General features: G+C 41.0%; 1 protein-coding gene across 4 annotated transcripts; it reads right to left on the bottom strand.

The window, feature by feature from the left end:
- Positions 1–20,128: 20,128 nt before the first annotated feature.
- Positions 20,129–66,995, bottom strand: GPATCH2L (G-patch domain containing 2 like; the record flags this gene model as incomplete). 4 transcript variants are annotated; one of them, XM_080707838.1, is made up of 9 exons in its annotated part: positions 20,129–20,289; positions 27,441–27,535; positions 42,607–42,692; positions 45,097–45,136; positions 46,415–46,482; positions 50,185–50,264; positions 52,825–53,001; positions 55,474–55,538; positions 66,334–66,995. In XM_080707838.1, the coding sequence occupies 9 exons, from the start codon at positions 66,993–66,995 to the stop codon at positions 20,129–20,131; spliced, it is 1,434 nt and encodes a 477-aa protein (XP_080563964.1). The 4 variants fall into 4 exon arrangements, with proteins under 4 accessions (XP_080563964.1, XP_080563963.1, XP_080563966.1 ...); XM_080707837.1 differs by lacking the exon at positions 45,097–45,136 and adding an exon at positions 44,987–45,041; XM_080707840.1 differs by lacking the exons at positions 20,129–20,289; positions 45,097–45,136 and adding exons at positions 22,710–22,738; positions 44,987–45,041.
- Positions 66,996–72,089: the final 5,094 nt, after the last annotated feature.

Raw genomic sequence — 72,089 nt, 5'->3', positions numbered from 1 at the left:
TAATCCCAACACCACACAGACACAGACACACAGATACACAGACACACAGACACAAAATTGATTTTAGATAAGAACTATCTCAAAGCAAGTCCAAAGGATATCTTCCCAAACCAGCAACAAGAACACAAGTGTGGGAAATGGAGGGGGATGGTGGTGGTGGTGGGGGGGGGGTTGGGGTAGGCAGAAGCAAGGGGGCAGCCCGAGGAACTGAAAGAAGGGTCCCCAGCATGGTTTCAAGCTAATGGTTTTGATGGATGATCAGAAAAAAGGACTTCATCTAACAGGACTTCACAGGACTGTGCACGGGAGAGAGAAGAGTCAGGAACTAAGTAGGAGCTGGATGGACATGAACGAGACGGGAGTGGATGAAGGTTACTGCAAATGACGGCCAGGTGTACCAGAAAGTAGATTTTGGTCAAATGTAAGAAAATACTTTCTACAGGTTGAGCTTCCTGACAGTGGGTGAGCACAGTAGGAGGAGGTAGTGCTGTTCAGCAGCCAGGAAACTTCAGCAAATTCACAGTCACTTGGGCAGTGGGGCCGTACCACAGAGCTAGGTCCCGTCGATTCCGAATGTCTGTGATGGGTCATGAAACCATGAATGTATGCAGAGCCTCATTGCGACAGCAGATGAGGGGACCACAATCTATAATAAGACTCAGAAATAAAAGTTCACTAATGCCACTCCTAAGCTGCCACATTTGATACCCAGCCAGGCTCCTGACACAAGAGTTCAAAGAAAGTGAACTCTTGTTTTTCTGGATGCCCAGGGAGAGCTTGCAGTCGCCTGGCTGAGGGCCATGGCCCTCTTGGGTGGAAAGCCCGTGTGAGTCAGTGCCTCTGTCAGGAGACAGATGCGAGCAGCCACATGACCCCTGGTCCCACATCCATTCCACCAAACGGAGAGACATGACAAGCCTTTTATTTTCAGGACAGAGCATCATTGATTATTCCCTGTTAATGCCTCCCTGTCGATGGCGGGCAGGGACTAGCAGGAAATGGGAGGATGTGATATCCGGGCCCCCCAGAGGGAAAATCGATGTGATATGGTTTGATATTTCATCCCAGGATAACCTCTTTCTCCAAGCTCCCACCCACAGCCGGCGCTTCTCTCTCCACCACCTCTGCCAGACACTGTCACATCCTGTCACACTCACCCAGGGACAGGGAGGGAGCAGGGACAGGAGCAGGGATGGGTATCAGGCGTGACGAAACTCTGCTTGCCTTTGCTTTTAGGAATTTGTAGCAACTAAACCCAACACTCCAGCTACACTCAGACTTCCTGTGAGTTCAGATCAGAGGGGAAGCGTCTCCTAAGTCACCCGGAGGAGCTGCGCCTGACTTATTACAGATGCATCCAGCAGTCAGCTAATCTCAAAGGATGACCTTGGAAAACCGACAGCCTAGAAACTGCGTGCCCCCTGGCGCAGCGCTGACAGTTACAAGTTCAGAGCAAGAGACGAAGACTGTTAAGCAGGGAGGTGAGAGGGAAGAAGCAACCTCTTCCTCTGTGTACACACATGCACGTGCACACACACCACACACATGCACGCACGCTCACGCACATCAAACACCAAAAGTATTTATGTTCCTCTCTGCCCAAAAGGAAGTCAACCCTCAAAACCAAACTCCTGAGAGCCTGGGATGTGACAGAAGGGGGAAGTTTTGTTGCTTCTAGGTCTCAAGTGAAGAGAAACTACTTCATGATCTGTTAAATGTGGATGCAAAACAGGAGGACTAGCTGGGTACCTCAAGCTATACTCAGCCGATAATTCCAAACTCTTAGCATTTAACCCCAACAGCGCCACAGCCACACGCTCCATAAATGGGTGCTACTTTTAGAAAGCTCCAGAGTTGTCTACTGTGATTTCACCTTTAGGGAGCAGCTGCCTTGCAGGAAGAGATAGATGATTCCCCCACTTTCTTGTCCCCCACATTGAGCCCTCTCCTGGAGAGGCTGGACCAGCTGAGCTCCAAGAACTTTCAAACCTCAGACTTTGTGGAAGCTTGCTGGGGTGCAGGCTGAAATGGCCAGCCCGGAATCTGGAATCTCTTTACTGCTTATAGGGGAACTGAGTAACTCCTGCTTTACACATCTACCTGCCAAGGTTTGGATATGGTTTGAGTGTGTCCCCCAAGGGCTCATATGTTGAAATTTAACCCCACTCTGAGGGTTTTTTTTTTTTTTGGTGGTACGGGGGGTGGAACCCAGGGGCTTTCTACCTCCAGGCTATACTCCCAGACCTTTTACATTTTTATTTGGACACAAGGTCTCACTAAGTTGCTGAGAGCCTCACTAAGTAGCTGAGACTGGCTTCGAACCTGTGTGATCCTCCTGTCTCAGCCTCCCAAGCACTGGGATTACAAGCGTGCACCATCACGCCCAGCAATTCTGAGGTATTAAGAGGTGGAATCTTGATCCACCTGTGATGTTTAGAGATGGGGCCTTTCAGAGGTGATTAGGATGAAAGTGTCCTTAAGAGTGAAGGACCTGTGAATGAATGAATATTGGAGGCTGTTTAAGAAGAGGGAGACAAGAAAACACACACATACACGCACTTCCTATCTTGCCAGGCGATACCCTGCACTGCCTCAGGACTCTGCCAGCAAGAAGGCCATCAGCAGGTGTGGCCTCCTGAATTTGCACCTCCAGAACGGCACACCCAAACAAGCCTCTTTTCTTTATAAAGTTAGCTGGCCTCCGATATTTCATTATAGTAATGAAAATGGACTAATGCACTACCCAGCATGGATGTGAATTCTCCTAGAGTCTTTTAGTACTTTTCCCAGTGCATTTCTAAATGTAAAGAATTGTATGAGCTACTTTTTAACATCTTGAGAGTCTGTGTTGTAGCCAAACATGAACCATTTTATGCCACTCAATTCACAAATGACCTTCAAGGTGCAGCTACCGAGCTGTGGTATGTGAACCTCCTGGTGTGGTCTTGAGACCATGTCTCTACACACCCTGCTTCATCTCCCTCAGGGATCGACCTCATGCCTTGGGTTCTACCCATCAGCTGGCCACAGTCACTTCTGTTCCTGAGTCCCTCTACTCTGGGCTCCATCTACTCCACACAGCCATACAGGGGCTCTGTCCTATAAGATTAGGGGGAAAGGGTGCTAAAGACATCATTGGCAGCCACCTGGTCCCATGAAGATTTATGCCTACAGTTTCTTCTAGGAGTTTGATAGCATAGCTCTTACATGTAGGTCTTCAACCTGTTTTGAGTTACTTTTACCAGTGTGTCAGGAGGAATCCAACTTCATTATTTGTGTGTAGATACAGTTATCTCAATTGACTTGTTGAAAATATTGATTGATTTTACAGAAGCTTTTCTGTATACCAACCATATACATCCACTGAAAAAGAAATCTAGAAAACACTTCCACTTAGGATTTCCCACAAAAAAATAAAATACTTAGAAATAAACTTCATCAAAGAGGTAAAAGGCCTCTACAAAGAAAATTATAAAACATTGAGCCGGGCATGGTGGTGCACGCTTGTAATCCCAGCATTCAGGAGGCTGAGACCGGAGGATGGCGGTTTGTGGACAGCCTCAGCTACTTAGTGAGGCCCTCTGCAACTCAGTGAGACCCGGTTCCAAAATAAAGAATAAAGCCGGGCATGGTGGCGCACGCTTGTAATCCCCGCGCTTGGGAGGCGGAGACAGGAGGATCGTGCAGGTTCAAAGCCAGCCATGCTGGCTTAAGAGACCCTGTTTCCAAAAATAAAATAGGTCTGGGAGTGTAGCCTGGAGGTAGAAGGGCTTCCAGGAACCCCGGTACCAAATAAATAAATAAATAAATAAATAAATAAATAAATAAATAAAATTTTAAAAATTGGGTACAGGATGTAGTTCAGAGGTCAAATGCCTCTGGGTTCCATCCCCAGACCTGCAAAAAAAAAAAAAAAAGAAAGAAAATTATAAAACATTAAAAGAAGACCTTAGAAGATGGAAATATCATTAGAAATATCTTAGAAGATGGATAGGCAGAATAAGTATCATTAAAATGGCCATACTTCCAAAGGTGATCTACAGATTCAACACAATACCAATTAAATTACTACGATCAGTCCTCAAAGACATAGAAAAATCAGTCCTTAAATTCATTTGGAACAACAAAAAAACCAAAATAACCAAAGTAGTTCTCAGCAACAAAAACCATGCAGGAGGAATCAAAATACCTGACTTTAAACTATACTACAAAGCCAAAGTAATAAAAACAGCATGGTGCTGGCACAAAAACAGATACATAGACCAATGGGGCAGAAGAGACAACTCAGAAACAAATCCACACACTTACAGCCAAATGATTTTATTATACAAAGGGGCCAAAAACATTTTGGAAAAATTTTCCAAAAACAATGTGGAAAAAAGATAGCCTGTTCAACAAATGGTGTTGGCAAAACTGGTTAACCATACGCAGGAAAATGGAAATAAACCCCACTTTCTCACTCTGCACAAGAGTCAACTCAAGACAGATCAAAGACTTGGAAATTAGACCAGAGACATTAAGGCTCTTTGAAGAGGGCATAGGTCCAACTGAAACAAATAGGCACAGACAGAACCTTTGTCAACAAGACCCCAAAGGCACAAGAAACTAAAAGGTGAATCAATATGTGAGATTGCATTAAACTGAAGAGCTTCTGTACAACAAAGGAGACTATCAAGAATCTCAACCGAGAGTCAACAGAATGGGCGAAGATTTTTGCCACCTACTCCTCTGATAGAGGACTAATATCTAGAATATACAGAGAACTCAAGAAACTCAACACTAAGAAAACAAATAACCTAAACAAAAAATGGGCAAGTAAACTAAATAGACACTTCATGAGAGAAGAAATTCAAATGGCCAATAAATGCATGAAAAAATGTTCAACATCATTAGCAATCAGAGAGATGCAAATTAAAACTACCCTGAGATTTCACCCAACTCCAACTAGACTGGCAATCATTCAAAACACAAACAACAACAAATGCTGGCAAGGATGTGGAGAAGTGGGAACTCTAATTAATACATTGTTGGTGGGATTGCAAATTAGTGCAACCACTTTGGAAAACAATATGGAGGATCCTCAGAAAAATAGGAATGAACTTACCATATGATCCAGCAATACCACTTCTGGGAATCTACCCAAAAGAAAGGAAACTAAACTACCAAACTAATTCATGTGTATCTATGTTTGTAGCTGCACAATTCACCATAGCCAAACTATGGAACCAGCCAAGATGTCCATCAACAGATGAATGGATTACAAAACTATAGGATATGTACACAATGGAATTTTACTCAGCCATAAAGAAAAACACAATTACATCATTTCAGGGAAATGGATGGAATTGGAGGACATTATGCTAAGTGAGATTAGTCAGTCACAAAAATAAGAAATCAGATGCTTTCCCTAAAATGTGGAAGCTAGGAAGAAAGTGGGTCATAGGAGGAACTCTAGACAAAGAAGGAGATACTACAGATGAGCAAATAAGTTGTCCTAACTGAGGGGATGGGAGGGGGAAGAGGGGACTTCTCTAATGCACATGATGTACTTTAACAAACATCAATGTCAATCACTAAGTCAAACATGAGGAGGGCGGGGAAGGAAATGGGGCGGGAATTGGGGAAGGGCTAACTGGGTGATGTGTGCATGTATGCCTCCACCATCTTGTATCCCATTAAGATGTATGACTATAATACACCAATAAAACATTTTTTAAAAAGAAAATATTGATTGATTTTATAATATTAAGCCAACTTTTTTTTTTTATACTGGAGATTGAACCCAGGGGCATTCTACTTCTGAGCTATATCCCCAGCGCATTATTCTTTATTTTTGAAACTAAGTTGTAGAGGGCCTCATTACGTAGCTGAGGCTGGCCAAGAACCCATGATCCTCCTGTCTCAGCCTCTCAAGTACTGGGATTACAAGTGTGTGTCACCACACCCAGCTAAGTCAACTTTGCACTCTCAAAATAAATCACATCGTTAGACCCCACTTGCTAATATTTTGTTTAGGAGATTTATAAACGTGATCATGTGAGATGTTAGCCTATAATTTTCTTTTCTTATAATGGGCTTGTTACACTTTGGTATTAAAATTATGGTGACCTCTATTGAGACTTTTCTATTATTTGGAAGACATTGTATAAGGTTAGTATCATTTAAAAATTTTTGTTTTGTTTTTCAGAAGTGGGGATGAACCCAAGGCTGTTCTACCTCCAAGCTACATTCTCAGCCTATTTTTCTTATTTTGAAACAGGATCTCACCTGAAGCTGGCCTACAATCCTGTCTCATTCTCCCAAGTACTGGGATTACAGGTGCATGCCACCATACCCAGTTTATAAATATGAGGTACTTTTTAATATCTTGAGAGCCTGTATTAGGGTTTTAAATGTTTAAGAGAATTTACTAATGAAGAAATCTAAAGCTTGGTGTGGTGGCAAACCCTTCTAATACCAGTACTTGGGAGACTGAGGCAGGAGAATTGCAGATTCTTGGCCCACCTCAGCAACTTAATGAGGCCCTCCACAATTTAGTGAGACCCTGTTTCAAAATAAAGAATAAAAAATAGGGCTGGGGTATATAAATAGCTCAGAGGTAGAATGCCCTGGGATTAAATCCCCAGTATCACACACACACACACACACACACACACACACACACACACACACACACACAAGTCTGGACCTGGAGATTTGTGAGATTTAGTTACAGATTTAACATCTAAAACAGATATAAAATCTGGGTGTGGTGGCGCACGCTTGTAATCCCAGTACTTGGGAGGCTGAGACAGGAGGTTTGCACAAGTTCAAAGCCAGCCTCAGCTACTTAGTGAGGCTCTCAGCAACTTAGTGAGACCCTGTTTCCAAATAAAATATAAAATAAGTCTGGGAGTGTAGCCCAGAGGTAGAAGGCCCCTGGGTTCCATCCTCAGCACTGCAAATAAATAAATAAATAAATAAATAAATAAATAAATAAATAAACAAATATTAAAAAATAAAAGAGATATGAACTGATATGAAGAGACTAAAATTTCTATTCACTCAAATTGATAAACTGTGCTTTCCTATAAATCCCATTTCATGTTGATTTTCCAATTTATTGGAAATTTATTATTTTTCATTTCCAGTTTGGTATGAAGTTCCTGACCATGTTCTTATGACATTGTTAATTTGTTCCTTCTTTCTTATTATCAGACTTTATTTTTTATTTTTAATTTTATTTATTTATTTATATTTTTTTGGTGGTACCTGGGGTTCCTGGAAGCCCTTCTCCCTTTGGGCTACACTCCCAGACCTATTTTATTTTTGGAAATAGGGTCTTTAAGCCATCACGGACCTGCACAAATCATCCTGTCTCTGCCTCCCAAGCGCAGGGATTATAAGCGTGCGCCACCACGCCTGGCTCAGACTTTATTTTTCAGAGCAATTTTGGGTCCACATCTAAAGGGAGCAGAAAGTACAGAGTTCTCCTATACTCCCTCCCTAACCCATGCACAGCTTCCTCCCATCAAGACCCCTCACCAGAGCAGAACATTTGCTATAGTTGGTGAACCTACACAGATACATCATCCCCACACCGTGGCTGACAATAGGGCTCACTCCTGGTGATGTACATTCTATGGGTTTTGAGAGTGTATAATGCCACGTATCTACCATCATATGGGATATTCTCACTGCCCTGAGAGTCCTCTGTGCACTGCCTATCCATCCTTCCTTCCCTTCTAAACCCTGAAAAAAACTGTCTCCATAGCTTTGCCATTTCCAGAATGTCACAGAGTTGGAACCATACAGTATTTATACTTCCTTTTTTTGTGATACTGAGGATTGAACCTAAGGACATTCTACCTCTAAGCTACACCCCCAGTCCTATTTTTTTATTCTTTATTTTGAAACAGAGTCTCACTAAGTTACAAAGGGCCTCACTAAGTAGATGAGGCTGGCTGCAAACCTGTGATCCTCCTGTCTCAGCCTCCCAAATGCTGGGATTACAAGCGTGCATCACTACGCCTGGCTGTATTTAGACTTCTCTGATTAGTTTAACTAAGTAATATGCATTTAAATTTCCTCCATGTCTTTTCATGGTTTGATAGCTCATTTCTTTTTAGCATTGTACAATATTCCATTGCATGAATGTATCACAGTTTATCCATTCATCCACTGAAGAACACTGTAGTTGATTCCAAATTTTGGCAATGGTGAATAAAGCAGCTATAAACACCCATGTACAAACTTATGTGGGGGTCATAGTTTTCAGTTCATTTAAGTAAATACCAAGGACTGAAACTGCCAGATCACATGGTATGTTTCATTTAGTATTAAATTACCAAACTGACTTCCATAGTGACTGTGCAATCTTCCACCTCCACAGCAGTGAATTCCTGTTGCTTCCTAGTCTCATCAGCGCTGGGGGTCAGTGTTTTTAGTATTCACCATGGTAATGATATTTCATTGTTGCTTTTACTCTCAATTGCCTAATGATGTAGAATGAGTATCTTATGCTTATTTGACATCTGTATGTGTATATAAATTTTAATGTCTGGTAGAATTCATCTCCCTCTGTCATTGTCCCTTTCTATTCTGGCTATTCATGCTTATTTTTCTATATGAATTTGAGAATCAGCTTATGTTAACCCTTTTTAAAAGTCCTGTTGGTTTGCTTATTGAAGACCACACTGAACAAATAGCTGAAGGCAGTGATCCCTTCAAGGTATGGACCGTTCCTGTCTAAGAACATGGTATGTCTTGCCATGGGTTGAGGTTTGCTCTGTGTCCCTCATTAACACTGTAATGTTTTCTACAAATAAAATATTTGTTCCTAAGAACTTTTATGCTCTATGCTTCTATTGTAAAAAGAATATATAAATCAGACATTGAATATATAAAGATTATTGATTTTTGAAAATTTACTGAATTCTTATAGTGTAACTTTTGGTTTAGTCCTTTTTAGCTTCTAAAGTAAACAAGACAATCACACTATCTGCAAATTATCATTCTCTCTTCTCTCTCTCTCTCTCTCTTTTTTTTTTTTTTTTTTTGGTGTGTTACTGGGGGTGGAACCCAGGGGCTTTTCTACCTCCGGACTATACTACCAGATCTATTTTATACTTTATTTGGAAACAGGTCTCACTAAGTTGCGGAGAGCCTAAGTAGCTGAGGCTGGCTTCGAACCTGCGTGATCCTCCTGTCTCAGCCTCTCAAGCGCTGGGATTACAAGTGTGCACCACCACGCCCGGCTCTTTTATTTTTTTGTGTGTGTACTAGGGTCCAAACTCCAAGGGCATTCTATCTTTAAGCTACACCTCAGAAATTTTTGCTTTTTATTTTGAAACAGGGTCTCATTAAGTTGCTGAGGGCCTTGTTAAGTTGCCTTGAATTTATGATCCTCCTATCTTAGCCTCCCAAGCACTAGGATGACAAGCACATGACACCATGCCCAGTTCCTCTCTTTCCTTCTAATTTCTATCTTTCATTTCTATCTGTGGTCTAATTGTTTTGCTTAAATCCTGCAGAACAATTTTAAATAATAGTGATGATTAGTGAACATCTTTGACTTGTTCCTGACTTTAATGAAATTGCTTCTGGCAGTCTCAATTAAGTACAACGCTGGCTTTGGATTGAGATAAATATATTTTATCGTATTAAGGAAACACCCAGTGATTCCCAGTATTAAATGATCCTTGCATTCCTGGAATAAGCCTCACTTACTCATGGTGGTTTACTTTATCTAGAACTGTCTGGATGGGTTCAAATCCTAGCTCCACCACTTACTTATGATCAGGCAGGATACCTCCACCCCCACCTCGTGTGTGTGTGTGTGTGTGTGTGTGTGTGTGTGTGTGTGTGTTACTGGGGATGGAACCCATGGGCATTCTACTTCTGAGCTATACCTCCAGCCTTGTTTTTTTTTCAATTTTTGAAACAGGGCCAAGTTATGGAGGACCTCTCTAAGTTGCTAAGGCTGGCCTATGATCCTCCTGTCTCAGCCTCCCAAGTACTAGGATTATAGGCATGTGCCACCACTACACTCAGTTTTCTCTTCTTCACTTTTCTATAGAATATTCTCAATTTTTAGAGTTTTTAAAATCTAAATTAGGAATATTCTTTCTTGATCTGTGACATGAATTATAAATGTGTTTCCCAGTTATCACTTGTATTTTACTTTGCTTACAGTATATTTGCATGAAAAAGATACTCCTTTTTTTTTAATGACAGCAAATGTACCTCTGATTGCATCTGGGTTTTAAGTATTATTTGGTGTGAAACATTACATTATTGGCCCCAATTCTTCACTCTTCCTTGTATCCCCACACTTTGCCATATGAATTCACAATTCCTTCTACCAAAGAGGTAGGTGTATTTCCTTATCCAAGAGGAATGAGCCACAGAGTAGAGCTGCCTCACCTAGCTGTGCGGGGCTGTTACAGAAGAGCTGACAGTGGGGAAGCCTGCTCACTCCTAGGTCACAGAGCAGGGGCAGCAGTTTTAGTGAGGGGGAGTGCTAGCGATTAAATGCAGGGACATTCTGCCTCTGACCTACATCTCCAGCCTATTTTATTTTTATATTTTGAAACAGAGCTTAAGCTGTTGAGGGCCTCATTTAGTTGTTGAGGCTGGCCCTACACCTGTGATGTTCCAGTCTCAGCCTCCCAAAGTACTGGGATTACAAGTGTGTGCGACCATGCCTGGCTAGGAAATATTTTTAAATACTCCTGAAAAGACCCAAAATAGGGGCTGGGCATGGTGGCACACTTGTGTAATTCCAGTATTTGGGAGGCTGAGACAGGAGGATCCAGGTTCGCAGCCAGCCTTAGCTACTTAGTGAGGCCTTCCACAACTCTGTTCAAAAATCAAGAAAAAAATAAAAAGAGGGCTGGGGTGTAGCTAGGAGGTATCATACCCCCAGGTTCAATCCCCAACAACACACACACACACACACACACACACACACACACACACACTGAACAAATACAAAGACATCCCTTGTTCTTGGATAGGATAATTCCACATTGTAAAGATGTCAGTTTTCCTTAGTTAATAAAGGCAGTACAATAGCAACAAATATAGCAACACACTTTTAAAGATAGTATCAGACAAGTTGATATCAAAGTTCATATGGAAAAATAGATATGTAAGACTAGCCAGGGACACATTAAAAAAGAAAATTTGCAGCCGGGCGTGGTGGCACACGAATGTAATCCCAGTATTTAGGAGGCTGAGACAGGAGGATCATGGTTCATGGCCAGTCTCAGCTACTTAGTGAGGCCCTTTGTAAGTCAGTGAGACCCTGTTTCAAAATAAAGAATAAAAAAATAGGGCTGGGATGTCGCTCGGAGGTAGAATGACCCTGGGTTCCATCCTCAATACTGAAAAAAAAAAAATTGTAAGTAGTTTAGTTCATAGGATTGTATTAACATTAAAACATATTACTAAAATCCCTACAATTCAATAGTGTGGTATTATGCACAGACCAGTGGAATAAAATATAAATCCCAGAAAAACCTAAATGCATATGGATCCTAGGCTGAATCCTGAACCAGAAAAAGGATATTGAGAAAACTGGTGAAATTCTAATAAAATATGTAGTTTAATGGGATTGTATTAACATTAATTTCCCGGCTTTGATAAGTATACTGTGGGTAATATTAGGAGAAGCTGGGAGGAGGGTAGATGGGAAGCTGGGCATGGTGGCACACGCCTGTCATCCCAGTACTTGGGAGCCTGTGATGGAAGGATAGCAGGTTCAAGCCCAGCCTCAGTAATTCAGGTGAGGTCCTCAGGAACTTACTGAGATCCTGGTGGCGCATGCTCGTAATTCCAGCGCTTGGGAGGCTGAGACAGGAGGACTGCATAGGTTTGAAGCCAGCCACAGCTACTAAGTGAGGCTCTCAGCAACTTAGTGAAACCCTGTTTCCAAATAAAGTATAAAATAGGGCTGGAAGTATAGCCTGAAGGTAGAAAAGCCCCTGGATTCCACCCCCAGTACTACAAATAAAATAAAATAAAATAGGGCTGGGGGTGTAGTTGAGAGGTAGAACTCCCCTGGGTTCAATCCCCAGTACCGAAAGAAAGGAGTGGAAGTAGAGATGTTGGAACTCTACTTTTTGCAGTTTTTCTGTGTGCGTGCATTGTGTGTGTGTGTGTGTGTGTGTGTGTGTGTGTGTGTGTGTTTCCTGGGAATTGAACCCAGGGGAAGTCTATTTCTGAGTTACACTGTTAACCCTATTTTATTCTTCTATTTTGAAACAGGGTCTCATTAAGTTGTGGAGGACCTCACTAAATTGCTGAGGCTGGCTGTGAACCTGTCATCTTGGTGTCTCAGCCTCCCAAGTACTAGGATTACAAGGGTGTGCCACCACACATGGCTCAAGTCTAACTTTTTAAAAAATGTGTTGAAATAATGGGGACGAATGTGGAACAGAACACTGGGGGGGGGGGTTAGGACCACAAATCATCACCACCCATGTCCCTTAAACTACTTCAACCCTGGTTGGTGAGCTCTTGCTTAAATTTTACAAAATACATACCTTTACAATAAATTCTATTTTATATTAAAAAGTTGAGTAAAAAAAACTAGTACAACAGAAGTTTTTTTTTTAATCCAAATACATTTGGTTGTTTTTGAGTCATTTGAAGTATTTTGTCCGCCACTACTAATTGAAATAACATTTTTATTTCCTCTATAATTGGCATATTAACTTCTCTCTTTTCAAGTCATTTTTAGCAAATTGTATTTTTCTAAAAAAGTTACCCATTAGCCCAAGTTCTTAAATTATTTGCATAGAGCTGAGTACAGCATATGACTAAAATTTATTCAGTGTTTGGTAATTCTACCTTATTTCATCTGTGTTCTCTTACAATCATGTTAGCTAAAATGTTGTATATTTTACCACATATTTTTAAATCAACTCTTAATAAACTTAAAATAAAAACTTTCCTATTTTTCTAACTAATCAATTTCTTATCTTTTTTCCTTTTATTATTTTTTTTATTTTTTTGGTGGTACTGGGGTTCCTGGAAGCCCTTCTACTTCCGGGCTATACTCCCAGACCTATTTTTACATTTTTATTTGGAAACAGGGTCTCCTAAGCCAGTGCGCATGGCTGGCTTCGAACCTGCGCGATCCTCCTGTCTCTGCCTCCCAAGTGCGGGGATGACAAGCGTGCGCCACCACGCCCGGCTCTTTTTTCCTTTTAAAGATTCTTTTTGCTGTTCTTATATCTTGAGCTGTATGTTCAACATTTTTTTAAACTTTTAAAAAATGTACCTTTTTTGGTGTATTAGTCTCCCATCATAATGTAAGTCATGTTGATAGTGACATACACGCACACGGCGCTTGGTGGGCCTTCCTCCAGCTCTCTGCCCACCCTCCCTGCTCCATACAGGGTACTGAGACTGCCACTGGCATCCTCACGTATGCACACAAAGCGATGGTAGCGATTCCTCCATCCATCCTCCCCCTCCCACCCCGTGCCACCTACCTGGCTCCGCTGAAGTTTTCCTCCATTATCTGAAGTCCCCCTGGTATTCTGATTACTTCCTGCCTCCACATGAGAGAAAACATATGACTAAGTTTATTTTTTTCGATATACAAATTTAGGGCTATGAATTTTCCTGAGCACTACTTCACTAAAAAATAATGCTTTTTGTATGCTCTGTAGTTCCTTTTCAATCTAAGAATAATTGAAGAGTTTAAAAAAACACTTAGAATTGTTGATGGTTTTGTTTTGCTGAGTTTTTAATTGGCAAATTAAATCTGTACTATTTTTCTATTCTAAAATGTCTGGATGTCTTTCAAGAACAAACAACTTTGTTCCTGAACCACAAGGAGCATTCAATTCTACCAGTTAAAGGAGGTAGTTCACGGTAAACAACCTTAGACTGGCACCATGCTAGAGCATGTAAGGGAATCAGTCAGTCGTGGGACGAATCACTTCCAGTTCAGTGTGCTCTTCAGCATGTCAGTAGCTCCTACAGAGGCAGTCCTAGTTTTATTTCCCAGGGAAGGTGCTCAAGAAAACGCCGGCCTATTCGCCTCAGTTCCAGCTCTGCACGGGGCAAATTGTACTACACTTGAGGTCGGCCAGTGTCCAGAGGGCCTTCGCCTCCTGTCTCCTCCCCTGCTCCTCCCCGTGCCTCACGTGTTGGCTACACTTCAGCGCTTGCAACACTGTCCTTGGAGGACTTCAACCTCTTCTGACCCCTGCTCATGCCTCATGGCTTGGATTAGTGGTTTTTGACTCTCAAAATACTGATATTCTTTTCCCAAAGCTATCACTCCCCATTATGTTACTTGCTTTTTTTTTTTTTTTTTTTTTTTTGTCTCTACCCCAAAAGACTAAGAAATTCATGAAGGCAGGAATGGCTTTCCTCTCTCCACACACAGCACCTAGCAGTGCTTGGCATAAAATGTGTTCTGGAGACATCTATTTACTACGGGGCATTTATAAAGCCCAGCCTAAGATAGCTATTTTGCTAGGAGTCAAAGGATGTTTAGCAAGACGTTCAGAACAGTGCGCTCGACCATGCACAACTCAAACACGGTCTCCTGGCCATGGAATCAGTTGGGTCTTGGTACACAAAGGACAATATCTAGTTACTGCAATAGGTTTGGAAGATTTTATTGACTTTTCCTTTGCCCTGGTCACTTTTGAAAACAAAAATGGCTAAGATGTCACAGAAACTGAGTATTTCAATGATGGATACACAGAGAGGGGATGAAGCCACCCACAGCAGCTGGACACAGAAAACAGCTCACCAGGAGCAACAGGTAAGTGGTTAAAGGGGTTACCAGACACTGGCACTGAGCCACTGACCCAGTTTTGGTTTTTTTACATACACAGCCCCAACAGTTCATTTACATTGTGAAAAGGTACAACAGAGACACTGGGTGGGATCAGTCACCTTAATATCAAAGAAACTTGAATTGATATCCAGGTGCACACTTAACTAGCTAGATGACTCTGAGCAAGTTAATCCTTTTTTTTTTTTTTTTTTTTGGTGGTGGGATTGAACCCAGGGGCATGTGCGTGTGTGCGCACACGCACACACACATTTCTCCAAGTTATCTCTTTACTTATAGAAATATAAGAGCACCTCAAGGACATTAAAGCACTTAACTGTGGCAGAGCCTGTGACCCCTGGAGGGCTTGTGAAGGGCCTGCTAGCCTCGCCCTGTTTCCGTCCTGTGGATATGGTGGGATGAGATGCTGCTCCAGGGATGCCCATTCTTCAATACTAGAAGTTTTTCTAGCCCCCAAATCTGGCAATTTTGCTAAGTGATTTTATCTACTTACAAGAATATTTGTTTTGGCCAGAGTTTGTTTTGCTGGGCTTTACATTAAAAAACTTATAATCCACATCTTCAACAGTACTCCGTATCTTATTTCTCTTCCACAATGCTGTTCTCAGACATCTTTTACAATCATCTTTTTGAGATCTTAACAAAAGAAAAAGCATCTGTGCCACATCATCAGTACTTGGTGGTGAACTTACCATATTCCTTACCTTTGCTTCTCCTTAAGTTTCTAATAGATTAGAAACCACACTGATGGCTGCCAGCAACAGCAATTCTGCTGTCAGGACTGGCAGCACAAGTATTAGCAAAGGAAGCAGCTGACAAGCAAAAGCTGCTTCTGCTGGGCATGGTGGCTCACGCTTGTAATCCCCATGCTTGGGAGGCTGAGACAGGAGGATCACGCAGGTTTGAAGCCAGCCTTGCTGGCTTAAGAGACCCTGTTTCCAAATAAAAATATAAAATAGGTCTGGGAGTGTAGCCTGGGGAAGGGTTCAATCCCCAGTACCACCAAAAAAAAAAAAAAAAAAGCTGCTTCTACCATCCCTTCCACCATCTCGAGAGCACACGACACATCTAAACTATGCCTCAACCTGCCGGGCGTGGTGGTGCACGCTTGTAATCCCCAGGAGGCTGAGAACGGAGGATCATGGTTCGCGGACAGCCTCAACTTCGTGAGGTCTCCTGCAACTTAGTGAGACCCTGTTTCAAAATAAAGAATAAAAAATAGGGCAGGGGGTGTAGCTCGAAGGTTAAATGCTCCATCCCTAGACCTGCAAAAAATTAAAAAAATAAATAAACTATGCCTCAACTAGACCAGACATAGCTGCTAGGGTACTACTCTGCTTGGATAAGGTTCACAAGACACACAGGACCTTGCATACAACTTCTAATTGTGGAGATGCTTACATAGCCTTTTCCTCAAGGGAGAAAAAAGAATATGGCACAGAATGACAGCAATGAAGCCAAAATAAAGCAAATATCTAAAATGAATCATGTATCACCAGGAACTTTTGCCTGGAGTCAAAGCAAGCACCCAAAGCAAGCGCAGAGCCAGCCTAGCTCCTCTGTCTTAACACTGACTTCCTCAACTCCAAATGGCTTCTGGCGTAACTCAGCAGCATCAGAACTTCCTTGGCTGCAGAAGTCTGTAGGTAAACATAGTATCTCAAGTCCCAAAATGGCAAGCTATGTTGGATCAATATACTTGGGATTCAAAACTAGTTTATTTGTCCTTGGCACTGAGCTCTACTTAACAAAGGGTGTCATCCATAAACATCACAGGTTAAGCAGCTCTACTTCAGCTTTGGGTCATTTGGCTGTAAGAACCGCATTTGTGGACTTTTTCATTACCCAGCAAAACGATGTCATCTGAAATGTGTATTTGCAATTGACTTCTAAAGACTGCAAGGCTAAATGAGGCCTGTTTTCCAGCTACATATCACTCAGTAAAAATTATACTCCACCCCCTCCCTCCAAATTTTGTACCATTTAAACAACTACTAATTTCCATTTCTCATCAATTCTTATCAGAAAACAACCTAAGAGTCTCGATACAAATGTTATTTCTTCAAAATATTGCATCTGAAAAGTAATCTCACATTCCCTTAAACCCTAAGTAAAACTTTCTTATAAATGGTCCTTGTGCAAGTAGGTAATTTCTTAACTTTTGCTCATTGTAGAAAACACACAAGGGCAGAATTCATAAAATGTGTGCAGCCAGCTACAATAAACAAGAACATAGAAACTGTGGAACTCGGCTTCAATTATACTCCAGAGCAGACCAAACGTGTAAGCCCAATGATTACCCTGTCTGTCATGCTATCGTTTTTTAAACACTGATTTTAAAACTTGATTTGGCAACTCTTATTTCTTCTTGAAAGGCAACAGAATTTTCTTAATTTATGAATTATACACTGTGCCACACACTGTGTCCCAAATGCTGGATCACAAGCGTGCACCACCATGCCTAGCTTAGTTCACCCCTTCTATGTGAGAATTACGGATGACTCTGAGGGTGCTGGGCCAGCTTTAGCTCTACCCCCCTACAATCCCATAATCTCCATAGGCCTCTTTTAAATTTTTAAAAGAAAAATTTAAATGTAAGATTTTAAAACACCCTTGATTCCATGCACATTCAGCACCTTAAAATGAGGAGGGCAATTTATAATCCTGTGTTGGAAAGTATTTGTGTGCTTAATATTCTATTCTCTCAGTCAACTAATTTTATTATAGGTAGATATTGCTATCTTGGATGATCACTGTTGAAAGTATTTCTAGTGAGGCCCTCTGTAACTCAGTGAGACCTGGTTGCAAAATAAAGAATAATAAAAAAAAAAAAGGGCAGGGGGTGTAGCTCAGAGGTCAAATGCCCCTGGGTTCCATCCCCAAACCCACCAAAAAAAAAAAAAAAAGTATTTAAAATGTGTATAGCAGCATGCCCAAGAAAGATAAACATTCATGGCAAACTGTTCCATAAATATGGGTCTCACACTGACTCCAGTCTACAAAGGAGAAACAACAGAATAACCCAAAGCAGAAAACCCTGAAAGTCTGGGATTTTAGTCCTGGCTTAGTCACATGACATGGGGCCAATCACTCAAGTCCATGACTGTGTTAATCTCTGTAAAACAGCATGACTTTATAGAGATGTTTAAAATGTGTGTGTGTGTGTGTGTGTGTGTGTGTGTGTGTGTGTGTGTGTATGTCTTTTCTTTAATCATAGATAGAAATGAGGGCTTTTAGGCAACAGGTCATGAAGAAATAATGCTGAACACCACTGCACCTGAACTACAGAGGTCTTGACATGCCATCATGACAGATCCAACCTCTGATGAGCCACAGAGCTCAGCACAAAAATACCCACTGATTGTCCCTTAAATTCACCAAGTATGTTAGAAATATGTGCCACAGGACAGTGGGGACTGGGTGAGAATGCACATGACAAAGCCCACCATCATCACTCAAACAACTCAGTGGTGCCATTTTATATCCAACAGACATTACATTCTCTGTACTTCTATGGAAGCCAGGGAAGGGAGGGGCAGCCTGGACAATCCATCAGTACACGCACCCTCTTTTTTTGGTGGTACTGGAGATGGGATTCAGGTGCATTCTACCTCTGAGCTACACCCCCAGCCCTATTTTTTATTTGGAAACAGGGCTTTACTGAGTTGCAAAGGGCCTCACTAAGTAGTTGAGGCTGTGAACCACGATCCTCCTGTCTCAGCCTCCCAAATGCTGGATCACAAGCGTGCACCACCATGCCTAGCTTAGTTCACCCCTTCTATGTGAGAATTACGGATGACTCTGAGGGTGCTGGGCCAGCTTTAGCTCTACCCCCCTACAATCCCACAATCTCCATAGGCCTTCTTACCCAGCTATATTCCTTTTATGATGAACTGACATGTTCCTAGTCTTACATAAAGTGCTGTGTAAACTTGGTTTCAAGTGCCCCTCTTCAACCATATTCACAACACCCACCTGCCCACCTCAGCAATATATTCTAAAGTTTCCACTGATGAGAGCTATAACTTTTAAAGAGCACAATATAACAGCCCACCACTAATTACATTCTGTATGAGAGAAAGGAGTAATCACTTTGGGGAACAAAAGTGCCGCTCTACTCAGCGCCCATTTAAGACAGAAAATATCCAGGTGCAGGGGAGGAGTTGCTCTCCCCTGTGACCAGAGAAATGAACATTTAACGAACAGTGCCCATGTATTTCAGAGTAAAAGCACTCAATTTGTACAAAAAAAGAGAGCTCTTCTGTCAACCAGGCCCCTGAATGACAGACACTCTCGATAATACTTTTTTGAGAAAGTGTGGCTTTTTTCCAGTAGCTCTGGGCAGTCGCTTATTCCTCATTTTGACAAAGTAGCATCCAACTTCAGGCACGACTGTGTATCTAACTCTGCATGCAGCGGAGCCGTCATAAACACGCCAAGTATAAAGGCATGTCAAGAAGACATTTTTTTCTCCCTAAAGCATGGCCTGAGAAGCCATTATTATAATAGAGTATGAATTTCTGCTGTAGGTTACTAACCTCTAAACACTATTAACAATAAAGTCCCACTTAGGACATAAATGCTTATACCAGAACATGAAGTAGTAAGACATAATTCACGACTATTTTAAGTCTGCTATACACCTATACCATCTTCTTTGTTACACCAATCTGCATGTACAGACACATCCTCTTTTGGGAGAATGTGAACTTTGAAGACAAGGTACAGTACAGTGCGGCTGCTGCTGCTCCCATCAGAGCATCTCATCTGCAGAACAGAAGTTCCCAATGCTCATGCTGCTGGTGTCTCTTCTGAGCCTCAAATTGAGAACTCGGTCGATACATCTTATTGGCACTCGAAATAAATCAAGACTTGGCTTGATTGCAAAAGCCTTATCTTCTACAAACATAACTTCATTCAAGAATTTGTTTGGGACTGGCTGCATATTTGGGACTTCCTCAAATGATATTAAAATCTCTACACAAAGGTATGAAAAAGCAGTTACTAGTTTTTCGAGAATGAAAACATACCTGCACAAAAGAATAGCTCTAAAAATGGAGCTGTAGGTAAGTGGTGGGACAGCAGTAATGTAACAAATACAGCACAGGGTGACCTTTAAAAACGCTGCCTCAAAACTTTACTAATTAAAAAAAAGATTACCACAACAAGATTTTCTAAGAGAAAGAGTATGCCGCTGTGTGTAAGGAGGAGTTGGTCCTGGCGGTAAAAAGACTGGGAACATCAACTACGATATGCAGGGCTGGATAATACAAAGTCTGCTGTGTGTTTCAACACCAGCAAGCCAGGTGGGTGAAGCAGGGCGCTCTAGCTGCATCCAGGACTCTTTTCTTGTGGCATTTTAAAAAATGTAGCTGTAATTGAGTCAGTGGCCTTCTCTGCTGCGGAGGTCCTGATCAGCCACTCGGGGTGTGGAGACTTCTGGGCTTGTGCTGCTGGCGTGGCTGGCTCCATCATCTCCAAGTGAACTGGTTGCAACAATAAAGCAAAGAGGAAAACAACGATTGGGAGACAAATCAGAGCAAGAAATTAGAAAGAGAAACACTTAGAAATAAAGTTTTTTAATTTTTAAGTTGTGTACAGTTTTTCTTTATTCATTCACTCACTCATTCATTTTGAGACAGGGTATCACTAAACAGCAGAAAAATATCACAATCAGGCATAGAATTTTTCAACAAATTTACTGAAGAAATTCTGGACAGAATAATCATTGCTTGTGCAGGGCTGTGCAGGTGGTATGTGGTGTGTTTGTGTGTGTGCGTACGTTTTTTGGTACCTGGATTAAACTTAGGGGCATTCTATACCTTTGGGCTATACCCCAGCCCTACTTTTACTATTTATTTATTTATTTATTTATTTATTTATTTATTTATTTATTTATTTATTTATGCGGTACTGGGGATGGAACCCAGGGGCATTCAACCTCCGAGCTACACCCCCAGCCCTATTTTTTAAAAATTATTATTCTTCATTTGGAAACAAGGTCTCACTGAGTTGCAGAAGGCCTCACTAAGTAGTAGCTGAGTCTGTCCTCGAACCGTGATCCTCCTGTCTCAGCCTCCCAAATGCCAGGATTACAAGCATGCGCCACCACACCTGGCTTTTTACTCTTTATTTTTAAAACAGGGTCTCACTAAGTTTTAGAAGTCCTCACTAAGTAGCTGAGGCTGGCCACAAACCTGTGATCCTCCTGTCTCAGCCTCCCAAGTATTGGGATTACAAGTGTGTACCAATACCTGGGAGGCTGAGACAGGAGGATCACAGGTTTGTGGCCCAGGGGCCTTCTACCTCCAGGCTACACTCCCAGACCTATTTTATATTTTTATTTGGAAACAGGGTCTCTTAGATGGCTTTGAACCTGCACGATCCTCCTGTCTCCGCCTCCCAAGCATGGGGATTACAAGCGTGCGCCAGCATGCCCAGCCTCAACACTTCTTTTTTTAATAGAAAAGAAGAAAGAAAATATCGGAGCACACCCAGAGTTTATTTCAGATTTACATGCATACCCATAGGTATATTCAAACAAGAATTTCTTATTGTGGGTATTTAAAAAGCATTTTGAAAGTTAATACTCTAAAGAATATATACAAGACAATGAAAGGGCTTTCAAAGGTTTTATAATCTCAACCATAGCAACCAAAATATTTATATGTATGTATGTATCTCTTCCCCCCCCCCCTCTCTCACACACACTCACTCATTCATTTCATAAAACTATACCTATCCTTACTACATGGTCGCCAAAACACTGACCTTAAAAATCTAGTGGGTTTTTCGCCAGGTGTGGTGGCGCACGCTTGTAATCCCAGTACTTGGGAGGCTGAGACAGGAGGATCCTGGTTCAGTGGTTAGCCTCGCTATTTAGTGAGGCCCTCTGCAACACTGTTTCAAAATAAAGAATAAAAATATAGGGCTGGGGATGTAGCTTGGAGGTAGAATGCCCCTGGGATCCATCTCCAGACTGGCAAAAAAAAAAAAAAAGCTGGGGGTGGTAGCACAGGCTTGTAATCCCTGCTCTTGGGAAGCGGAAACAGGAGGATCGTGCAGGTTCGAAGCCAGCGGCGCTGGCTTAAGAGACCCTGTTTCCAAATAAAAAAAGATGTAAAAAATGGGTCTAGGAGTGTAGCCCGGAGGTAAAAGGGCTTCCAGGAACCCCAGTACCACCAAAAAAAAAAAAAAAATCTAGTGGGTTTTTATGTCCACATGTTTGTGTTTTACTGGGAATTAAACCTAGGAGCATTCTGCCTCTGAGTTATACCTGTAGCTCTTTTTATTTTTTATTATTTTTTATTATTTTTTTTTATATTTTGGTGGTACTGGGGTTCCTGGAAACACTTCTACCTCCGGGCTACACTCCCAGAGCTATGTTTATACTTTTTTATTTGGAAACAGGGTCTCTTAAACCAGCATGGCTGACTTTGAACCTGCGCAATCCTCCTGTCTCCGCCTCCCAAGCACGGGGATTACAAGTGTGCGCCACCACGCCCGGCTTTATTTTAGCCATTTTTAAGCATACCGTTCAGGAGCATGAAGTATATTCGCACTGCTGTTCAATCATCGCCACCATCTAACACCAGAAAATTTTCATCATCTCAAATGCAAACTCTACCTCTATTATGCAGTAACTGCCACTGCCCTCTTCCCCCAATCCTGGCAACTGTCATTCGTTCTACTTTCTGTTTTATGAATTTACTACTCTAGGTAGCTCATACAAGTAGAATCCGATCATATCTGTCCTCTGTGCCTGGCTCATTTCACTCAACAAGTCTTCATCCATGTTGTAGCATGTTTCTGAATAATGAAGGTTTAGGGCTGAATAATATTCCATTGTGTGTGTATATCACATTTTGTTTACCCATTCATCTGGCAATGGACATATGGGTTGTTTCTACCTTTTAACCACTGTGTATAATGCTGCTGTGAACATGGATATACAAAAATCTATTTAAATAATTCTTTGGGGTATACAGCCAGAAGCTGAATTGCTAGATCATATGGTAGTTTCATATTTACTTTTTTGAGGAAACACCATATGGTTTTCTATAGTGAAGTACTATTTTACATCCCTACCAGAATGCCCTGGGTTCCAATCCCATCTTTGCTACAGCTGATGCTTTTGCTTTTTCACACGGCCATCAAATGAGCGCAAGACGGCCCAGAAGAATGTTTGCAGCTACTCCAGTGAATCCCATGTTTCATAACAGCATAACGGGTACAATCCAAACTCCCAAGAATATTTACTTGTAGTATAGTCATCACTTTCACACATAGATCACATGTATATAGCAGTTAAAATGAATAGATTTTGGTAGAACAAAACATGATTGACTCATAAGAACAGAATTTGGTGAAACTTGTAACTTGCAAAATATAGCACACAGTTTGAATTATTTTTATAAGGTTAAGAAACATGAAAAACTAGACACTATACTGATTAGAAATACATATGTATGCTAAAACTCCTTGGAAAAAACCCAAAAGAATTAAAACAATAAACAAAAAATCAGCCAGGTACAGGTACATTTGCCTGTAATCCCAGTACTTGAGAGGCTGAAACAGGAGTATCACAGGTTCAAGGCCAGCCTCAGCAACTTAGGCCCTCACCAACTTAGCAAAACCTTATTTTAAAATAAAAAATAAAACAGAACTGGGGTGTAGCTCAGAGGTAGAGGTAGAATGCCCCTGAGTTCAATCCCCAGTACCACCGCCCCCCCCCCCAAAAAAATCAGGGTAACCATTACCTCTGAGGAGAGTGGAAGATTTTAGAGGTAATATTTTTTTCTTAAAGTAGACAGTGGGTACGTGGATATTAGCTGCATTGCTTTTCTTTACATCTTGCATATCTACTACAAAATATTCTTTTACAGCCACTCAATATTTATCATGGGGTTAAAAATATAGAGAACAACTCTGTTCATACAACAAAGACCTTTAAGTATTTGTTTAGATGCTGGCAATACACCAGTAAGCAAAACAGATAAAAATTACTTCCCTTCAAAGCCAGGCATGGTGGCGCACGCTTGTAATCCCAGCACTTGGGAAGCCGAGGCAGGAGGATTGCAGAGGTTCAAAGCCAGCCTCAGCTAAGTGAGGCCCTCAGCAACTTAGTGAGACCCTGTTTCCAAATAAAGTAGGAAATAGGTCTGGGAGTATAGCCCAGAGGGAGAAAAGTCCCTGGGTTCCACCCCCAGTACTACCAAAAAAAAAAAAAGAAAGAAAGAAAGAAAAGAAAATTACTGCCCTGCAGAACATATCCTGCAGCTACAGCATACAGCATCATGGCCTGGAATCCCATGTAGGTAATTAACCAATTAACTGTTAAGTACCCTTCTGAATGATGCTTTTATGACACATACCTTATTCCAGGGAAAGAAGATCAGAAAAAGCTTAGAATAGCCAAAGCAGTCTAGGCTCTGAATAGAACCCAATCGCCACAATTCCCTTTTACTAGAAGCTGTGTGTTGGACTGGGGGTTTAGTCAGTGGTACAGCCTTGCCCAGCATGCAGGGGGCCCTGGATTCTAATCCCAGCACTACTAAGGGGGGGGGGTGGAATTTGCATGCCAATAGCTCTGATCTACTATTCTTGTGTGTGTGTGTGAGGGGGTGTTGGGGATAGAACCCAGAGGCTTTCTACCTTTGGGCTACACTCACAGACCTATTTTCTATTTTATTTAGAAACAGGGTCTCACTAAGTTGCTGAGAGCCTCACTAAGTAGCAGAGGCTGGCTTCAAACCTGTCAATCAACTTGTCTCAGCGTCCCAAGTACTGGGATTACAAGCAGAGCCACTACGCCTGCCTCTAATCTACTATTCTGATAAAGAAAATTATTTCAAGGAAAGAAAAGTCTGGCTTATATCTGAGGTACTTAAAGCTACTTAGCTTCAAATTTTGGAGAAAATATCTATTTTTCCTTTTTCAAGTGCATGATTTAAGAGGATATACAGCTAGTTTCTTTCAACATGAGGTCAGAGTCTTGCCAGAAATCCCTGTTCTGAGACATGAGTCTTAGAAGCAGGTTTGCAGGCTTACTAAGATCCAGAGTGCAGTTGTGTGCACTAGACACCTGCATGCAATAAAGCCCTAAGGGGAGGCGAGCAGAGGTAAAAAGAAAAAAGAAAAACAAGAAAGAAAGAAAGGCAGTGTATTTATGCTTTCAAGAAGGGCACACTTAATGGCACTATGAAAGGGCCCTTTTCTCTGGCCCTTTGTTACTATGAGACCAAAAAGACAAGGAAGACATGCTGTTCTTCCTGCTCTTCACCTCTGTAGCCTTATTAATATCTTTAAATTCAGTCAATTTTAACTCAAAACTTTCTACTGGTGGGGGAGGGAGAAAAGAGAAAAGATTTGTGGCTGCATGTTTAAGAAAGAAGCTAAATTCATCACAGTGACAGGGGAGAGTGTTGGCAGAGATCTGAGCTATTTATTCTTTTAGGAAAATCCTATAAAGAATGACACAAGGAAGCCTCTATCTGCAGTCTTGTTCATCACACTGGTGAAGAGTCTGATAACAGATGTATGCAGGAGCGTGATTTAGTGCCAGGAGCTGGCCCCTGATGTGTATTAATACAGCGGCAAAGCGAGACGCACCTCTCTTCATCACTCATTTCTATAAAAGAGGTGGAATCCGAGATGGCCCGATGGTAGGCAGAGCAAGCCCATTTGTTCTACTGACTGATGGCGCAGGCTCAGGCTATGTCCTTCACCTCCATGGGGCACTCAGGTTGTGGGAAGAAAAAAAGAAAATGCTCAGTGAAGCAGAGCTTAGTCAACAAGTGAGAGGCGAGGAGTTGGGCTCTATAGGGAAATGTTTAATACCAAGGTCTTGTTTAACACCCTAGTACACTGCCCAATTTTTTTTTTTTTTTTTTTTTTTTTTGGTGGTACTGGGGATGGAACTCTTCTACCTCCAGGCTACACTCCCAGACCTATTTTATATTTTATTTGGAAACAGGGTCTTTTAAGCCAGCTGAAGCTGGCTTCGAACCTGTGTGATCCTCCTGTCTCAGCCTCCCAAGCGTGGGGAATACAAGCATGCACCACCACACCCGGCTACACTGCCCAATTTGAATATGGAATACGCATTTTAAACTCTTCCCAATGGTTCTTTCTTATAAAGAATTAAAAAGCTAAAAACAGAAGCTTGATATTAAAGGGGAAGAAAAAGAACAAAATAGGAGGAGGGCTTTGTTTTTTTTTTTTTGTTTTTTTTTTTTGTTTTTTTTTTTGGTGGTGGTACTGGGGTTCCTGGAGGCCCTTCTACCTCAGGGTTACACTCCCAGACCTATTTTATATTTTTATTTGGAAACAGGGTCTCTTAAGCCAGCGTGGCTGGCTTCGAACCTGCGCGATCCTCCTGTCTCCGCCTCTCAAGCGCGGGGATTACAAGCGTGTGCCACCACGCCCGGCGAGGGCTTTGTTTTAATGCTTTGAATTCCACAGACTAGATGAGAACCTGAGTTTTCATGCAGGGTCAGTGTGGAACCAATCCTACTCTACACACACACACACACACACACACACACACACACACACACACACCAGTGTTTATGAGGACAGTTCTACAGTTCCTAGATGCTGCAATTTATCAGTCATGTGACCCTGAGGAAATGCTTTCGTCCTCAGTTTTCTCATAAATAAATGGGAATAAACACAACACCTATCTTATAAAGCTGCTACAAAGATTAAATGAATGCAAAGTGTTTGCTTAAGGGCCAGGCCATGGTTCAGGTTGCGGATCCCTGATCTAAAGCTGCTTGGGATCAGAAGTGTTTCAGATTTTAAATTTTTCTCAGATTTGGGGACATTTGCATGTATATAATGAGATATCTTGGGGATGGAACACAACCCAAGTTTTACACAATGAAATTTATGTTGCGTAAACACCTTATATACATAGCCTAAAAGTAATTTTATTCACTATGTTTACTGTACCTAAGTTTCACTATAACTCATCACATGAGGTCGGTCAGGTGTAGAATTTTCAACCAAATGAGTCATCAAAAATGTTTCAGATTTTGGAGCATTTTAGATTTTACATTTTCAGATTAGGGATACTCGGCCTGTTCCTCTCTTGGTCACTACCTCCCATCAAAGATAATCAGTATTTGGGGATTTTCCAACAAATATTATTTTTGAACAGAAAACTAAAAAAGTTTTAACCTGAAGAACTGACTTCAATTACAAATTTCATGACCAGTACAATACCACTCTATTATCCATAGACAGTCTGAATGTCCTGCACTGTGTGCCAGTGAGAAAGTAAATGACTCCTCGTGATTCCCTCACTACGACCAGAATGCAACCAAGATGGATTTTCATTAACATGAGCCCAATTTCCCGTCTGCACCAGAAATAAAGCTCAGATGACTGGAGACTGCTGATAGTAGAACAGGGATCTCAAACTCTAGAAAGCCACATGACAGAATGAACAGGCATGAGTTTTGGTGCTGGAGAGGACTGGGCAGATTGCTTCTCACAGTCTCAGTTTTCCTGTGTAAAATGGTAACAAAATGACCTACCTTATCTTGAAGGTTACATGAAAAGGTATATGAAGCATCTAATTCAGTGCCTAAGACATAGTCAGTGCTCAATAAATGTAACTGCACATAATCACCTGTGCTGGGGCTAGACAGAGATGCTGTGGCCACAGGTTTTCGTTTCCTCTTGATGTCACTTGAACATGGTGGTCCCCAGTGTACATTTGTCTGTCTGTAGAAATGAGGAGAGATAATATGGCTTTAACTTTATAACTGCTATTGTTAAGGCGTTATGTTCAGCCGAGATGAAATCCTTGACCTATTATAGACATATACTAACAAGATGGGTACCATTTCTTTTTTTTGATAGAGCTAAACCCCTAGTCTATTTGTTACTCTTTATTTTAAAACAGAGTTTCACTGAGTTGCAAAGGGCCTCACTAAGTAGCTGAGGCTATCTGGGAACTGCAATCCTCCTGTCTCAGCCTCCCAAATGCTGGGGTTACAAGCATGCGCCACCACAGCTGGTGAAATGGGCACCATCTTTTGTCATTAAATTGGCACAAGTTTATTCAGAATCAAACATAATTTACTCTTTACCCATTATACACAACACTCTAAATTTTGTACTTGTTCTCAGAGTAGCAGATATTCAAGATTAATTTCAACAAATGTTTCATCACATATTGATTTTTATATAAATTATTTTTCATGAAAACTATAACTGCAGTTGTTTTAAATTCACTAATGAAATACCTACTCTCAAGAGATAATATATTGAAAAGTTTAATGCTGCATGAACACAGACATTTGCATAGAATTTTAATAACAAGTTTAACCCTTCTTCCACTATATATCTGGCTTTTTAATACTATATTACAAATTAAATTTGGTTTCCATGACTTCTAAAACTACAAATTATGCAACCATCTGAAACTTCAGCTTATTTTAAAAAGCAATACAAGCTGGGCATGGTGGAACACGCTTATAATCCCAATAAATGGGAGGCTGAGACAGGAAAATCCTACGTTGGTTTGCAGCCAGCCTCAGCTATTTAATGAGACCCTGTTTAAAAAAAACAACAACAACAACAACAACAACAACAACATGGGAACATGGGGCTACAGATGTAGCTTGGTGGTAGAATACCCCTGGGTTCACTCCCTAGTACCACACTCACACAAAAATAAGAATGAAAAATAGGGCTGGGGTGTAGCTCGGAGGTAGAATATTCCTGGGTTCAATCCCTAGTAACCCCCCCCCAAAAAAAAGAACGCAATGCACTGAGCTTCAAAGGTAGCAAAGCAAAAGATTCTCTGAAAGATGTATGACAATGCACCAATTTTTAAAAAAAGGACAATAGACTTAACACTGAGATGGCCAATGTGTTGGCTTGGTCCTCCACTAATCCCCACTTCTTTTCATTTGTGGAATGATTCTTCCCGATTAAGGACCAAGTGGAGTCTCACCTTTATAATCACTTCCCTTGACCATCTGAGACCTTACCTGTGAATCATTATTTAACTGCTGTACATACATAGCAAGATTGCTGTATATACATCTTGGTTCCCTAATGAACTTGATTTCTTAATAGATTAAGAACAATAATTCTGAGAACATGAACATATTTACTTCTTTCTTAATTGTGCAATGATCTTCCAATGTCATCAGCACACGGCACATACCTAATCCTCATCAAGTACATGGTGATGGGCTGAGGATGTAGCTCAATGGTAGAGCTACATGAGCAAGGCCCTAGAGTCCATCCCCAGTACCAGAGAGAAAAAAACAAGTATGTGTTGACTAGACTGATAAGAATGAAGATTCTACTGGGCTAAGGGAGTGGCTCAGTAGTAAAGCACTTGCCTAGCATGATGGAGGCCTTGGGTTCAATCCTCAGCACCACAAAGGAAGAAAATTATTCTAAAGATAAATGGCCAACTGAATTGGGCATGGCAGCCCATGTCTGTAATCCCAGTATCTGGGAGGCTAAGACAAGAGGATGACAGGTTCAAGGCCAGCCTCAGAAATGTAGCAAAATCCTCCACAACTTAAGGAGACCAAGAGACCAGATCATTTCAAAATAAAAAAATAAAAAGAGCTGCAAGTGTAGGTTGAAGGAAGAATGCCCCTAGGCTCAACCACAGTAATACACACACACCAATTTAACAATGAAAAGTAGTTAAGATGGTAATTTTTTCATTATATATTTTTATCAGGATTTCTTAAGATAGCCAAAGTATATGACATAAAAAAAGTTAATAAAGTTATACAAGATGAGCTCCAGAGTACCAACTGACTTAATAGTCTGGAAACTCAGACACCTAAGAGAACCTAGTTAGTGACTCTCATAAAATGATAAAATGGACAGATTTCTCTTTCTTTCTTTCTTTCTTTCTTTTTTTTTTTTTTTTTTTTTGCAGTACTAGGGATTGATTCCAGGGGCATTCTACCTTAGAGCTAACCCCCCAGCCCTATTTTTTTATTCTTTATTTTGAAAGAGAGTCTCACTAAGTTGTGGAGGGCCTCACTAAGTAGCTGAGGCTGGCCGCAAACCCACAACGCAATCCTCCCATCTCAGCCTCCCAGGTTCTGGGATGATAAGTGTGCGCCACCATGCTGGGATAAAAGGACAGAGTTCTGACTTCGAGGGCCCTCACTCCATCTGGCAACTCCCACAGCACATATACATATTCACATTTCTTTTTATTTAATATGCTTTTACTGGTGCATTACAGTCTCACATCATAACGTAAATCATGTTGACACACATGTACAGCACTTGGCGCACACACACACCCCCAGCCCCGCCTCCCCATCCACCTTCCCCAGAGTACTGAGACTGACACTGGTCTTTTCATCCTTCAGTAAACCTCAGTCTTCCCACTGCCCTTCCCTCAGACTACCTCCCTGGCTCCACTGAGGTTTCTTCTCCATTTTTTGGAGTCCCTCTGGTATCCCAATTACTCCCTAGCTTCTGCATATTAGAGAAAACATAGCAATCTTTACTTTCTGTGACTGGCTAATCTCACTTAATATAATGTTCTTCATGTCCTTCCATTTTCTTGCAAATGACATAATTTTGTTCACCTTTACTGCAGAGTAGAATTTCATTGTATTTCCCATAGTTTTGTAATCTATTTATCTGTTGATGGATACCTAGGTTGGTTCCATAATTTGGCTACTTTATTGTGCTACTAACAACATGGGTATGCATATAATACTGGAGTTCTCTGGTTTCAACCCCTTTGGACAGATGCCCAAGAATGGAATAGCTGGATCATAAGATAGATCCATTTCCAGTTTTCTGGGGAATCTCCACACTGATCTCTATAGTGGCTGAACTAATTTGCAATCTCACCAACAGTAGAAGAGTTCTAATTCCCCATATCCTCACCAACATTTATTCTTTTTTGACTTCTTGATGACTACCATTCTGATTGGGGCTAGATGGAATCTCAGTGTAGTCTGGATCTGCATCTCCCTGATTGCTAATGATGTTGAACACTTTTTCATGTATTCACTGGCCATTTATATTTCTTCTTTTGTGATGTGTCTCTTTCTTTTCTTTTTTCTTTTTTCTTTTCTTTTTTTTTTTTTTTTTTTTTTTTGGGAGGTCTGGGGATGGAGCCCAGGGGCATTCTACCTCCAAACTACACCCCCTGCACTATGTTTTATTCTTTATTTTGAAACAGGATCTCACTATGTTACAGAAGGCCTCACTAAGTAGCTGAGGCTGTCCACGAACTGCAATCCTACAGTCTCAGCCTCCCGAATGCTGGGATTAGAGCATGTGCCACCACGCCTGGCTTCTTTCTTTCTCTTTCTCTCTCTCTCTCTCTCTCTCTCTCTCTCTCTCTCTCTCTCTCACTCTCACTCTCACTCTCACTCTCACTCTCTCTTTTTTTTCTTTGGTACCAGAGATTGAACTCAGGGGCATTCGCCCTCTGAGTTACACCCCCAGCCCTATTTTTAATTCTTTACTTTTGAAAAAGAGTCTAAGCCGCAGAGGGCCTCACTAAGTAGCTGAGGCTGGCCACAAACCTGTAATCCTCCTGTAATTACAAGAGTGTACCACCATATAGAGCTGCCATTTCTTAATTTTTTTTCCCTTAGTGTAAGGTCTTTCAAGTTCTTTGTATATTCTAGATATTAGCCTTCTATCAGAGGGATAACTGGCAAAGATCTTCTCCCATTCTGTAGACTTTCCCTTGAGACTCTTGACTGTTTCCTTTGCTTTTCATGCCATCTCGTTTATTACTTCTTGTTTTAATTTCCTGAATCTGGGGTCTTGCTGAGCAGGTTTCTACCTGTGCCTCTGTGTTGGAGTGTTAGACCTATCTCCTGTTCTAGTAGCTTCACAGTCTCTAGCTTGACTTCCAGGCCTCTGATCCATCTCCAGTTGATTCCTGTGCAGGGTGAGAGGTGAGGATGCAGCTCCACTTTTCTACAACTGGATAACAAGTTTTCCCAACCATTTGTTGAAAAGGCTGTCATTTCTCCAATGTATGTGTCTGGCACCTTTGTCGAAAATCAATTGTGTGTAAGTGTGTAGATCTGTTTCTGTATCTTTATTCCATGACATTGGTCTATGTGTCAATTTTTGTGCCAATATCATGCTGGTTTTATTATATAGCTCTGTAGTATAATATGAAGCCAAGAATTGTGATGCCTCCTGCATGGTTCTCATTGCTGAGAACTGCTTTGGCTATTCTGGGTCTTTTGTTTCTCTATGTGAAATTTATGACTGATTTTCCTAGGTCTGTGAAGAATGACATTGGTATTTTGATAGGGATTGTATTGACTCTATAGATCAATTTTGATTGAGTGGCCATTTTGATAATATTTATTCACCTATCTAAGAACAAGGAAGATCTTTCTCTTTTCTAAGATCTTCAATTTCTTTCTTTAGTTTTTTATAATTTTCATTGTAGAGGTCTTTTACCTCAGTTTAAGTTTATTCATAGGTATTTTATTGGTTTTGAGGTTATTGTGAATGAAAATGTTTTCTGAATTCATGGTTGGCATATAGAAAAGCTACTGACTTTTTCAGGTTGATTTTGTATCTCGCTACTTTGTTGAATTTGTCAATCAGCTCTAGCAGCCTTTTGCTTGATTTTTTTTTATCTTCTAAATATAGGGTTATATCATTTGAGATAATAAATGTAGAGATAATTTTAATTCTTTTCCTATTAAAATTCCTTTGATGTCCTTCTCTTGTCTTATTTCTCTGGCAAGAGTCTCAAGGACTATATTGAAAAGGAATAATGACAGTGAATATTTTTCTAAATAGTAAAAGCTTAAAGAGTTGAATCAATTTTTAGACAGGAAAATACAAAAAACAGACTGGAACCCTAGGAAATTTTTTATAATGCAAAAATTACTACAATACAAGGCCAATGGTTTTGAAAATTCCAACCAAATCATCTTTGATCACTCTCTCTTATATATAGAGTTAAGTTTGTTATATACTTTATGAATAGTTAATTCTGAGCTAAAATAATTCTGAATAAATTTATAGAGAAAACAGTTCATTTCTCATATCCTAGGTAAATCTAGAGAATAACTGCAGAACTAAATCAGCATGTCAATCTGGTAATAAAGTAACAGATGACAGAACATCAAGGCACACAGGACTCTGAATTGAGAGGTGATAAGACCTTTTGAAGCCCTAACATAGGCAGTAAAGAAAGTGTTACTACAAAATTGTGTTCCTCATCAAAAAAGAGATATATACAGAATACAGCTCTACTTTTTCCACAAACAAGGTACTGGAGCTGGGCGTGGTGGCGCACGCTTATAATCCCAGCTTTGGGAAGCAGGAGGATTGTGCAGGTTTGAAGCCAGCCTCAGCTACTTAGTGAGACCCTTCGCAACTCAGTGAGACCCTGTTTCAAAATAAAGAATAAAAAATAGGGCTGGAGGCATTGCTTGGAGGTAGAATGCCCCTAGGTTCAATCCCCATCATAAAAAACAAAAAACAAAAAACATGGTACTGGAGTATGAGGGGCCCCAAACTCAAGAGCTTTGACCCAATCCAATCATGCTCAGATGTAAGTACCTCAGCAAGGGAAACAAAGCCAAACAAATGATAGCAGTTTGTATTCACACTTCTTTTCTCTTTTTCAGTAAAGGAATCTCTAGAACTTTTCAGAGTGAATGCTAACACCACAGCTTCTATCTAAACTATGTTATCAGACACCAGGGCAGTAGTGTATGAGGGAGAGGAGACAGTGACTAGAAGAGGTGCAGGGAGATTCTGGGGTCTTTCTGGCAATGCCCATTTATTGATCTGGATGCTGGTAACTTGGCCGTGACTGTAACAATTCAAGTGTATGTTCCTTTGTATGTATATACAATCAATGTATATAAGATCTTCAATAAAAAGTTTAATTTAAAAAATTGTTTCTTCAAAATCAATGTTTATAATATGCTGAGTTTTATGAGATTCAAAATGAGAAGCATAAGAAAAGTACTCAAAGGGTTATTAAGATATTAATTCCCAGAATATCAACTTGGCTGAACTCAGTAGGTACTACATTTTATGTGCGCCGTATCCATCATTTTCCCAGCTTTCATGTTTGATTTATGTCAGTAACATGGTAAAGGGCCCATATTATCAACTCCTTTATGGATCTAGTAATGCTTAGCTTACAGTTTCAAGAGAAAACATATTCTGAGTAAGAAGATGAAACTGCACCAAAATGTTTATACATTTTTAAGCATTTTTAATGGAAATATATTGGTTCCTTAAGTATTCATTTTGAAAAAGTACTATTTGCCTGCTATTAACACACAGGTTATTAAGCTGCACTGCACTGTGCAAGAGCCTTGGGGACTGCACACACACTCGGTGGCTCAGGTGGTCCCCACACTTCCCCAGGCCTTTAGGAGACGGTTCTGTGGTCCCAACTCTTCCCTGCTCCGTAACATTCAACATTTCAGGGTTAACTGTCCCTATACTAAATGGCCCGACTGCTAAGCCTCAAGCCTCTTACTTCTTGCAGCAGTAAGTGGTCTACATCTACCATCCCATTCCCATTTATACTTGTTGTCTTGAACACTCTGAATTCTTCAAACTTTATACATTGCTCTGGTTAAAACTGTTCTTGTGCTGTAAACCACGTCTGTCTTAAGAAGGGACCGTTCAGTTACTCAGGGTACAAAAGAGGCTAAGTAGAAACTAAGCTGACATCCTATCAGGTTAAAACCTCAATCTCGCCAGGCATGGTGGCACATGCTTATAATCCTAGTACTTGGGAGGCTGTGACCAGAGGATCGCAGGTTTGCGGCCAGCCTCAGCTACTTACGCCGTCCACAACTTAGTGAGATTCTGTTTCAAAATAAAGAATTAAAAAATAGGGCTGGGGGTGTAGCTCAGAGGTAGGATATCCCTAGGATCAATTCCCAGTACAAAAAACAAAAAACAAAAAACAAAACAAAAAAAAAAAAACCAACAACCAAAACAAAACAAAAAAAAACAAAAAAAAACTTCACTCTCCATCAGAGTGGCAAATGGTTCCCAGAGTCCTTTAAGGAGTTCTTACAAATTCTCCACAAAGATCTTTATTTAGTAGGCTGGAGTAGGAGCAGAAACAGTACTATGTTTATTTTTAAATGTGCCCACAGATAAAATCTACCAAATTCTCAGACAACCTAATCAGTAACAAAGATCCAAATACTTAGGCCACGGAGTAACAGAATGATTCAATAAATATACATTTTAATAAAAATGTTGTTTTACCCCTGTTTGTATACCTGGCATACATGCTAAACCTAGAGAAAAGACAAGCTCCACTTACCCCACTTATCTGATCCAAGCCTCGGGGTCAATCTGCACCCAGGCTCTTGTAGTGTACACTTGGGAAGCACGCCTCTTTTGCAGCCTGGGTGCCAGGACCAATACTTCCCACACAAGGCGCACAGTCTCCACTGTGCCAGCATTTGCCAGAATAGATGGAGGGGTGGAGGTAGGATATGAGCATTAAAAGCAATAAATACCTTTTTTTTTTAAAAAAAAATCTTTACTTCAGAAGCCATCACTAAATTCTTATAAGTGTGAAGGTGAATGCTGAAGATTAACAACTAATTGAAAGAGTATTCTTTAGATTCACATATAAATGCAATGTTTCTGTTTTATTTTTACTGCAGGGGCTGAAAGATCAGGTGAGTTGTTCAAACTGCAGTGTTACTTAGGAAACTGGGCAGATCACTATGTCCCTGGGGCAGGAATGTACTTCTAGGTGAAAAAAATTACTTTGAGAAACACATGCATGCTTAATAGAACCAATGTTGGCAAAAAATAACTGAAGTGACTGCTTTTGGTTTAGAACAAAGAGATTGAGAGTCACTCCTAAGGAGCAAAAGCAGTCTCTATCTGCCAATGGCAAGCTAATTTAAGAAAGAGTTCACCTTCAAAATCACTTGCTTTTAAAAGCCACTAAAAAGTTTATTTTTTGTACAAAATAGGAATAAAATTTAATATAAAAAAGGTACTACTGTAGTTTTTCTTAAACGTATACAGCCAAACATCAGGGAAGAAACTGGCATTCTTAAGAACCAAAGGTTATATACATCATATATTCCAATTATTCTCCTTAATTGCTAACCTATGCAACTCAACTATAATAATAAAAATGTATGGGGCCTACCATGTGTAAACACTATCCTGGATGTAAAGAGGACAAACACATGATGACTGCGCCACAGCCCCATCCGCAGGAGCTCACAATGTGGTAGCAAGGTGTATTCATAAATACAGAACTAAAGCCGGGCATGGCTGTGCATGCTTGCAATCCCAGTACTTGGGAGTCTGGGGCAGGAGGATCGCAGGTTCACAGCTAGCCTCAGCTACTTAGTGAGTTCCTTTGCAACTCAGTGAAACCCTGTTTTAAAATAAAGAATAAAAAACATGGCTGGGGGTGTAGCTTGGAGGTAGAATGCGCCTGAGTTCCATCCCCAGTTTTGCAAAATAAATAAATAAATACAAAAATACATACATATATACATATAAAACTAATAATATGAGACACTGAGCTATAATCAAGGAGCAAGTCAAGTGCTAGGGTAAAATGAGGGAGGGGGGACTGATTCTAGGGAGGTAGAGACCCCCCTCACTCACCTGTGATTTTACCTTGAGGGTTAACTGACATTTATTAAACACCCAGTAGGGGACAGACTTACACAGACGTGTACATGGGAAAAGATCCAGGCCTATGACACCAGGAGCAGCAAGGGAGAGAAAACCACTTCACATTTACCATAGGAACAGAGACAGCTTATTTAGTAGGAAGAGATCCTGGCAATTCCTCTAATGACTTCCACTCAAATCTAACCCTCAGCAGTCTGTGACAAACTGCTCACCAGCACCTCAAAATCCTCCCCAATCTACTTCCCTTGGCGACCAAGGTTGGACATCATGGAGCTGTTTCATGCCACCCACAAGAGCAGAAGCACTTCACATCAGCTGGAAGATGGTTATATTCCAGTGGAAAAACAGAGAGAAAATGCTTTCATCACTTCATTGAGGCAGTAAGAAGCCAGCCAGCTGAGAGCTGCTGTAAATAAGACCCTCCAACAGAGGACAAAAGACTTGCGGACTGCTTATTACATAATGGGAGGGTCTAATAGGCTTGGGCAGCCTTATGGATGACATTATAGCAGAAATATTTTTCTCACACATGGCTAAAACTAAGGCTCTAAAGGTGAGCAAGAGCTGCTGCACATCATAGCATCCCCTACAGACACAGGGCTAATAAAAGGTTCTTTCCCCCAAGCCCTGGGGTAAAACCTGAGGCTGTTTATTACGGCTCCAAAGGTCAAAATTAATAGCATGAATTGAGTCGTCTTCTTGCTCTTTGAAACTCCTTGTCAAGTGGCACAGCCAGCTGGGCACACAACTCTGATATGCAGATCATAACGTTTGTGAACAGATGAAATGAATTACAATGAGCACGGCCTATCACATTTCAACTCTAATGGGTGGGAATATCTCTTTTTACCCAAACGCCATCCAAGTACCTCCCCTTATAGTCTTATTTGGAACCATTTAAGGTCCTCAAGAATCTGTACTGTATTAGCAAATGACTCTGGAAGCCAACTCAAAGTTCTTAAAATGACAATTACCCAAAGGACAGAAGAGGAAAGAAACTATATAAGAAAAATGATATTAGCAACCAGGATGTTAAATATTTACTTACATTATTTCATTATGTTTGGTGTGTGGTACTAGGAGTGGAACCCAGGGGCTTTCTACCTCTGGGCTACACCCCAGCCCTATTTTTATAATTTATATGGAAACAGGGTCTCACTAGGTTGCTGAGAGCGTCACTAAGTAGCTGAGGCTGGCTTCGAACCAGTGCGATCCTCCTGTCTCAGTCTCCCAAGGCACGGGGATTACAAGCGTGTGCCACCGTGCCCAGCTACATTATTTCATTTTGATTCCCACTGGTACAATTTAAAAAAAAAAAAAGGATTAGCATTTCTACTTTAAACATGAGGAAATTGAGGAATGAAGGCATTAAGTTCAAAATTCTTACCTGAGTCTACCTCACATTAATATCCATGCTCTTAATCTCATGCTGTCTATGACAATACCGTATGGAAAATGAAAAAAACAAAAGAAGTCATAATACTTTGCACTTACTAAAGAATATGTATAATATTTGCAAGCTGGGCATGGTGGCGCTTGCTTGTAATCCCAGCATTCGGGAGGCTGAGACCGGAGGGTCGTGGTTCACGGACAGCCTCAGCTACTTAGTAATGCCCTCTGCAACTCAGTGAGACCCGGTTTCAAAATAAAAAGAATAAAAAATAGGATAGGGGGTGTAGCTCGGAGGTCGAATGCCTCTGGGTTCCATCCCCAGACCCGCAACAAAAAAAAAAAAAAAAAAAAAAATTGCATATTAGGCTGGCATCTGCCATCCTTACTAGAATTAAAAATAAGATTTCTCAAATGAAAAACAGTTTATTTCCAAAGGAACTGATCTATGGAAAGATATAAAATGAGTACTTTGCTATTTCAGAACTTGAAAGAATAAATTGAAGTAGTAATGCATTTCTAAATCACCACCCAAAATAGAGGAAAAGTCATAAAACTTAGAGAAAGTTCAAAACTGCCATGAAACATTCAAAAACACTTGGTGACTTGTGCATCATATGAAGAGATGTACCGATTGATAAGTTCTAGTTATCATTTCCTATATGTAGTAACAGTAAGAAAAGCAGTCTGTCACAATCTCTCATTTTGGGAAAAACTGCCTACAGTTCTAGTCTCATTACAAAATTGCTCCTTGACAATACCACTTGCCCATATGAGAGCACCAAACATAGCATCTGCTGTCTGAACAACGGTAATTCTTGATAACAATTACTATTCTAAGTGCAAATCCTAATACTAGCAACCAAAACAACAAAAGCAAAACAGTTGGTTTTGAATTTTATCCACACATCCAGCCAACTACCCAACTATCCATGCATCCATCTGGCAAGCCTCTACCCTCCTCCACTTCTCAATAACTTCATGCTGAGCACTGTGCTAGATACTAACACTTTCTCCACCTGCAGCAGCTTCTGCAAAGCTAAGAGAAGTCTAGAGGTCTACCTCCCATGAGGAATCACGCTCACCATACCAGAGCACAAAGCCTGTGCCAATTATGAAACTACAAAGCATCAGTCATAAAACCATATGCATTCTGGGCAACAGTTCTTAACCCTGGCTGCATATTAGTCACCTGCGGAGCTTTAAAATAATGCCAATGCCTGGGCCTCATCCCAGACCAATTAAATCAGCATCTCTGGGGATGGGTGGGGCTCAGCATAGATATAATCTATTTTTAAAGCTTCTTGGGTAACTTCAAAGTGCTGCCAGAGTTAAAAATCAGCAAACTTTTAAGTATTTTTAGAGTGGTATTCCAGAAAACCTCTTAATCCACAAATTTATTAGATGGCACGAAGATCATCTACTGCACCTGCCATCTGAGCTGCATTAAATGATGCATCAACACGATGTCATTTTTAAATTAAGTCTCATTTTTTTGTTGTTGTTTATAGCAATGAAATAATAAACGAGAGAGTACCTTGAGGTCATTCATCGCCCCCCAGTGGCCCCCAGGCCTACTCTGAGAACCTGAGCTGTACATAGCTGTTTAGGCGGCCTCGCTCTCATGAATAGTTGAATAGTTGAATGCTAGGCAGAGTGCAATCGGCAATGTCCACGCAAGAAGCAGCTCAGTACCCTGACAGGGGGGAACCTTCATAGTTCAGGCATGATTATCAGACTCTTTGTGCTCTTAAAGGAGAGTAATTATAGGCATGTGAAAAAAGGGAAGCGCTCCCCGAGGAACTCTTCCTCACATGCTTCCCGAGAGGCACGAGGGCCATTAAAAATTCCATGATGAAGAGGAAAAACAGCCTGGGAACAGCCAGGAGGCAATACAGCAAATTAATATACCAGCCCTCCTCGGGGAAAGCTGTGATAAAACAGGAAACACTTCTCTCTTTGCAAAATAAAATTATACCACTAATGATAACACAGTCACCACACACACACACACACACACACACACACACACACACACACACACATCATTCTAATGATGGGTGTAAAATTCCCAATGCTGCCTAGATGCTTTCAAAGAAATATTTTCCTACTACAAATAAAACTGGACGAGGAAAAGATAAATTTTCCATTCAAAACGCTTTTGAATACAATCATTCAGCGGCCTTTTCCCGACCACCACTGCTCCTTTCACCCCCTCCTGGTGCTGGGCTTTTGTTAAATGGTCAACTCTGCACAAGCCCCACTGCCCAGTTCTGTGCCCGTCCCTCAGCCCCCCATGCTGGAGTGGGGCTGCTCCTTCCCAAAGCTGCCTCACTAGGCAGGGACCCCGCTGTTTCAGAGGAGTGAGACGGGGCCTGGGGAGCTTAGGCCTTCATCACTCACACGTTCTAAAACTATAAGGTCACCTGCACAAAATGTTTCCCACAGAACAGTGGTTGCTGAACTTGATTGTGTACCCTTCACTGAATAAAACCTTTGAGGAAAAAGTCATTATATATGTAATATATACACTTTAAAATATGTGCTATTAGACTAATATATATAAAATTTAAGAGAAAAATTTCAAGGCTAAGATAATAAGTAAATGTTAAAAGATTTTTCTTGCCCTACCTCAAAGAAACTTCAAGCATGTACCCTACGTGGTATCTACTACCCTGGGAATGCTGTCTAAAAGGAAGGACAAAGATGATTTGTCCACATTGTCTCTCCTTTGCTCTTAGCAATGGTCCCTAGAGCCAGAAGCCCGGCTGAGCCTTCCTAAGGTTTCCAAGTCCAGCCACAAGCACTGTCAGGAAACAGAATGAAGACAACGATACAGACACACAAAGAAACAAGAGCTGCCACCCAGTCTAGCACAGAATGAGGCTTTTAAAGGAAGCAGAAAACCCAAGAAAAGCAGCGATATGGGTGGGTCTCAGCACAGCCCAGCTCTAGGTACAGAGGTAAAGGGAGGATGGCAAAGTAACCCTTTGGAGGCACTGGACATCATATGGTGCTCCTCATGCCATGAGAGTATACACAGCCCTTACTTCATCTGGTATCAAGACCAAAAGCTAGAGAACTCCTCTCCCATGGACTGAAATCTTATGTCTATTTGACCACCAGCCTTCAGAAAACCTCCCTGAGCCTGGGTTAGGCGTCCCCTCCATGCTCCATATCACTCAGGCACAAATCTTCATTGTCAATTTACACACCCGACTTTCTCACAAGAGTGTAGGCTCCTTTGGGGCACTACCTAAACAAAGAGCCTGACATTGAGTAAGAAGTCAACAAAGGTTGAACCTCCGAGTGACAAATGAATAGCATGCTACTCAAGAAAAGGTGGTTTACAATACCCCACTATTTTCCTTCCTTCCTTCCTTCCTTCCTTCCTTCCTTCCTTCCTTCCTTCCTTCCTTCCTCTCTTTCTTCCTTTCTTTCTTTCTACTGGGGATAGAGGGGCATTCTACCTCTGAGCTACAACCCCAGCCCTACTTTTTACTCTTTAATTTGAAACAGGGTCTCACTGAGTTGCAAAGGGCCTAAGTAGCTGAGGCTGTCCATGAACTGCAATCCTCTGGTCTCCGCCTCCCAAATGTTGGGATTACAAGCGTGCGCCACCACGCCCGGTTTCTATTTTCCACTTCTTATGAACATCATTTGCTATGGTCTCTCTTTTCAAAAGACATTCCCTACTGAAACACTACTTCTTCTCCAGTAGAAAGATCTGGCTGTAGGTTAGAGTGAAGACTTCTAACAGTGTCCATATGAGCATCATTTTTTTGTACAGCCTGCATCCCAATCTATGAACATATGTATATAAGAACTTACTAGGAAGAAAAAAAATTATTAGAATCTTAGGAAGAAATTCTGTGTAACCAGAAATAAAGTTCCATGGTCCAGCCTGTTAGCAGTTCTTTGTGCACAATAGCCCTGCTAATGAATGCTGTCGTTAAAACTGTATTTACTTCCTCGGTTACCTAAATAAAGAGAGTCATAACATTCATCCATTTGACAAATATATACCAAATGTCTAACAACTACCCGGCAAAGGTGTTTGGATTTATCTGGGAACAAGGTTCCTGCACTTTAAAGCTTATACTCAAGTACTAGAGACATGAGGGAAGTAAGTAAGTAAGCAAATTTATTATAGACTGTGAAAAAACTATAAGGAAACACCCAGACCACGAGCAGAGTGCTGCAGGTGGCCCCTTAAGTACAATGGTCTGAGCGGTTCTCCCTGAGGAGGTGACACTTAAGCTGAGATGAGGATGAATCAGACCTCGAAAAGGCTTCCAAGAAAAGGAACATGAGCACAGGTTTAAGGCAGGAAAGGACTGCTATTTTTGAAGAGCAAAATGGAGCTCCCTGGTGCAGCTGGATCTCTCCCCCAGAGAGAGGTAAAGAATTATATGAAAGGCAGTTGGACATGTAGGCAGAAATCAGATTATGCAGGGCTTAGCAGGTCATTGCAAGAAACATTAATAATGTGCTTTGAAGATGGGGATTTTAGCAGCAAAAATAATATGAAATATGAGGCAGAAGACTTAGGTCACAGTTGAGACCTACTCATTTGCTAGTCATGTGACTACAGGAAAGGTACCTCAGCACTCAGCCTCAGGTTCTGCATCTGTGAAACATCTATCTAAAGGCTGATGTAAGGACCAAATTGGTTCCTATACACATATTTTATACCCTGGAATGTTACAAAAAGGTACATGATACTGTCCAGAAGAAAATAACAAGCACTAGAAGACAATTACCTGGCTGAGCAGTGCGCTGGCGAACATCTTCGGTGAGAAGCATCAGCAAGAACGTCCATGGAGTAAAGGGGAGAGAGGGGATTGAACTGTGGGCATAAATAAGATTATTTTAGTCAGGCTTAAATGAAACACACCTGATCCCAAAGGGCAGCCTATTTGATTATTTTTGTCCTCTTTTATTGTCCAACTCTTCTGCCATACTAAACAGATACCATTCAATAAAACTGAGCATATTTAACAGTGTGCTCATGAATGCTGCATACTTAATCTAGAACACCTCAAAAATTTAAAAAGACTATTCCCTAAAATATTTTTTCAAAAACTTCTAATATTCAAGTTATTTAACTAGCAAAAGACAGAATTTCTCAACTGACATAATATTAACTTATGTTTACTGATTATCAACTGTGGATCAGCCCTTTTTACCAAGACTGGCACAAAGTTATCTTTTCATTCCTTATTCCTGGCAATTTTGGGGGGGAAGCATACTATCTCCAAACTACATGCCCAGCCCCAATTTTTTATTCTTTACTTTGAAACAGGATCTCACTGAGTTGCAAAGGGTCTCACTATGTAGCTGAGGCTGTCCTCAAATTGTGACCCTTCTGTCTCAGCCTGCCAAATGCTGGGATTACATGCATGAGCCACCACACCCAGCTGCAAATGATTTTCAGAATAACTGCTTAGCACATTCCAGCAGCACAGTGGAAAGAGTTCTATACTAGAATTAGCATTGCTAATCCCAGTTTTCCATTTAGCTGCTGTGTGCTAAAACAACATCACGGCTCTGAGTTGTTTTATCCTCATGTGGAAAACGCATGTATTACTATCTGTCTTAACTACTTCATAAGTTTATTTTGAGGGCTAACTGAAATATTGCCTTTAGGTTATAAAGTAATTTCAGTTTCTCATCTGTAAAACATCTATTGCCCTCAAAAGGTGTAGGCTGGGGAGTAGCTCAGTAGTAACACACATGTTCAGCATGTGGAAAGCCCCAGGTTCAATCTTCAGAAACAAAACCAAAACCAAAATAAAAAAGGGGTTGTAGCCAGGCGTGGTGGTGCACGCTTGTAATCCCAGCATTCGGGAGGCTGAGACTGGAAGATCGCGGTCTGTGGACAGCCTCAGCCACTTAGTGAGGCTCTCCGCAACTCAGTGAGACCCTGTTTCAAAATAAAGAATAAAAAATTGGGCTGGGGGTGTAACTCAGAGGTTGAATGCTCCTGGTTTCCATCCCCAGACCCACCCGCAAAAAAAAAGGGGGGGGGTTGTGCAAATCAAATGGGATTCTATGTATAAAAGCACCTCCCTTTACCTTTGCTAGTTTTCTATGGACTTCTTGCACAATAAATAGTCCTTTTCCAAAAGTCTGGACCTAATACATCTTAAATACTTAGAATGGTAACTTCAAAAGTACTTAAAAATAATGCAAACTAAGCCACTGTTCTATCTGTTACAGAGGTTGTAGACCCAATTCTATTAGCTGTATAACTCTGGGCAATAATTTAACTATCATGTACGTCTAGTTCCTCATCAGTATGTAACAGATCAGCCACAGGTAATGGCCACAGGTCCCCCTCTGCTCTGCTTTGGGATCCTCTGATGCAAACAAGACCAGAACCTCCAAACTGCAGTCTCTTGCATGCCGCCTTCATGACTTTCTCCTTAATTACCTACCACCGCAAAACTGTTTACCTAGGGCTTTCCTTTACGCCTATGACCTTTATTCAGTGTTGCCCTTGCTATATGTCCATGAAATAGCAAGTCTTATATGATTCCATTTTTCTAACCTACCTTATAATATGTAATTTTAATATTACAACCACCTTCCACTTGAAATCATGTCTTAAATACATACCAACTATGTCTCCCACTGCTCTGGTATATTCTGAAGAAAGAACTTCATAATGAAGGTCCAAGTCTAGAATGTGTATCGATTTGATAACTAGTAAAGTAGTCCAAGAAACAAACTGCTAAGCAACAGAAAGCCTGAGAATTTTTACCTACCAGTCTTTATCAATTTTACAACTCATTACCAAGATAAAGCAATGCCTTCCCCCAATCAAAAAACTTCAAACGTAAGTGAACATAACAGTAGCCACCGAGTAACTCTTAAACTGTGAACCCTACACAAAGACCTAAATATTCTCAAGAGGGAGTGAGACCAGGAGGGCAAGGCTTTCTGAATTCACAGCACAGGCTTCTGCTGTTCAACTAAGTGTAAGCACATGAGGTTCACTCTGCTTTCTATTATGCTACAAGTCAGGAACTGAGGATCACAGGTGGACCTGAAAGGGGAAATGACTACAGTTCTTATCAGTATTATTAGGAAACAGCCCTCTGAGTAAATTAGAATAACATAGGGAGGAGGGAACCTTACCTCATGCGCATAAGCAGAAATGTGAGGAAAATCAGAAGCCAACGTTTTATTCTTTCTAAAGAAAAGGAAATCAAATGATAAAATAAAGATGACAAAAAAAGTGCTCTTACCTGATTTCGCTCTCTTTTTCCAGCTGATGGTAACCAGAAACTAAAGAGAGGGAGAGAATAACAGGAAAGATACAATAAAGGAAGTGGTAGAAAAAGTTTAGGGGGGAAGAGGGGAAAAGATTTAAGAAATGGTATAATGAAGACAAAGAAGGAAATGGAAAAAGATGCAAGTGGAGGAGAAAAGGAAAAACACCTTAACTAAATGAAAACTTCTTGTTGTTGCTGAAAGTAACTCTTCAAAAGGAAAAGCCTGAGCTGGTGTGGAAGCGCATGCCTGTAATCCCAGTACTTGGGCAGCTGGGGCAGGATGATGGAAGGTTCAAGGCTAGTTGAGCCCCTCAACACAGTGAGACTCAGAGCAACCTAGTGAGACTTTTAAAATAAAAAATAAAAAGGGCTGGGAGTGTAAACCGGGCATAGAAAACTCTGGGTTCAATCCCCAGTACCACAAAAAAAAAAAAAAAGGAGTCTTGTAATGGAATTCAACAGGCTAGTTTACTCATTTAGTTATTTATTTTTATTCTTTATTTTGAAACAGGATCTCACTGAGTTGTAGAGGATCTCACTAAGTAGCTGAGGCTGTCCACGAACCGCAATCCTCCTAGCTTAGCCTCCCAAATGCTGGGATTACAAGTGTGTGCCACCACGCCCAGCGACAGGCTAGTTTAGATCATAGTATAACACCACTGTACTCTTGGCTGTGAAGTGAAGCCAGATTCCCAACTCAAGAATGGCATAAAACACACACACACACACACACACACACACACACACACACACACACACACCTTTGCCTATTTTGTAAATTAAAAATCAGACCAGACTGGATGTATTTAAGATCATATTGGATCATGATGGGTACATGCAAGATATACAATAAAGCCAACCATGTTAGGGGATGAGGCTGTCTTAAGAAAAAGTAGATGATTCTTCTGTAGAAAAATACAAACTTTCCATAGCATTTAACAGAGTAAGACAAAAAGAGATTTTTCTATAAAAGAGGCCTGAAAATGAGGAAACAATATAGCAAAACATAGGCAATCACCCATTTTGAAAAAAAATTGAGATACAAAAATAAGTTTGAAAAATAATATCTTTATTGGTGAATATGATTACAAAAGTTAAGAAAACAAAAATTAGTCTAGAAAAATCACTCTTGTGGTCTAGGGTGTTGGCCATCTTAACCACCATGAAACATGAATTTTTAAGATTGCCTCTGTCAGCTCTGAAACCCAGTTTCTAGGCTGCTTAATAGAACTCCCCTCTGCCTCCTTCTCCAAGGAACAGGCAGGACACCAGGAAATAGGCAAGCACTTACTCTTTCTGCCGGGGGTCACTGATGATATGGCTTATCTTCTCAGAGCCCAGAGTACTTATGCTGGTCTCCTAAAAAGACACGGAAGAAAAGAGTATTATCCAACCACAGAAGCAAATATATAAAGTACAGTATGCCACCAAACTCACTTTCAATGATCGTGCCAGCTGAGGCAACCACAACATACAAGTCAAATGTCAAAATTTACTCTTCCCTCAAGTACTGGGGTTAGAACCTAGGGCATCACACGTGCTTAGTAAGCACTCCACCACTGAACTACACCCTGAGCCCTTTTTATTTTATTCTGAAACAGAGTCTTGCCAAGTTGCCCAAGCTGGCCTTCAAATTGTGATCTTCCTGCCTAGCCCCCTGAGTAGCTGGGCTTTACATGTGTGCACCATTGCACCCCAGCTGAATGAATCTTAAAATCCAATAGTAACTGTATTCCTTTTTACGGGAACCGATTTGGTGGTGGAGGAGTATTGTTTTATTGCTTTGGGGTTTTTTTTGTTTTTTTTTGGGGGGGGTACCCATAGGCAGTCTACCTCTAAGGTATAACCCCAGACAGTTTGTCTGTCTGTTTGTTTACAAGCGTGCACCACCACACTGGCCTTAAATTAATTAAAGCATACCATGTGATGCTTCAATACACATATATATTGTGTACTATTTAAATCAGGTTAAGCAGGGCACAGTGGCAGCCTTTATAAATATACTATATATAATATATTATACTAGGGTGTTATACATATTTTATATATATAGTATGTATACTATATATATTTTTTAATACAGTGAGAAATGCTTTCTGGAGTTACTAAATTATACAGGAATAAAAACACTCAGAAAATTCAACAGCAGCTGGGCATGATGGCGCACACTTGTAATCCCAACATTCAGGAGGCAGAGACCAGAGGATTGCGGTTCGTGGACTGCCTCAGCTACTTAGCGAGGCCCTTCACAATTCAGTGAGACCCTGTTTCAAAAAAATAATAATAATAGACTGAAAAATAGGGCTGGGAGTGTAGCTCAGAGGTAGAATGACCCTGGGTTCCATCCCCAGTACCACAAAAAAAAAAAAAAAAAAAAAGAAAAGAAAAGAAAATTCATAAGCAGCCAATTTTTAACAGGCCAGCACATCAGGCACCATCAGGAGGCTGTGTGATTAGTCTCAACAGCCTCCACACTGGGACAATGACTGAGGCCAATGGTGAAAGCTAAGTACCTGCTGACCAAATGTATACACATCAAAGGTCTTCAGTGATTTATCAAAATTGTCATCCTGTATCCTGTCCCTTAAACATCATCTCAAAGTAAAAATAGAAGTTTTTACAAACTGATTCATAAACTCAGGCTTCTCTATACCATAAAGTAAAAGCTTACCCATAACACCATAAGCAATTCAGAAACTAATCATCTCTAAAAAAAATTGGAAAGTGGCAGAAGGCACTCACCCTTCATTTAACTTGAGTACATTAATAATGAACATCTATCACAGTGCCAGGAAAGCATACCAAGCCAGATATGAATAAGAGTTACACACATATGAGTAAGTGTTAAGATGAGAGAACATAAGTCATGGGCCTGAATGTCAAGAATGTCAAGCCTGTTCCTCAAACACATTTGTTTCTGGGCAAATGTTACTCTCTGAATTCATCTGTATATATAGATTAGGCTAAATATTAGGGTATACATTTTAGCAAAAACACCAGCTACAGAGAAATTAACTTGAGGTCAAGTTCTGGACAGGAGTGTGGTCTAATGTCAAGCTTTCACATGCTGCATTTTTCACAGTCCTCATCCCTTCACCTATGCCTCCTGTTTACAGACACAGAATGGTAAGGGGCCAAGGGAAAAGCTGGATGAAAAACGAGCTATTTGTTACAGTAGAAAATTATTAACTTAAAATGCCGTAATGTTTAAATTTACAGTTTATTACTGTGTAAATTACAAGCAGTACTTTGCGTAATTAGCAGCTCGCTGGCAGGGAGCTGTGAATGAAACTCATTATTTATGATTACAATGTAGAAAAAGAGAAGAGAGACTGGAGTGGGAGAAGGAGGGGGGCAGAGCAGTGACCTCTGCTAGAAATGACAAATATCCCTTTAAGGTGATGAAGATGAATTAAACAAGTAAATATTATCCTATTCATTTGACATCATTAGGAGCATGTCCAGTAGGCTCCATCCCCCTTCCAGGCAGGCTGAAGGGAGTCGTCAAGATGAACTGACTCACTCCCGTGGGAGGGGAAGGTTCTTATTTTATAAGAGCGGAAAGAGAAAAAAGCAGATGGTAGGGAGAACATTATCTGTCCAACCTAAGCAATAGAGGGAAAAAGTAGTATCTCTGTTCCCCACTCCCAAGCTCTTGCCTCCCTCAGACCCATATACTCCCTTCCCACTAGCTGTCCTGTTAAGAATAAACTTCCAGAATAGCAAAAGTAGCACTTTCTTTTCCATAAAAATGAGTGATCCAAAAGGATCAAGTTATTATTTTCCAAAAATCAAATGTCTTTCTACTTAGATCTAAGTTGGAATTTAAAGATAAGAAGAAATAAGAATCTGAGTTTGTTTGGAAATAAGTACTCTCATTTCTTATGCATGCCTAAAACTTCAGAAATTAGTTTCCTGAAGCCAGGTGCAGTGGTACATGCTTAAAATCTCAGACACTCAGAAAGAAGAGGTAATAGGATGGCAAATTCTAGGCCAGTCTCAGTAACTTAGTGAAACCTTGTCTCGAAATAAAATATACAGAGGATGGAGGTATAGCTCAGTTGTGGAGTGTCTCTAGGTTCAATCCTCAGTATCAGGAAAAAATAAAAAAAGGTTCCCTGAGTAGACAATAAAGCAGTAGCCCTTTAACGGGAGCCAGGCTGCAGCTGACTGCTTATATACCCAGCTAGGCATAGAACTTCCACACAGTAGGCATTCTAAATGCTTACTGAGAGGATAAATCAATCTGTGCTCTCAAATGTTTCTTCCTTACTCTCTGATTAACACCAATTTCTCTGGCTGAGTATTAGTTTCTGTCTTAGCCTATTTCTCAATTTCAAAGCTAAAAAAGAAAAGAAAAGAAAAAGAACAAAGGAAGGAAGGAAGGAAGGTAGGAAGGCAGGCAGGCAGGCAGGCAATCTCTGGATTCTAATCTCTATGCTGCCACTTTGATCCAGGTAACATAAGACATTACTTTTCTGAGCCTAAGTTTTCCTCATCTGCTCAAGGGAACTGTCGTCATTTTGACAAAGTTGCTGGGAGGGATAAATGGGCTGAGTACCAACATAGTTCTGGCAAAGGCACAACTCAATAGCAGGGATTCCTCCCTCATGGTCAATAAAGGCTCTTGGAACTCAATAACAGGGGCTTTTATTCTCTCTCTTTCTTTTAATAAATTCTAAGATAAAAAGACCAAAGTTAGTACAAAACAAAGGCACATTCCTGAATTCAGGAGTTAAAGAAAAGCTAAGCATATTTTAACTCATAAAATAATAAAGATTAATTAAAAGTGCCGAAAGGACAGACATCAGGCCTATAGACTCATACACTGTGGAGACAGTGTTTGCTTTCTCAGAACTTCTGTGTGGATTAAGTGTTTATATTTTATGTGTGTATCCTTTCATATCCTACATAATTTTCACTCTTATAAACTCCCAAAACATTCCAGTTGGATTCATAAACTCCAGGGAGTTCTGTGGCACCTATGATCTCCAACAGGGCACACAAATCACATAGGGGATTTCATCTTCCTGTGGCACCTAGGGAACCATGAGCTGTCACCTTCCCAACCAGCCTTCTTCGCCCCTTTCTGAGGCATCGAGCTGCAGCTCCTGGCAGACGGTTCAAGCGAGCATGGTAACCTAAAAAGAGAAGGTCTCAGTTACTAAATGCAGAGAATCCATAAGGACTCATGTCAGGTGTTTCTGGTACCTGCAGCCCATACTCTAGGATTCTTTTTTTTTTTGGTGGTACTGGGGATTAAACCCAGGGGCATCCTACCTCTAAGCTATACCCCCAACTTTATTTTGAAACATGTCTAAGTTGCTGAGGGCCTCAATAAATTGCTGAGGCTGGCTTTGAATCTGTGATCCTCCTGTCTCAGCCTCCCAAGTACTGGGATTACAGGTGTGTGTTGCTACTCCTGGATACCTCATGATCTTCACAAGGCTATTTACTAAGCACTTATTATTCCCATGTCTTGATGCCTTTGTCACTAGTAGTATGATTAGGCATGCCATTCGCCTTTTACCTAAGCCTCCTCATTTATATATATATATATATATATATATATATATATATATATATATATATATATATATTATTTCTTTTTGGTGGTACTGGGGTTCCTGGAAACCCTTCTACGCCCCGCAAGCCTCCTCATTATAAAAGGGATAATCACTCACTCAGTTCTACCTCACAGAGATGTTTTAAAGATCCAATGAAAACAGAGTGTGAAAAGGTACTTTAACAATTGTAAATAGAGCCGGGCGTGGTGGCCACGCTTGTAATCCCCGCGCTTGGGAAGCAGAGACAGGAGGATCGCGCAGGTTCGAAGCCAGCCGCGCGCGCTGGCTTAGGAGACACTGTTTCCAAAAAAAAAAAATGTAAAAATAGGTCTGGGAGTGTAGCCCGGAGGTAGAAGGGCTTCCAGGAACCCCAGTACCACCAAAAAATAAAAATAAAAAATAAATAAATACAATGTAAATATAAGGTATTAACAGTGTTCAATTTTAAATAAAATGCTAGTAACTATCTCAAAAACACTCTAATTCCTTCATTAATGGTGATAACAGAATGTATAGTACAACCCATTTGCCTAACTGCTGCATGTGGTCCACATACAAAAAGAATAACTAAGAAAACCCATACAAAAATGTTATCAATGATATGGTTTCTTGGTCTGGCATTACAGGCTATTTGAGGTTTCTGCTTGCTATTCTTACTTTTTTGTGTCTATTTCAAGTAGTTTATAACTTACAAAAATGCTCAATGAAATGTCTGATAAGTTACTATAGTAGCAAACAAATAAAATCCTACTTAATAAGAGTTTATAGCTGGGCATGGTGGTACACACCTGTAATTCCAGTACTTGGGAGACAAAGACAGGAGGATCACACATTTGAGGCCAGTCTCAGCAACTCTAAGAGACTCAGCAACCTAGAGAGATCCTATTTCAAAAAAAATTCAAATAAAAAAAATTTTTTTTTTTTTTTTTTTTTTTGGTGGTACTGGGGTTCCTAGAAGCCCTTCTTCCTCCGGGCTACACTCCCAGACCTATTTTATATTTTTGAAACAGGGTCTCTTACACCAGCACGGCTGGCTTCGAACCTGCGCGATCCTCCTGTCTCCGCCTCCCAAGCGCGGGGATTACAAGCGTGCGCCACCACGCCCGGCAATAAAAAAAATTTAAATTAAAAAAATTAAAAGGGGCTGGAGCCAGGTGTGGTGGCGCACGCTTGTAAACCCAGCATTTGGGAGGCTGAAACGGAAGGATCGTGGTTTGAGGACAGCCTCAGCTACTACCTAGTGAGGCCCTTTGCAACTCAGTGAGACCCTGTTTCAAAATAAAGAATAAAAAATAGGGCTGGGGTGTAGCTCAGAGGTAGAATGCCCCTGGGTTCCATCCCCAGACCCGCAAAAACTAAAATAAAATAATTCTGACTACCTTCAATGCTCAACAAAACTTGACAAATGACTAGTTGAGTGCTATTGGTTACTGGAAATCCTAGAATTATGGAATTATAAAGCTAAATAAAACTGTAAAACAGTCTTTTTAGGGTCACATATTTTAAGTGGTGATCCTACCATCCCAAGGAAATGGAGACCTGGTCACAGCCACAGAGGTAGTAAATAGGACCAAAGAGTACTACCATATTTCCCTCTCCCCATCCAAGGCTCTTTCCATCCCATTTTGCTACCTCATAATTGGAAAAAAAGCAAAAGAAAGGGATATGTATTTGTGTTAAAGTATGCAATAACAGAATCATTAAATAAAAATATTTAAGAAAATATTTTTAAATCATTCATTTTGAAAATGCCATTTCACCTTGTATGTGGATGCTTAAAGAAACCTGTTCCTTTCGAAGAGCCAACCTTTCAGGCTTTCAATGAACACTTAATAACTCATCATCTCTGCAGCAGGATAAGCAGCTGATGCTGGGCCTCCTAAATCCAGCACAAATGGCAATGGCAAGCTAAGGAATGTTCTGCAAACACTTGTTCCAAGAGTCTCCATAGAATGATTTCAGTAGGAATGAAGAGAACCTCCAGCTTTGAGGCTCTCCGATTTAACCTCTAGAATATCCCCACGCCAGCTCCACAATTCATGCTCAGAGATGAGTATGCTTGAGCACCGGGTGATGATTCTTCAGAAGAGAACTAGAAAAGCATAAATTGTATTTTAGTCTTCTCCAACCTCACCTCTCTGAGCTGGCCGAGAAGGTAAAAGGAATGTGGAATCTGAAAGTTTATCCAGTCCAGAATCCATTCTCTCTACTTCACTGCAATGATCAGGAGTCCATTTTGGCAGAAGATTGGGAACAGTGAATCCTGGAACACACTCTCCTTCGTAGAACCAATCACTCTGCTCATCATCCCCTAAAGCAAACAGATCAGGTCATAAGCTGGAGTTTTAAGACGAACAAAGGAAAGGCAGATGATTTCTCAGGGATAGTTCTGATTATATTATGAAATAAACCAAAGTACCAAACAATCATTCTTGTCCTTCTTTTTGATATACATTATAATGAAAAACATGACATCAAACTAGTTCACATTAATGTCATTCTGTGTTAGACTGGACTGCTTTAATAGTAAAAACTAGCACCGGGCGTGGTGGCGCACGCTTATAATCCCCGTGCTTGGGAGGCAGAGACAGGAGGATCGCGCAGGTTCAAAGCCAGCCTCGCTGGCTTAAGAGACCCTGTTTCCAAATAAAAATATACGAAAATAGGTGTCTGGGAGTGTAGCCCGGATGTAGAAGGGTTTCCAGGAACCCCAGTACCGCCAAAAAATAAAAATAAAAATAGTAAAAACTAATAAAGCTACCACTTACTAAGACCTTACAATGTACCAGAACGCATGCTAAAAATCTGTAAATGTTATTTCTTCCACGCCCTACATTAATTCTAACTTACAATGAGGCAACTAGCATCCAGAGAAGTCAAGGTTACATCAGTAAAACAATGAGGCCAGGAACTGGAACCCAAAGACTAATTAACTTTAAAGCCTGAGATCTTTTCTACAAAAAATTAACTCCCGCCATACTACCAATGTGCATCATACATAAATTTGGGGGTTCAAACCCCATAAATGTTCAAACTAGCTATTCCTGAGGGGGTTTTTTTTTTTGCTATATTTGTATTTCTCATAATAGGTTAAAAAAAAAAAAAAAAGGAATGCATGCTTGTACATTGCTTTTTCCTGAGCAACTTATTAAAGGAACAAGAAATCTCTCCCCCCCTCCCCCCGGGTTTAGGGATGGAACCCAGGGGCATTCGACCTCCGGGCTACATTCCCTGCCCTATTTTTTTTTTTCTTTATTTTAAAACCAGGTCTCACTGAGTTGCAGAGGGCCTCACTAAGTAGCTGAGGCTGTCCGCGAACCGTGATCCTCTGGTCTCAGCCTCTCGAATGCTGGGATTGCAAGCGTGGTGGCTCACAAGAAATCATTTTGACACTAGCAATCCAAGCTACCAGGAATAAACTAACCACAGAAACAAACACTATCATTCCCTAAGGCTTTTCAAGAAGGTATACCATTTTCCAAAAGCCATATTGTTCATTAATGGCAAAGTCTCAACTAGACTCATATATTAAGACTCTTATTTCAAACTTCTTTAGATTAACTACAATAATAGCACCTTGGTTTCCACTAGAGTTTACCCCGACAATGACATAGGCAAGAAAAAGACAGGTAAGTTCATGTCTGCTACTCTGTCCCCCTTTCAAAACTTTGAGAATAGAGGAAATTATTAGAAGAACATAAAGAGTTCATAGTGCATTCATCCATTAATATATACTGGATTCCAGAGAAGCTACTGAGGATTCAGCAATTACATAAAGATGCCAACACCCAGGATAACAATAAGTCTTAAATCAACATGGAAATCTCCAAACGACATCATGGTGCACATTTGTAATCCCAGTATGTGGGAACCTGAGACAGGAGGATTGTGGGCTCATGGCCAGCCTCAGCTACTTAGTGAGTCCTTCATCAACTTAGCAAGACTCTGTTTCAAAATAAAAAAAAATTTAAAAGGCCCGGGGTATAGCTCCAAAGTAGACCACCTCTGGGTTCAATCTCAAGTACCACAGAAAAAAAGAAATCTTTGAAAGAGTCAATGAAAGTTGTATGCTGGTGAACAGCATCAGATGTTACCAATAAAATAATTACCCAAAGTATTCTATTTGTGTGTGTGTGTGTTGCTGGGGACAAAATCCAGGGGCCTTCTACCTCCACGCTACACTCCCAGACCTATTTTATTTTATATTTTATTTGGAAATAGGGTCTCACTAAGTTGCTGAAAGCCTCACTAAGTAGCTGAGGCTGGCTTCGAACCTGCGTGATCCTCTTGTCTCAGCCTCCCAAGTACTGGAATTACAAGCCCGGCCAAAGTATTCTATTTTAAGCACATACTACAAATGGGGGCTGGGAGTGTCTCACAAAAACAGTAGTTCTCAATCTCTAGTATGCATTAGAAGCACCAGACCCTTCATGGAAGACAACCAAACCACTGCAGACAATCATGTAGTCTCAGTGAGGCACTCCTTTTCTTTCTCCTTCCTCCCTTCCTTTTTGTTTGTTTGCTTGTTTGTTTGTTTGTTTTGGTGCTGGGGGGATTAAAACCAGGGACATTCTACCTCTGAGCTACACTCCCAGCCCTTTTTATTTTATTTATCTTTAATTTATAAACAGAGTCTTGCTAAGTTGTGGAAAGCTTCACTAAGTTGCTAAAGCTGGCTTCAAACCTGGGGTCCTTCTGTCTCAGCCTCCCAAGTCCTGAGTCAATCCTACAGTCATCAGAATCCCCCTATCAACACTGAACCCCAAGGTAGAATCCAGATTACCTTGCCGTCCTTCATCATTGGTGAAGAGCCCAGTATCACTGCTACTACACACACTGCTGGTTTCACTGAAAAATAGAGGAAGAGAACATCAACTCTAGTCAAAACCACTGTACATTCTTCAGAGTTTTTCAATAGAAAGATTCCTAAATTTCTCTAATATTATTCCAGTACATTAGCCAACCAGATATGTAAATTTCATAGGGAAAGCACAGATTAAATTTATTTTCCCCAAAAACAAAGGAAATATAAGAATGCTAAAACTTTTACTTATATTTTAAAGTACTTTCAGAATATCTAAAGAAGCTGAGAATGGGGCACAAACTTGTGGTCCTAGTACTTGGGAGGCTGAGATAGGAGAATCACAGGTTCAGAGCCAGCCTTGACAACTTAGCTAGGCCCTCAGTAACCAAGCAAGACCTCATCTCCAAATAAGAAATAAAATTGGTCTGGGGATGTAGCTTGGAGGTAGAATGCCTCTAGGTTCAAGCAAATAAAACATGAAAGGGGGGGGCACTTTTTTAGTTTTGGATGATAAGAGATTTACTGAAGCTCTCAAGTGATCTCAACAAATTTACCAATCTTATTTTTAAATACTGCCAACTATCAATTTCAAATGAAGCTATGCAACTTTAAGATATATAGCAATTCTTAAGTATACTCCCACTTACAAAGCAGCAAAAACCCATAAACTGAAAAAATATGGCCAAAATTTTAATGTGTGTGTGTGTCTGTGTGTGTCTGTGTGTGTGCTTTGAACTCCGGGGGCATTCTACCTCTCAGCTACACCTCCAGCCCTTTTTACTTTTTGTTTGGAAACAGGGGTCTCACTAAGTTTTTAAGGCTGGCCTGGAACCTGTGATCCTCCTGTCTCAGCCTCCGGAATACTGGGATTACAAGCTTCTGCTACCACACCCAGCTACTTTCCCAAACTTAATGTCTTCCTTATTAAACAGACATATAAAGCTCATTTTGAAGAAAAGAATTAGTTACAAATTGACCCACTGAAATAAAACTTTTGTCCTAACAAGGGATTGTGCTTCTTCTTATACTGTTTTCTTTCACCCAGTCTTCATCAAATGTGATTTATATGGTTCATGAAATTTTTTTTCTTTTTCTTTTTTCCACTACTGGAGATTGAGCCCAGGGATTCTACCTCCAAGCTACACCCCCAGCCCTATTTTTTATTCTTTATTTTTGAAACAGGATCTCACTAAGTTGGAGAGGGCCTCACTAAGTAACTGAGGCTGGCTTCAAACCTGTGATTACAAGTGTACACCACCATGCCCAGCTCTTATAAAATTTTTTCTATCCTTTAAGTATTAGCTATTTTCTTGATTGTGAGTTTTTGCTTCTAAGACAGTCATGTTCCTACCACCACCACCACCACCACCACCACCACCACACACATCTGCTCTAGAAGATAGAAGAAACCAAGGGGGGGGGGCGGTCACTATGACCAGAAGTAACACACTTGGCAAAATCCCAAACTACATTCTTGGATCAAAACTCTAAAATCATTTTGTATTTCCCAACATTTACAAATATCTTGTCAATGCTAAATCTTAAATGGGCTGGTTACATTAGTAGCAATGCTTTCCTTACTTATTTGTCTTTCAATAACAGATGCATGAGACCTATCACAGCAAGGGCCAGTAAAGCAGCTTTATTTCTCACAAAACTATACCACTAGAATCTTCAAAGGGCTCTGCACTGAAATACTACAATTTTACCACTTGAGTTTAAGGATCTATGCCTGCTAAACTTACTAGTGTTCTTTTGTATTTCTAGTAATTCTTTTTATTTTTTTTATTTATTTATTTATTTATTTTTTGGTGGTACTGGGGGTGGAACCCAGGAGCTTTTCTACCTCCAGACTCTACTCTCAGACCTATTTTATACTTTATTTGGAAGCAGGGTCTCACTAAGTAGCTGAGGCTGCTTTGAACCTGTGCGATCCTCCTGTCTCAGCCTTGCAAGCACTGGAATTACAAGAGTGTACCACCATGCCCAGCTTCTAGCAATTCTTAAGATCATTAGTGGTCTCTCTCATTTTTATTTTATGTATTTATTTATTTGTTTGTTTGTTTGTTCTGGTGGTACTGGGGTTCCTGGAAGCCCTTCTACCTCCAGGCTATACGCCCAGGCCTATTTTTATATATTTTTTAAAATTTGGAAACAGGGTCTCTTAAGCCTGTGAGACTGGCTTCGAACCAGCACAATCCTCCTGTCTCCGCCTCCCAAGCGTGGGGATTACAAGCGTGCGCCACCATGCCCGGCTCATTGTTATTTTATATATCATAATATTATCATATTATTCTCATCTCACCTCAAGGATAAAGCAAATTTTCTATTTTATTTTGCACTTCTCTTGATATTAAGGAGAGGTACAAAGCACATTAGGACATAGTACAGATTCTACTTTACCACCATGGTATATGCTCTATTGGTCAGCATCACTACTCACTACTAAGATTTAGACATTAGAAAATAATACAAGAATGGTTTTACAATTTTATGTTGTGTGGGGGAAATTTAAAAAAAAGTATTTTGTGGTATGTAGAAATGAAATCAAATTTAAATTTCACTGTATGTAAATAGTTTTATTGGACACAGCCCCACTCATTCATTAACACATCCTGTGGCTTCTTTTGTATTCAGCTGCAAATATGAATAACTACAACAGAGAATACACAGCCCATAAAACCCTCAAATATTATCTACCTCATTAGAGAGAAAGTTTGTAGGTTCCTGGCCTGCAAGTATTACAAGTTCTACTCTGCAATGACTATAGTCTCCTCTGTTTGAATGTTTTCAAATAAAAGTTTGTACATGTTTATCACAAAATCTATCAATTCTCTTTCCTATTCATTTTCAGCCACTTGTAAACACAAGGCAGTACTTCCTTGATCTTTTTTTTTTTTTTAAACATAGAATCTAGTGTCTCTCCGCATATTCTAAATAAAAGAAACAGGCTCAAAGACTATCTCCTGGATCAAGAAAGAGTTGATACCTGTCGGGGTATATTTCTACTGTTTTCTCAAACTAGAGGGTTTTTGAATAGCCATCTTTCTCTCCTATAACTTCCTGTTCCTATTTCAAAATGATTGTTTTTTGTATCCTGATGAAGATTTTAAAAAATATTCTTCGATTTCCCACTGGCGATCACCTTCAAAGATTTGTTCTTCCTCTGAAATTTCAGAAGAATTTTCCCTTATCCTGCAGAATGTGTTCAAAGGCCTCTTGTTCATATTTGCCAACAGAAAGGGTGCATAGATTACCCTTGGCCCATTCTCTACACATATGGATATGGGTAACATGCTCTTCTCAGAGGTACAACTGACGCAGAGGCTAGGTAGAGCCTCTAGCTTAATTCCTAGTGTTACTGGTAGGCTTTTATCTCATACAGGTATGCCAGACTGAGACAGGATCTTCTCCTAACCCTCACTAATTTTGAATCTACTCCAGAAATCTACAATAAATAGAGACATACAAAACATTGTGATATCCAGGATGCAGTACAGAGATAACTGTTTCCTTCTTTGGCCATCCCAAAAGTAAATTCTATTCTTGAAGACTATACTTCCCAGGACTCAATACCCTGTAAATGCTTCTTAGACATAAATACAAATATACAGAAAACGTTAAACTTTCCTACCCAAGTAAATTCTGGGAGTCAGAGCCTCAAAATGGAAACCAAAACATACAGATTGAACAACATACTGCCAAAAGTACAGCTGCCCTATTTTCTGACTGAGACAGACCCTGACTTTCTAAACAAGAGCTGCCGGCATTTCTAAACCAAGGGCTGTCTCTTCCTTCAGGGCAGGCTCAGCACTGCTAACGTCTGCCTCTACTCTCATTCTCACACACAGTTCTATCAGCCTTGCAGTTTGAAGGGGACTCTTGGTAAAAGACTAAGCTCTAAGTCCTGGTTTCTGGTGATGTAAATGTACAAAAAATTTTGGTAAGTATTATAGTGGGCAGCCTAACAGATACCTGTTACAATAAGAAGTCACAATGGTGAGAAGTAGGTTGTGACTGAGAATCGCAGCATCTCATGTTACAAGGGCCCTTAAAAGCGTTTCCGTTTGAACTTCTTGATGCTTAAAGTGATCATGCCCATGCTTGAGTCACTCCAGTGATTCAGAACTCATTACCTGACAGTTCACTTCATTTTTAAAGCTCTAAATTTTTAAAGTTCTGATTCTTAGAATGTTACATTTTATACTGGAGTATTTAACTCTGTGTAGTTTTTATCACTGAGTCCTAGTTCTTTTCTCTAGAATAACCCGAACATTTTTGCAAGGAGACTTTTTTTCTTTTTTGAGCAATGGGGACTGAACTGAGGAAAATAATGGGGCTACAACTCAGAGGGAGAATGCCCCTGGATACAATCCCAGAGCCACACATGAAGAGGTAGGCCTTTTTCAAGAGATAGACCTTCAAATACAGTAACATCATATCTAACTCCCAAGTTGTCTTTTTCAGTTCTTCCTAAGAATATACTAGCAGAACCTTGAATAAACCTACATAAGCACGCTATACTAGCTACTCATATTATACTAGCTATTCATGATAATGAATACTACCAATCACAACAGTGGTAAATACACTCTTGGTCAACATCCCTATTTACAGGACAGAAAACAGAACATCCTCAACTTACCACATACATTCTTTTCCACAGCTCCAGTAACCCCTGATTAATGACCTCCACTTGCAAAGGAGGCTACTTACCTTAACCATGAAATAATGAATGCTATTGATCCAACAAGCTACTGCTATGGAGTATTATTGATCACCCAATCTTTGGTTAAAATGGTCCTCATTTAGCAATTTCACTGTCACAAATACCTGGAGCAAAGCAGGCTCATAATTAAAGAGTTTGGGGGAGTTAAAGTGAGAGGTGATGGACAGAGATCTCAGCTTTCTCCCATTTATTCTTGCTTCTGAGCTATTGTTTGTGTCAGAAGGGATATTGATTTTCTATAAAAATAAGAAAACAAGAGGCACCAAGGGGCTGCAGAAGGTCAGCTTGGGCTGCAGAAAGAGGGGGGAGGTTTAGCACTCTATCTCTGTCACTTGCCTTCCAAGAGAAGGGAACATTTTCTTTCCTATGAGATCAGCCTCTAATACATCACGTAAGGAAGGCCCCTCAATGTGACTTCAGGCCATCACCCAACTAATTCGTTTATAAAAGAAAAATAGTTTGATCTCACATACCCATATTGGTTGAACTTTAAGTACTCAATATTTAGTTAACAAAAAGACAATTTAAGAAAATTAGAAATAAAGCTGATTGTGACACACATTTTCAAATCTAATATACCTAATGCATACTTTAAAAAAAAAACTATCCACTGACCAGGCTAACCTAACCCCCCCCAACACACACACACACACACACACACACTTTGGTACTGGAAGTTGAATCAAGAGTCATTCTACCTCCATGCTATATTCCCAGGCCTACTTTTTTTTTAATTTCAATACAAGGTTTCACTAGCTGAAGATGGTCTTGAAACTGTGATCTTTCTGTCTCAGGCTCTCAGGTACTAAAATTGCAGCACAGGCCATCCAGCTTTAACTTTTTTTCTTTTCTCTTTCCTTCTTTCCTTCTTTGTTTTTTTTTTTTGTTTGTTTGTTTTTTGTTTTTTGTTTTTTTTTTTGCAGTACTAAGGATTGAACCCAGGGGCATTTTACTTCCAAGCAACGCCCCCCCTCGTCCTATTTTTTGGTGGTACTGGGTTTCCTGGAAGCCCTTCTACCTCTGGGATACACTCCCAGACCTATTTTTACATTTTTATTTGGAAAGAGGGTCTCCTAAGCCAGCGTGCCTGGCTGGCTTTGAACCTGCGCAATCCTCCTGTCTCTGCCTCCCAAGCATGGGGATTACAAGCGTGCGCCACCATGCCTGGCCTTTATTTTTTTATTTTGAAACAGGGTCTCATTAAGTTGCAGAAGGCCTCATAAGTTGCAGAGGCTGGCTGCGAACTGGTGATCCTCCTGTCTCAGCCTCGCAAGTATTGGGGTTACAAGCGTGCACTATTTATTTTGAAACTGGGTCTCACTAAGTTGGAGGGCCTAAGTAGCTAAGGCTGGCCTCGAACCTGTAATCCTCTGATTTCAGCCTCTCAAGTACTGGGATTAAAAGTGTGTGCCACCATATATAGTTTTAACCTAATTTTAATGATCAATTTCATCTTAACAATTTTACAAGGTGGAGAGTGACTTGGACAGCTCTCGATCACTGATTAAAAAGTAAAGTTCTAAGCCGGGCGTGGTGGCACACGCTTGTAATCACCATGCTTGGGAGGCGGAGACAGGATGATCGAGCAGGTTCGAAGCCAGCCTTGCTAGCTTAAGAGACCCTGTTTCCAAATAAAAATATAAAATAGGTCTGAGAGTATAGCCTGCAGGTAGAAGGGTTTCCAGGAACCCCAGTACCACCACCACCAAAAAAAAAAAAAAAAGTAAAGTTCTAGGCCAGGCGCGGTGGCACACCCTTGTAATCCCAGTGCTTGGGAGGCTGAGACAGGAGGATCGCACAGATTCGAAGCCAGCCTCATATACTTAGTGGGGCTCTCAGCAACTTAGTGAGACCCTGTTTCCAAATAAAGTATAAAATAGGTCTGGGAGTATACCCTGGAGGTAGAAAAGCCCTTGGGTTCCACCCTCAGCACCACAAAAATAATTAATGAATAAATTAATTAATTAAATAAAAAGTAAAGTTCTAAGCCAGGTGTGGTGGTGCATGCTTGTAATCCCAGCATTTGGAAGGCTGAGACAGGAGAATCGCGGGTTCATGGCCAGCCTCAGCTACTTAGTGAGGCTCTATGCAATTCAGCGAGACCCCATTTCAAGATAAAGAATAAAAAATAGGGCTGGGGGTGTAGCTCGGAGGTAGAATGCACTGGGTTCCATCCCCAGTACTGCAAAGAAAAAAAAAATGTCTACACTTTAATCTGTATGTAAATAAACTGTGACACATCCCAGCAGACGTATTAAAGAATAAGCAAGATGATTCTTGACAGTATTTCTTTTAATACAAGGGAGGAAATAGGAAGATTTAAAAAAAACTTTTTTTCATTCCATGTCTGCTACTACTCCACTCATTATTCCTTCATAGCTACCAAGACTTTGACATCCACATTACCAAAAGAATTCTGAAGTCACAGACTAGGGAGACAGCCCATGGGAGAATGAGTTCTTCTCACTTTGAAACGAGTAAAACTTTCATAAGAGCTGTTATCTATTTCAGTTTCTCCAGCTCTCAGATAACTAGAATTTATATTATCAAAACCTGACCACAGTAGATGGTCTGGCATTGAAAACAGAAAACTGAAGTAGCTCACTTCTAGACCACAGGCTCTGCATTTGGAGCTGTATCTTAGAACAGGCAGAGTGAACAGTCTCTAACACAGAGACAGTTTTTTCATAGTTTAACAAGATATCCTGGGGAAGAAACATACACAAGCTATCGTTTCCAAAAGGATATTTTTCAAAGCATCTTTTTCTTTTCTTTTTTAGCCACACTGAGGCAAAATCTCCATTTTCAACAGTGAGAAGATTATAAGATATATGTGTGTGTGTGTGTGTGTACATACATATATATTTTTTCTCCATATTAAAAAAAATTAATGAGTCAGGCATGGTGGCACACGCCTGTAATCCCAGTGCTTAAGAGGCTGCGCCAGAGGATCCCATGTTCACAACCAGCCTTAGCAATTTTTTTTTTTTTTTTTTTTTTTTTTGCGGGTCTGGGGATGGAACCCAGGGGCATTTGACCTCCAATCTACACCCCTGCCCTATTTTTTATTCTTTATTTTGGACCAGGTCTCACTGAGTTGCAAAGGGCCTAAGTAGCTGAGGCTGTCCGCAAACCACGATCCTCTGATCTCAGCCTCCCGAATGCTGGGATTATAAGCGTGCACCACCACGCCCGGCCAGCCTTAGCAATTTAGTGAAACCCTCCACAACCTTCTGAGATTGTTTCAAAATAAAAATTAAAATATGGTCAAGGGTGTAACTCAGAGGTAGAATGCTCCTGGGTTCAATTCTCAGTACCATGAAAATAAATAAATAAAAATTTTAAAATGTCTCAACAGTGGGTTTCAATATCATGAAAGGCTACAATCTGCCTAAAGCAACCCATGTTTGATTAAAAATAGCAGCTGGGCGTGGTGGCACATTCTTGTAATCTTGTATTTGGGAGGCTGAGATAGGAAGATCGCAGGTTCATAGTAAGCTTTAGCAACTGTGAGGCTCTCTGCAGTTTAGTGATACCCTGTTTCAAAATAAAGAATAAAAACTAGGCTGGAGTGGAGCTCAGCTATACAATGCCCCTGGGTTTAATCCCCAGCCCCCTCCCCAACCCTCACCCCTGCCAAAATAGCAGCCAGGCATAGTGTAGTAGCACATGCTGCAATCCCAGCACATGAGAGGCTGAGACTAGAGGATCACAGGTTTGCTGCCAGCCTCACCTACTTAGTGAGGCCCTCCACAATTAGTGAAACTGTTTCAAAATACAAAATAAAAAGATAGGGCCAGGGCGGTGGCTCAGAAATAGAACAATCCTCCCCTGGGTTCTATCCCCATTCTGAAAAAAAAAAAAAAAAATTAGCATGATGGGCCAGGTATGGTAGTACATACTCGTAATCTCAGTTTCTCAGAAAGTTGAGGCAGGAATATATCAAGTTCAAGGCCAGCCTGGGCATTTTAGTGAGACTATCTCAAAACAAAAAATAAAATAAATAAAAAGGGATAGAAATATAGTTCAGTGGTGGTAGAATGTTTGCTTAACTTGCATGAGGCTCTTGGGTTCAATCCTAGTATCACAAGGAAATGTGTGTGTGTGTGTGTGTGTGTGTGTGTGTGTGTATGTGTGTGTGTATACACACACACACACACACACACACACACACACACACACATATATAGCTTGATAGGGAAAAATACCTTCATAGCCCATAAATATGGATTAAAGTTTATAAATATTTAATAGGTTAAAGGAAAAAGACTTAGAGAAAAACCAGGAAAGTCAAATTTTGAGCCTACCTCAAAATAGATGAACAGACTAGTAAATATAAAGTTGATAAAAAAGTTTGAAAGTTGGCCAGGCATGGTGGCGCACGCTTGTAATCCCTGCACTTGGGAGGCGGAGACAGGAGGATCGTACAGGTTCGAAGCCAGCCGCGCTGGCTTAGGAGACTATTTCCCAATAAAAAAAAATATGAACTAGGTCTGGGAGTGTAGCCCAAAGATAGAAGGGTTTCCAGGAACCCCAGTACCACCAAAAAAAAAAGTTTGAAAGTTGAATTAAAAACCCTTTATAAAAGGAAAGAGACCTACATAGTTTGTCCTGTAACCAGCATAACTCACCTCAAAGTAACAAAGATTTAAGTCTTTGTTTTTAAGACAAACTTCAGAAGAAGCAAAGTTCTAAGAAAGGTCATGTGCTCTACAGTCTTAAAAGTTAAGGTGAGACAGAAAAAGGTCATGGAAAAGGCTAACTCAGAGGACCACACAACATAGTGAAATATAAGCTCTGAAATCAAGTTTGATTCTATGTGGGCACCGGGTGACCTTGGACAAATTGCCTAAACTTTTAACCTCAACTTCCTCTTCTATAAAATACAAATAATAGAATTCTATCACACTGTAGAACTGTGAACATTAAGAATATCCACTAGGCATGTAGAATGGTGTCTGCCACAGTTACTGCTTAATAAACATGAACCAGTATTAACAATGATAGAACACAATGCTCTCAACCAGGAGTACTCAACTCAGAGGGCTCTTGCCCCTGGAAGCATCTGGGTTGATACACTAAAGAGCAAGAGGAACAATGCAGACATACTAAGCATTCTGCAGTGAGCCACAAAGAACTGTCTCATCCAAAATACTAATAGTATTCTCACTGAGAAAAAGATATCACCAATTAATATTATAGTATTACATTACCAAGCTGGAGAGTACCAATATTGTTAGGACTATCTGATAAAAAAAACTAAGTTACCAAAAAACAACACTGACATTTTAAACATGCATCCATTTGAGACAAATTTCTCTGGCTTGATCATTCTTGGTATAAGATTAATGGGATTCAGCACTGTTACTTTCAAAGCCCACCCGTGTTCAGACAACTTGAATGTCTGCTATAAAAAAAATGTACTTAAGAGTCAATTTTTAAGTAGCACATAATAGAATTATACCTCCAAAGTATCTAAAGCCATGATTTTTAAAAGGAAAAGGCAGTTTACCAGAAACCTTTTACAAATTGCATATGCCTGGCAACTGCACATTTTCCTCACACAAATAAACACCAGCCTCTGCTGAGACTCTGGTTTTAAGAAACAGTATGTACATATGAACTACATGGCATAAACAGCAGCAAATTGTTTTTTGTGGTTACACATTTGAAAACATTTTTAAGTTATTTTTAGAATCAAACTATTTCTATCACACATAGCCTTCTGGATATATGAAAACTAGAGATCAACTACTGATTAACTGAGAAGACGCCAAATGCAATATAACAGTGGCTAGTTTGGAAGAAAATGAAATCCATCGAGAGACTGCGGATGTGAGCCGGGCGTGGTGGTGCACGCTTGTAATCCCAGCATTTGGGAGACTGAGACAGGAAAATCGCAGTTCATGGACAGCCTCAGCTACTTAGTGAGGCCCTTTGCAACTCAGTGAGACCCTGTTTCAATATAAAGAATAAAAAATAGGGAGTGGGGTAATAGCTCAGAGGTCGAATGCCCCTGGGTTCCATCTTCAGACCCGCATAAAAAGACTGTGGATGTGCACTGTGGTCAACATTAAGGAAGAAAACCTTGGACTTAGTAAAGATCTCACCATTCTGACATGTTCTCATCGGAGCCCTGTTTTTGTTCATCTGCTTCACACTCCATCCTTTCTTTCCTTCCCGATTTGCTTAAGAAAGTCCTATTTTCTGCTGATTCACACAACCCATGGCTTGATGAGGTCCAGGGAGTATTCTCCTTCCAGCGGGACAGACGCTGCTTCTTAGCAGACTTGAACCTGCAACCTCTCTCATAGCTCCAATCTGACACCTTCAGCTTCTGCTGAAGACTGGCAGCCACCTCTGATGTCACTCGCTTCACTTTCCTCCGGCGCCTGAGTGGTCGGCAAGGTGCATTTTCAGTAAAGGAGTCAGATTCATGCCAAGAATGCTGCTTACTCTTCACAAGGGCATTGAGAGCTGGGTGCCGTTTGGCTACCATTGTGTCATCAGAGTCACTGCAGTTGGTGACTGGGGCCACTTCCCGACAGTCCTTAATGGCCTCATCCAGACTTGACTCAGAGGCCTCGCTGTAGCAGCAGGTATACTCGGCCAGATGAGTAAAGTCTGACCGGCGCTTCCGGCCTCGGCGTTTCCGAAGCTGCCGCCTCTGCTGCCGAGGGCTTAGGGCCATCTCCTCCCACAGCTCACCAAGCTTATTCTGCTCAGATGTCTGCTCCAAGGCTGAGGCTAAGTCATGTACCAGCTCATCCATGAGGCCACATCTGTCAAAATAAAGTTCAAAATTGAAAAAAAAATAGAAAAGAAAAAGAAAGCCTTTCATCTGGTTACACGTAAGACTGTTCCCTTGGGCCACTAAAAATAGGTAGTTTCTGCTTTTAAATGGCATGTTCTTAAGTACAAAAACTGAATCGTTCAAGAGATAGCAACTGTGATAGCAAAAATAAACAAACATAAGGAAATAGATCCTTTCTCCCCAGTTAAATTTGTCACCGAGTTAACTGATGATGAGATATAAAAAGAAAAAAAATGTTGCATCAGATAGGAATAGAAAAACACACAACTTCAAAACCAGAGAAAGTTGGGAGAATAGAGGGCAGGGCCCAGTCCCACTGTGGCACTGAGAATGGACAAAAGACTGCTCTATGGTCTGGGAACAGTGCTCAGAAGGCACGAGGAAGAGAACTTAGTGACACCCATTAAAGAAAACTGCATGCAGTTTAGTGACCCAAGAATTTGTAGTGACCCAGGTGTGTACTAAGAACAGAAAAAGCCCAAGTTTGGTACCATTCCGGTATCACTGCTGCCTAGAAGCTACTAGGTATAGAATCTCATAACGAATGTCATTAATTTTTTAATAACTAGCAACTTTTAGACTCCTTTCCCCATCCTGACCATCCTAATTACATGCTTCAGTGCTACACAATCACATGAAAATAAGAAATAATTAAAGCTAAAATGACAGGGATGTGATGGAGTCTCTAAAATTTCTGGCTAATTGCTTTCCAGATCTTCCTATTTTCCTACTCATTCATGTTAAATCATCACACTTCAGAGGCAACTTTTTCAAGGGACGAGCGATAATCTGTACAACACCGAATAAAATACACATTAAATTAGCATTTTCTCCCTAGTCCTTGTTAAGCTCAAAGTATTTCAAAACCACAACTAGAGCTTAATATACTGTGTGGAACCACTCTCAGATCATATTTCCATTCACACAATTTATATTTTTCCAAAGAGCTTTCTAAAGCCTTTTCTCATGTTGGGTTTATGCCAAGGAAAGACCAAAGAGTTCAAAGGCAGGAAAAGTCTGGGTTTTGCGACACACCTGTGACAGCAACGCAGTCACCTAGTTCCAAAACTACTACCCAAACAAAAGTTCTCAGAGTGCTAAAAGCCACACATAAAAAGACCACATCCCTTTAAGCAACAGGTAGTCTTAAACACCAGGACTGGGGTTTAGAAGACCACTATCCATATATATATATATATATATATATATATATATATATATATATATATATACACACACACACACACACACATACACACACACACATACAGGTAGGAAGAGCACGTCTGAATCTCAAGGATTCAACAAGGAGGCGCAACTGCTTTAAAACTGGTAAAACTGCACAAGCTTTAACATGGAGGGCAGTTACCAAATGAGTCCAAAGCTTGTACAGAATCCTTCCCTTCCACAAAGACTGCGATTTGAACGTAGGCGTCAGAACAACACTGGGCCCCCCACGCCTCCAGTCTCGCCGGGGTGCTATATACCTAGGACCCCGGGTGCAGGCACGCCCCCGGGGAAAGGTAATGACCCCCTACCACGCGCAGGAAGCTAATGGACAGCAAGTTAGCAGAGGGCCAGGCGCTGGGCCTGAGTGGTGGGAGGTAGGAGGCAAATTCTCATTTGGACCCGGAACAGAGAAGTCGACAGAAGCTGCCAAAAAAAAAACAAGTCCTGGAGACTGGGTTCCCTTTGCGATCGAGGGTCGCAACATGACCACCTTTTTTTATGAGAAAAATCGTGTATCGAAGGACCGTCCAGCAGGCCCCGGCCCCGAGGGCTGGGGCAACCCCGGCTCGGGACGTCCATTCCACGCCGCCGCCGGCCGAGGGAAGCAGGAGCAGGGGAGCAGGAGACTGGACTGCCGCCCCGGGTCCACGGCCCTAACACGCCAGGCCCGCACCCTCGGCCCTCCCGCCGGCCGCCGCGGCCCCCGGGCGCCCTCGGCCGCCCAGCCTCAGCCCAGAGCCCCGACCCCCTCGGGCGCGGGCCCTGGACCCCGACCCTCTCAGCCCACTCCTCCCCCTCACCGGCTGCCACAGCCACCTCCAACCAGCGCCGCTTTGGGGGCCGAGTCTCCCCGCCCGGGTTTCCCTCGCTGACCTCATTTCCGGTCTGAGCCGGAGGGGTGGGGCGGCGGCGGGGTGGGCGGGGCTGGCTTGCCAGAGGACCCGCCCCGGCCCCGAGCTTCCGCCCCGTGGCCGCGCCCACTTCCGCCCCGCGATGGGCGGGGCGTGTCCTGGGGATGCTGGGAGATGGAGTCGGAAGCCAAGGGTGGTGAATTGAGCTTTTTGGGGAATGGGAGATCCGGCAGGGGTGCCTCCCGGGAAGGCCCTGATGAGGCGTCAGAAACTTGGGCGATAAGGACTTGAGATACTGACGAGAAATGGAACTTCACTGTTAACCATAGAGTTTGTACGACCTTTCGGAGGGGGTAATTTTGCCTAAGTTACTCGGAGCATTAAAAATAGACATACCTTCCTTGAGCAATAAAATAATCTTGGATTGTAACTCAGTATTAAAAAGTTCATGATTCTCTATTGATTTAAGTGAATGAAAAAGTTAATAAATTGGGAAGAAACGATGAATTTCCCACAGAAGAATCCTAAGTAATTTATGTAGATATTCCACACTGAAGTTTAACTCCCAACTCCTCAAAGGTGAGCTGTGCTTAGTACCTTCCTTCCCAAGAGTACAGTATGGAAAAGCCGCAGAGTGAGTAACTTTACCGTGGAGAAAACTTTAAAACACTATAGGTTTTCATACAAGGTTAACAACTGATAATTCGTGCTGATATAAGTCAACTTGATATAATGATGGAAATGGCACTCCATGGTACTTTTTCTCCCCAAACTCAAAAGTCCAGTCTAATCACAAGGGGGGAAACATCAGACAAACCTCCATTGAGGAACAGCCTACAGAATGCCTGACCAGTATCCCTCAAAATCGTTAAGGTCATCAAAGACAAGGAAAGGCTCAGAAACTGTCACTGCCAAGAAAGCCTAAGAAGACGTGCCAACTAATTAATCAATTTTATTTTAGACATGCTGAATTTGTGACTCCCATAGAACAGAAATATGGAAATATTTAACAGGTGTCCACCACGATCAAACCCTTTTAGGCTTAAATGAAAATTCTCTCCCATAAATCACATCAATTCCTGTAGCGTCAATTGCCTCAGCACTGAAAGCACCCAAATGTCTTAAAGTCTGGCTTTTATCTTCTACTTTCTGCTAAATGTCTCCACTTACATACTTCACCAGCATCTCCAATTTAGGATAGCAAAATAAAAGCTTAGTTTTTTTCCTAGTTCCTATTAAAGCTGCCCCTCCCTGTTTGGGAAATGTCACTACTATTAGCCAGTCTCACCAATAGCCCAGGTGAGAAACTTCAAAATAATGTGTGTGTGTGTGTGTGTGTGTGTGTGTGTGTGTGTGTGGTACTGGGGTGGAAGCCAGGATCTTTTCTACCTCCGGATTATACTCCCACACCTATTTTATACTTTATTTGGAAACAGGGTCTCACTAAGTTGCTGAGAGCCTCGCTAAGTAGCTGAGGCTGGCTTCGAACCTGCGTGATCCTCCTGTCTCAGCCTCCCAAGCCCTGGGATTTACAAGTGTGCTTCACCACTATTTTTAGTTCCTGCTTCTTCCTCACCCCTTTTATTTAGTTTGATGCTAAGCCTCATGGATCAACTTCTACACTATTCTCAAATCTCCCTCTTTTTTACTCTGCCATTGGCCTTCCCACTTAAGTTGCTCTCCAGAAAAGCCACTGTCTACACTGGCACCCCGGGGGGTTCCTAAAACACAATTGTATCATGTCACTTTGTCCGTGTCTTACTACTCCTGCATCATGCTTCAGCTCACCATAACCACTTGCTGGTTTTTTAACATCCTGAGGATACTTTCCTTGCTTGCCCACACTGTTGGTGCTAACACTTGTGTGCACTTCTCTCTAGTGTGCGCCTCTCTCTCTCTCTCTCTCTCTCTCTCTCTCTCTCTCTCTCTCTCTCTCTCTCTCTCTCTCTCCCTTTGCATTTGGCAGCATATTTATTATAGCACTTTCTTCATTCATTCATTTTTGAAATTAGAGGTGATTACATACAAATTTACCTCCCCAACTCGATCATTAGATCATTAATTCAACAAATGCTTGCTGGGCACCTACAACGTACCTAAGCACTAAAAAAAAAAAAATAAAAGCTTCCTCCATTGCCCCAGAGGTCCTGTCCTATTCGTTATCTTCTCACCAGTGCCTGGCATGGTGGTTTGCACACGACAGGTGTTCAAAATTGTTTGATAAATGCCGGATTAGGAAATTAGAAATACTTGTCTCAATCCTAAAATGAAATGTTAATAAAAGGTCCACCTTCATGGAATGGTGGGGGTCATGGGTAGAGCTACTTGATGTAAGAGGGTGACCGGAGAAGTGTGTTGAGGACGAAGGGTGTGGCTCAAAAGGAACAGGGGACATTTGAAGAGAACTAGTGTATGAAATCCAGACTAGGGTGAGTTTTTAAGAAAAAGAGACTAAAACAATAACGGAGGCTAATGCATAGGAACTCAGCAAGACCCTGTTTCAAAAGGAATAAAAGAGCCAGGCGTGGTGGCGCACGCTTGTAATCCCCACACTTGGGAGCTTGAGACAGGAGGATCGCACGGGTTCGAAGCCAGCCTCAGCTACTTAGTGAGGCTTTCAGCAACTTAGTGAGACCCTGTTTCTAAATAAAATATATAAAAAAGGGAGTATAGCCCGGAGGTAGAAAGCTTCTGGGTTCCACCCCCAGTACCACCCAAAAAAAAAAAAAAAAAAAAAAAGGTATAAGGGTATAACTCTGGTAGAATTCCTCTAAGTCAATTCCTGGTCTCCTCTCTTCTCTCTTTTCTTCTCTTCTCTTCTCTTCTCTTCTCTTCTCTTCTCTTCTCTTCTCCTCTCCTTTCCTTTCCTCTCCTCTCCTCTCTTCTTCCTTTTCCAGCTCCTCCTTCTCTCTCTCTCTCTCTCTCTCTCTCTCTCTCTCTCTCACACACACACACACACACACACACACAC

The sequence above is a fragment of the Muscardinus avellanarius genome (genome assembly GCF_963383645.1).
Source record: "Muscardinus avellanarius genome assembly, chromosome: 12".
NCBI lineage: Eukaryota > Metazoa > Chordata > Mammalia > Rodentia > Gliridae > Muscardinus > Muscardinus avellanarius.
The sequence above is the reverse complement of the archived record's forward strand: the minus strand, read 5'-3'. Positions and strand labels throughout refer to the sequence as shown.